Genomic DNA, 66,769 nt, shown 5'->3' on the forward strand with positions numbered 1-66,769 from the left:
AACCAAAGAGCAGAGGGGCCGAGGGATGAAACTGGGGGACACAGGCTTTCAAGGTGCGCCCCAGAGAGCGCAAGGTGCCGTGACTCAGCCTCTCTGCAACCCTGGGCTGCCCACCTGCGAGAGACAACAATCACTCCTTATTGTGAAAGAACAACAAAGCTCCTCGCTGTGGGCCTGGCTCTCACCAGCGTGAACAAAGGGCAGGCGGAAACACACCCGGGGAGGAGAGGCGTCCTCCCCCAGCCTCCAGCGGGCACACAAGCCAGGGGCAGTGACCTCTCCCCAACACTTGGACCACCTCTTCCTGGCATCTGACTCCCACTGAGTTTTCCGCCAGGTGCCGCCCGACCCAGCTGTTGACTCACCCAACACCTGGAACACCAGGGACTGTGTGGATCCCGGGAAGGGTCAGCCCACACTCGGCCTCACGTGACTGAGGGATTGAGACATGGAGGCACGGAGGCGCCTACCCGCAGCCTTAAGTGGGAGGGGGGGTGCGGGGGGGGGGGGGGGCTGTCCTCAGAGTGGGAAGGGGAGGCCGGTTCCCATCCACAGACCCAGGTGGTCCCCGGGGTGGAGCTGACTGCCAGCCCAGCCGCTACCCAGTCACAGAGCCCAGCGAGGAAGGCCACTGACTTTATTGAGTTAGAAAATCTTACAAGGACAGTGACGGTTCTGCCAAAAAAGCTGGAGGTTAGGGCAAGGTGACGGTGTGTGTCTGGGGGAAGGGGGCGATGCATGCGTGAGCGAGAATCCCCAAAAAGCTGCAACGGTGAGGGGAGAGAACTCCCAAAAGACCCCCGAGTACATTGGAGTGAGGACGCCAACAGCCATCGATTCCTTTGTGGGGGCAGGGGAGCAGTCCCCACCCGGCAGTGCTCTGGGCTGGGGCTGGGAGGCCCCAGGCGGCATCACAAGAAGGCATCACACCACTCGCGGAGGCAGCCGAAGCAATCCCGGGACTGCTTGGCGTTGGCACCGCACGTGTCCTTCAGCCACTCCCGGAAGAGGTCTTCGTCCTTCTTCAGCACCAGGAACTGGCCAAGCACCACGTAGGCCTGCAGAATGGGCGAGGACGGGGCGCACTGCTGAGTGCCGGGGGCCCGCAGGCCCATGAGGCATGGCGGGAAGGGTCAGCTCTTCAGAGGACGCCCTGCCCAGTCCTCGCCCCCCCCCCCCCCCACACACACTCCCAAGCTGCCAGGCTGCCCAGCCCGCCCCGGCCCCAATACCTTGTCAAAGCCCCGTTCCTCCAGCTTCTTGCCCAGGACTTCACCGATCCCGGCCAGGCTGCCCACTGGCTTCTCCCCCATGGGCTCTGCCACAAAATCTCGGTGCTTCTGGGACGTCGTCATTCTTCTGCTCAGGCTTCACCTGGGGCGCCAAAGGAGAAGCGGGTTGGGGGTGGGGAAGCCAGGCCCGAGGGCTCCCCCGACCGACCCCACGCAGGCTCCTCTGCGGGGGAGGCTGCAGACCGGCTTGGGGGCGGCTGGGGGGGGGGGGTCTCCTCCCGGCCATTGCAAAAGAGAGCGCCCTCGGCATCCAGGAGCCCTGCGGGCAGCGCCCATGAACCTCTGAGCCGGGCATCCACATGCCCCCGACCCTGCCTGCGGGGAAGCCAGTGGCGAGGAACCGAGGTGGGGGGGGTCCCCGCCAGAAGCGGGCTCGCTCCAGCAGCCCGACCACAGCACCCAGCCCAGGGGCGCGCGGGGTGGGCGGGGCGTCCCCGCAAGGCCCCGCCCACTCTGCCCTGACCCCGCCCACTCTACCCAGGCCCCGCCCACTCTGCCCCTGGCCCCGCCTCCCACGTCGCGGAACCGCGGCCGCGCTCGGTCTCCCGCTCCCGGGGCGCCTCCTCCGCTCCGCCCGCGCCCCCCACCCTCCCCCGCGCCCCGCGCCGCCCCCGGCCTCCAGCCAGGGCTCCTCCACGTCTCGTGCTCACCCGCAGACCCGCTCCGCCTAACGGCTCCTCCGCCAGCCGGCTGCTCCCGCCGATGGCGCGACCCACTAGAACGTTCCTCAGCTTCCGCTTCCGGGTCGCTCTCCGGCCCGCTTCCATAAAGACTCCGGCTCGGGCAGGTCTAGCCTCAAAGAAGCATAGAGAAGAGGCGCTGCGCCCCCGCCCCTTGCCCTGCGCCGTCGTGGGGCGCGCCTCTCCGGCGTCTTCCCGAGAGCTTCTTCCCGGGCGGCGCTGCTGGTCGCATCGCAGTGAGCCGAAGCCGCGGAGGAGAAGACGACGTCGGCTGACGGCTGGAACTCGCAGCCGGACCCGGCCGACCTGCCGGCGGGAAGAGTTAGAGGACGGACCAGCCGGCCGGAAGGCGCCCAAGAGAAGCGGAAGTCCAGTGCGCGGAAGGTCCCGACCTGACAGCGGCCGCGCCAGCCCCCTCGGGGATCGGGTGTGAGATCGAGGCCCCGGGGCTCTGAGACCGGCCCATCGCGACACCCTTCCCGGCGTCTCCGGCGGCTCGGCCTCGCGGTGAGTGCTGGGTCGCGCTTGTTGAGCCTCTGCCCCGACATGCGGGGCTGCCGGAGCTGCCCCCCCCCCCCCCGCCGCCTCCCGCCCTCGTCCCCGGCGGGACCCGCACGACAGGCCGCCGCGCCCTGAGCTCCCTTCCCGAGATCTGCTCCCGGGGGGAGGGTGTTGTGATGGGGGGGGGCGGCGGCGGCGCACCCGGTAGGGCGCATCTGTCACCGGGCACCGAAGACCCGGGTTCGAGCCCCACGCGCCCAGGACGTGCAGGGGGGAAGCGTCACGGGCGGTGGAGCAGGGCTGCAGGCGTCTCTCTGTCTCTCCCTCTCCTCTCGATCTTTCTCTGCCCTGCCTAATATAAGTAGAAAGAATAATGATAACAATAAAAAGAAAAGGCAGCTGGGAGCGGTGGATTCCGCAGCCGGCAGTGATCCCCAGTGCTAACACTGGTGACAATAAGAATTACCGGGAAAGGTTAAGGGCGTGGGCAGACAGCAAGCATCAAAGTGATGCAAACAGACGCTCCTACCTGAAGTCCCAGAGTCCCAGGTTTGATTCCCCCCGCGTCACCGTAAGCCGGAGCTGAGCAGGTCTCTGAAGAGAGTATATGTGTGTATTGTGTGTCCCGTGTATGTATGTACACACGCGCACGTCACCAGAGAAGAGACAGAACCAGAGCTCTGCTCGGCCCTGGCGCCAGGTGTCCGGGACTGAGCCGCGTCCAGGGTGGAGGCAGGCGGGTCCTGTGGATGAAATAACAAGAAAGCGGATGGGGCCTCCTCCTGGCAGCGGCGTGCTGGCCATCAGACGTGGGACCTGGGCGTGCAGATCCTGCACTCCTCCACCTGAGCCATCCCCCCTCCCCATGCTTCATTCATTCGTTCATTCCTGATTTGCTGTGTGCTGGCTTGCCCTCAGGGAAGGAATGGCTTTCCTCACACCTGTATTTATCTCTTTGGTACTGCGATGCGTGTTCGGTTTTTATGACCACGCCCGCGAGCACGTGAGCTGCGTTCTTGTGCCTCACAGGGCTGGACGCCTTGTTCACGTGACCTTGCTGTGGGCCAGCTGGTATGTTTCCTGCGAGGCCTGGGGAAGTGGACCTGCTAGAAGACAGCCAGGGAGCAGGGGGGCAGGAGGGTAGGGCGTGCAGGCAGGCAAGTCAGTCTCGGAGCCCGAGTTCTTAAGCACCCTGTCACTCCGTCCCACGCAAGCAGCCCTGGATTCTGCGCCTGGCATCCAGGAAACAGAGCCGAGGACAGACTCTGCAGCCCCCGCCTCCCGGAAACCCGTCCCAGCATGTCTCAGGCCACCAAGAGGAAGCACGTGGTGAAGGAGGTGCTGGGGGAGCATGTGGTGCCCTCCGACCAGCAGCAGATCGTCAGGGTGAATAGCAGTGGGGGCTCCCTCCGGGGCCCGGGGCGGGGGGGGGGGGGCGGTCAGGGAGGGTCATTCGCTTACCACCCTTGGTGCCCAGGTACTCAGGACCCCGGGGAACAACCTGCACGAGGTGGAGACGCCCCAGGGGCAGCGCTTCCTGGTGAGCATGCCCTCCAAGTACCGGAAGAGCATCTGGATCAAGAGAGGTGAGAGCAGAGCGGCAGTCCCGCAAGATGCTGCTGCCCCCGCCCGCCCGCTGCCACCCGCCCATTGAGCCCCGTCTCTGCCCACAGGGGACTTTCTCCTCGTTGACCCCATCGAAGAGGGAGCGAAGGTGAAGGCTGAGATCTCGTTTGTGTTGTGCAAGGACCACGTGCGCGCTCTGCAGAAGGAAGGATTCTGGTAAGCTGACCCCTCTGCTGGTGCCCCCGCCCGCCACGGAAGGGGGGAGAGGAAACCCAGGCATCTCGGGCGAGGGCCTTCTGAGGGACCCTGGCTCTTCTCTTGGCACAGGCCTGAAGCCTTCTCAGAAGCGGCTGAGGAACACAACAGGAGCAGGTGAGAAGACAGAGCACAGCAGTCAGGACTGCAGTCCCTTGAGGGGCGAGTCGAGTCTCCGTTGTCCTGGTAGGACCCTGCTGAGGACTCGTGGCTAGAAAGGCGGACGGCATGGCGTTGGTCAGCTTACTTTCTTAATCTCTATCCTTGGCTAAGGAGGCTTAAGGAGTTAATTCTTGTGAAACTGCTTGATGTGGCACCTGGTATGTGACGTGGGTCCCTGGGGTGTGTTAGGTGGTGGTAGGTAACCTTGCTTTGTAAGGCTGTGTGTTTTAGCTTCACATCTTACCTTAATGCTTATTGTGCCCGCCACCGGAAGTCCACCTAACAACTGTCTCTCCCACCCCGTTGGGTGACCTCAATGCTACAGCCATTGTCTAAGAATTTGTTTCCCTTGACTTTACTTTGCCTCCAGGCTTATTGCTGGGGCTCAGTGTGGCACTAGGAGTCCACACTAGGCTCTTGGAAGCCATTTTTTCTTCTTTTAATGGACTGAGAAAAATTGAGAGGAGGGAGGAAATAGGGAGAGAGAGAGACAAGGATAAACACTTGAAGACCTGCTTCACTGCTCATGAAGCATTCTCCCTGCAGGTGAGGAGTGGGGGCTTGAACCCTGATCCTTGCGCATGGTCATATATGCATTTACCTGAGTGCACCACTGCCCGGCCTCTTTTTGGGCCTTTAAAAAAAACCTTGTATTTGTGTTTTATACATGGGGACAGTGGGTAGACAGAAGCAGCCTGGCTTGGCACACACACTGCCAGATGGGAGACTGAACTCAGGACCTCACGCTTGAGAAGGGAGAGGGCCACCAGCACTGCTTCATCACTTGCAAAGCCTGCCTCCTGCAGGTGGGACCAGGGCTTGAACTTTTGAGTCCTTGAACCTGGCCCCACGAAGACCTTCCTTTCCTAGAAGGCATTGGGCTAACTCTTCTCTCTCCCCCCATGCAGAGAGACTCAACCAGAGCTCCCAGCCGAGCCACAGTCTTCAGAAGAATCCAACTCTGAAGATGATTCTGACCTCTTTGTTAACACCAACCGCAGACAGTACCACGAGAGCGAGGAGGAGAGTGAGGAGGAGGGGGAGGAGGCTGCTGACTGAGCCCCCCAGGCCCACTTCTCTTGCTCAGAGACTAGCTCCTCTGAGCTCAGACATTCCCAGGCTGCTCTACGGATCCCCCCTTTGCGCCCCCCCCCCCCCCCCCACTGGCTGGGGACAAGACAGAGCTCCTCTCTGAACTGGCCTCTGACCTGGAGAATTAAACCCCTGGCGGGTGGTGACGCAATGATGTCCGCGTGGCTTTCTGGAGGAAGGAGGGGCCCGTGGAGGCCCCACAGGTGGGCAGGCTGAGTGGGAAGGCAACAGTGGGCTGGGTGCCCACCAACCCCTCCTCCGTCTGCTCCGAGGCTTAGACGGCGCCGACCTCCTCGCCTGCTGGGAACAGGCCGCCCCAGACCCTTACATCTTGCCATGAACACTGACTCAGGCCCCGGGGCCTCCTGCCTCTCAGAGTCACTCAGGGCCTTGGGGGCGCTTTCCTTGCCCCTCTGCTCCGGGGACTCCAGGCCGCCGTGTCTGTCCCCTGGCTGGCGGCCCTTCGCCAGCCACATCATCCCACTGCTCCAATTTCTTGTTTTTTTATGGAACTCGATTCTCACAAGCGCAATTTCACCACTCCAGGTGCATTTTCATTCCAGTAGAGAGGGAGCAATGCCACAGCACTGGCTGGGGCTTCCTCCAGCACCATAGCATCCCCCCATGTGGTGCTGGGGCTCAGGCCCAGACCCCATGCCCAGTGAGGCAGGAACCTTACCTGGTGAGCTATCTCTCTAGCCCACCCCCATTTGTCCTCTGAAGCTTTTACCTCTGGCTGCCCACCTCCCCTTTGCTAGCGTCGCAGCACTGAGCGTGTGGGTTAGGTACTGAACCTGACACAGGCGTGACTTCACAGCTCCCAGGACAACGTTCCATTCGCTAGTTCAGATAGAGGAAAAGACCCAACAGCCCTGCTCCACCGTACCTGGAGCCTCCCCCAGGTGCTGTCCATGGTGCTTCCACGTGCTGGGGCTGGAGCCCTGGGTGCGCTGTGTCCTGGCTCCATACTGACCACCCAGTTCTGGAAGACTTGACCTCCTGGCGCACAGTCCTCCCGATGGCAGTGCCGTCCTTTCCCACATCCGGGCCTTTCGTGAACAGCGCTGGGACTCTTGACACTCAGCACCTTCTGGTGCTGTGCTTGGGGTCAACTGTTGGTACCTCCACAATCCCGCCCCAGCCACCCTCCTCTCCCTCTGCCTTCTCCCCAGCAGCAGGAGAAAACCGCCCCCCCCCCCAGCCACTAGTTCACATCACACAGCTGACTACAAACCCCAGAGAATCTGAGTCACCAAGGAGTCAGTCCGCTGTTCCCCTTAGTTACTGAGCCCCGCTCAGATTTCGCTGAGGACCCACGACCCTCCATCATGCCCAGGGCTCTCCCTGTCCTCCCACTTCCGGCTGTAACCCCCCCCACCACCACCTGTCTTGCTGGTGGACTCTGGGCTGGGTTTTGTTTCTGTTGTCTCCCGATAGCAGAACTTCTCACTAAACAGACAAGGACCACAGGTCGTGTTCCTGGAGGGTGAGCCGCTCTTGGTCGCGCAGCCTGGTTTCATCAGATGCGCTCCAGCCACACTGGAAGGAGCTTCTGTGTTGCGATGTCCCGTCCCCCTGTCTCTCTGTCTCTGTTTCTGTCTGGAAAAGATGGTCCGGGATCACAGAGCCAGCAGCAGTGGGGAAAAAGCCTTGCGGCAGAGCAGTCACTGAGCCCAGCTCTGGCCATGCCCCCTTCCTGTTCACTGTCTCTCATGTTTGCTGACTAGCTGCACTTGCTCGTGTCTGCTTTAAAAGTGTGCATGTGTGTGTCTGTCTGTCTCTGTCTGAGCAGTTTAAAGTTCCTTTGGAAATAACCCAAACTTGGGCATATATGTGGGTTTCTTGGGAATTTCTGCTCTGTCCATTCCTGTGTCTGTATGAGTTGTGTTTTACAACACAGCTGACAGCTCCTGGCTCCCGCCCACCTGCCACCATTCCATGAAATTACCCTATTTTTTCCAGGGTAAGAATTTTAGAATGAACTTGCAGTCCAGTTACAAGCCTGGGCTTGGGGAGACAGCCTAGTAATTCTGCACTAGCCTTAGTGCCCGAGGCTCAGAGGACTTAGGGCTCTGGTCTTTCCGTATCTCATTAACATAAAATACCTATTTTTTAAAAGTAGAGTCTGAGAAAAATTTTGTCTGGGGGCTGGGTGGTGGTTAACCCAGTAGAGTGCACATGTCAGCGTGTGCAAAGATCTGGGTTCCAGCCCCTGTCTGTGGTACAGAGGATGAGTTACTGGACTTAGGAGGTCTTGGGTCTTATCCTCAGAATCATCTGTGCCAGTTTAGTGCTGTTTCTTATGACCCACCCGTGAGGTGGAGCACCCCAGCAACATTCCCAGCAGCTACAAGCAGGGGACGCTGTGAGCATGTCTATCCCGCCATCAGCCCAGCCAGAGTCACAGTGTCACATCACAGGAGACATCAGGCCCCCATTGCCCCCCCTTTTTTCTTTCTGATAGAAGTCAGGGAGAGGGAGAAAGACACCAGCAGGAGACATGACAGACACCGGCAGCCTTGCTCTGTCGCTTGTGAAGCTTCCCTCCTGCAGGTGGGCACCAGGGGTTTGAACCCAGGTCCTCCTGCATGGCAGTCACTACACATTTTGTATATAGTAGACGCTATTTTTAATGTACAGGTTTATTTGTTTTGCCACCAGGGTTATCATTGAGTCAGTGCCTGCACTATGAATCCAACACTCCTGGCAGCCATTTTCCTTATTTTATTTCATTTTTTTTTATATAGGACATGGAAATCAAGAAGGGAGAAGATAGAGGAGAAAGAATGATAGACACCTACAGACCTGCTCTTAAAGCATCCCTCCTGCATGTGGGGAGTAAAAAAAAAAAAATAAAATAAAAAATAAAAAATTATTTATGATAGAGGAAACAGCAAGAGAAACAGCATCAGTCTGGCAACGGTTCCCACCTGCAGGGGGAAAGCTTTGTGAGTGGTGAAGCAGGGCTGCAGGTGTCTCTCGCCCTCCCCCCACCTTGATTTCTGGCTATCTCTATCTGATAAAGATCATAAAAAATGGCAACAGACATTCTTGAACCCTGGTGAATAAATTAAAGGTGCCAACCTCCCGACCCTCCAAGCCCTTGTTCCGTCGCTACCTTCCAGACAGGATAGCTCTTGCCAGCAGAGCCTGGCTGCCAGGGTTTGCACAGAATGGAAGCAGACAAGTATGTCTTGTTTCTAAGTCAACACATTTTTCTAATTTATTTTCCCTTTTGTTGCCCTTGGTTTTTGCATTATTGTTGTATGCTTTACATTGGGTTGTTCTAGCTCTCCCCCTGCCAAGAAAATTGGTTCAGTCCTGCTAGTTTTCACGGGCCCACTTGTCCCCGCCCCAAGGAACCCTGAGAGTTCCAGAGTTTGAGAGTTGTTTGCGCCGCCATGTGAGAAGGGGGCAGGAGAGTTTTGTTTGGTGATTAGTTTGGGTTATTTTATGAATCATTGTTCCTGAATAAAGAAATATAGCTTCCCTGCCCAGCCGTGTGTCCTCGAGTCTCTGTTACCCGCCCGTGAAGCTAGCCCGGCCAGCTGGAGCCTCCGAATTTTAACAACAGTAGTTATTGCTGTTGTTAGATAGGACAGAGAAATGGAGAGGGGGAAGATAGAGGGGGAGAGAAAGATAGATACTTGCAGACCTGCTTCACTGCCTGTGAAGCGACTCTCCTGCAGGTGGGGAGCCTGGGGTTCAAACCAGGATCCTTATGCTGGTCTTTGCGCTTTGAGCTACTGCCAAACTCTCCCCAACACATTTTTGTTACCTCTCTAAAGGACTTTTTAAAGATTTATTTTATTCCTGTGAGAGGATCTCACAAGGTAAAGAGGAGAGAGACACCAGCAGAATGCAGTCCTGAGTGCCTCCAGCAAGATGGTCAGACGCACTGCAGGCTGATTTACCTCCCCAGCCACAAGGGACATTTTCAAGTATGTTCAAAAATCAATGGAGGGAGTCGGGCTGTAGCGCAGCGGGTTAAGCGCAGGTGGCGCAAAGCACAAGGACCGGCATAAGGATCCCGGTTCGAACCCCGGCTCCCCACCTGCAGGGGAGTCGCTTCACAGGCGGTGAAGCAGGTCTGCAGGTGTCTATCTTTCTCTCCCCCTCTCTGTCTTCCCCTCCTCTCTCCGTTTCTCTCTGTCCTATCCAACAACAACGACGACAACAACAATAACTACAACAATAAAACAACAAGGGCAACAAAAGGGAATAAATAAATAAAATAAAATATTTAAAAAAAAAAAAAAATCAATGGAAAGGAATACAGGCCCCTGGGCCCCAGCCCCGAGCCCCTCCACCCTCGCCAGTTTTTTCTGAATGTTACTGGGTGACCTCTGGGATTTCGCTCCAGGATATTTTCAGATGGAGACAGAGAGAGGGAAAGACCCAAGTTTTTTTTTCCTTCTCCAGAGCGAGGCTGTCTCCCCAGCCAGCGGGAGTTTCCCTCAGTGCAGTGGAGGCCAGGCTCAAACCCCAGCAGCACACGGCCAAGTAGCAAACTATCCAAGTGAGCTACCTTCTCTGGATTCTGTATCGAGGGAGACTAAGTAACGCCCCATGTTGCACAGAGGACCACCCACCTGCCCACAGTGCTCCTGTGTGGGTCTCACACCTGGCGAGCGAGCACTGGCTGGCGGTACCCCCCGTCTTCACTGCTCCGGGCCAACTTTTTCAGTGACCAGAGCACTGCTCAGCTCTCGCTCACAGTGCTGGGCGCTAATCCCGGGCCACCAGTGCACACTACCAAGCATGAGGACTCGCTTCTGGCCCTGCGACGACACCTGCAAGGGAGAAGCTTCGTGTGCAGTGGGACAGTGCTGCAGTGATCTCTCTCACCCTCTCTCATAAAGAAAATGGGGGAAAAAAGTGAAATTTAGGGAGTCGGGCAGTGGTGCAGCGGGTTAAGCGGAGGTGGCACAAAGTGCAAGGACCGGCTTAAGGATCCCGGTTCGAGCCCCTGGCTCCCCACTTGCAGGGGAGTCACTTTACAGGCGGTGAAGCAGGTCTGCAGGTGTCTGTCTTTCTCTTCTCCTCCTCTCTTTCTCTGTCCTATCCAACAACAACGACATCAATAACTACAATAATAAAACAAGGGCAACAAAAGGGAATATTAAAAAAAAAAAACTGAAATTTAAAAACGTTGAGGGACTGGGCAGTGGGGGCCCCCCCCCACTATAAGATGCACAAAGACCCAGGTGCGAGCCCCCAGCCCCGTGTGAAGGGGGAGATCCCAGACGGATGGAGAAAGTACTGCAGGCATCTCTCTCTCCTACTCCACCTTCCTTTCCCTCTCAATTTTTCTCTCTACCCAATAAAGATAGGTGACATTTTGAGGATGGTCAGGAGACTGAAGCTGCACAGGTTACATCAACAGTGAGACTTCTTAACCAAAAAAAAAAAATATATATATATATATATATATATATTTTATTAACTAATCCCCAGTAAGTGCGAGGACAGAAGCCTGACTCCAGCACGACTCCCAGGTTGCTAGAGAGTCACTCCTGGCTGGATGAAGCCTTTGAGATTTGAAAAGGCACAAGGCAAAAACCAGGCATCGGGGCAAGTGAGGAAGCAGCGGCCACCCAGCACTCGGGAGATCAAGGGGAGGGCTGGGGGTGGGGGCGCTCCACCCAGGACGGGCCAGCAGGCGGGGAGACTGGGAGCCCAGCTGCAGCCGCTCAGAGCCGGATGATGAGACCGCGAGGTGCCACCAGCTCCGGAGGTTGTGCTCCGGGTATCTGAACGCGTGTCGTGTCCCAGCTGGCTGGTGCGAGTCCCCAGGTGGCTCCTGTCCATCAGGCCAGACGAATGGCAGCATAGACAGCAGCCCTGGCCTGTCCTGCTCCCAGGACAGCCGTGCCCGTCACGGGCGCCCTGGCAGGCAGGGAAGGCTGTGGGGTGCCCCTCTCCCACATTCTGGGGCTCAGAGGAGGCACGCCAGAACTTGTCCCTACTGCCTGCCCCCTCCCGAGCCCCTTCAGCCACGTCTGTCCCAGGTGGAGCCCTTCTCAGGACACCGAGCGACAGGCCTAAGTCTGGGAAGCCCTGGGCTCAGCAGTGAAGAGCCCCCAGACCTGCTCCTGAGAGCCCAAGCCCAGTACCGACTGGTGGGGAACGAGGGTGGGACAGGCCGGACCCCCAGGGGAGACCCCCAGGCCTGAGCCCTGGGGATGCCACACAGCAGCGTCTCTCAGCCACCCGGAGGACCCGGGGCGCTGACGCTGCATGAGAAGGACCCTCCTCTGGCCTTGCTCTTCGTGTTCCTGAGCCCTGAAGAGCGCACGGCTGTCTGCTGGGGGGCCCGTGTCCCCATCAACGGGGCTCCCGCACGACCAAGCAAGGCTGCTCTCCTCAGCCCCCAGGGTTCAGGAAGCCATCTCCTTTCTGTCACTGGCCCTGGAACAGAGGACGGGCGAGGGGCTGCAGAGGACAGGGTGACCCCTGGGGCAGCCGGTTGTGGAGGGCAGCCGGGTGACACCCCCAAGTGCCTGCTGAGCGGAGGTCACCCAGTCACGAGACGGGAAGCAGAGACGATACCAGGCCCCACGGCAGAGCAGGGACTAGGGACCGGGGACAGGTCGGGACACACGCCACCCTCCACCCGCCCGCCTCTTCCCCAGGCCACCTGGCACCCGCGCTCAACCAGGGAGGAAAAAATAAGGAGGGGCTTTATTTTGTATTCAAATTGAAATCCTGGAGGGAACTGGCGGGGTGGATGGCTTCACTTGGTGATGGTGTTCCTGTCGAGAGAAGAAGATGAAGCTGGAGGGTGAGGCGCCCCCCACGCGCGCCGCCCAGGCCCAGGGCCAGGCCCAGCCACTCACGCGTTCATGCTCTTGCCGCTACCGCTCAACACGATGTAGGGTGTCTTCTGGGCCTTCTGCTTCTCCTGCAGCAGAGCCACGGTGCCCAGGGGCGTGTCGCTGGAGCTCATCTTCTTCAGGAGCTGTGGGGTCGAGCCAGTGAGTGCCTGCGGGACCTCAGCCCTCGCCTGCCACCCCGAGGGCCCCAGGGCCACCCACCGCCTCCTCGTCCAACTTCTTCATGCGCCGCTCCGTCTTCATCTTGCCCGAGCCCTTGCCGTGGAAGCGATGGGACAGCTGCCGGAAGGCCTGGGTGGGGGCGGAGGGAGACAAGGGGCCAGATGGACGGACTCCCGGGGCGGTGAGGGTGCGGACACGGAGGCAGAAACCGCCCCACCCGGCCCTCACCTCCTTGGGCGTGAGCTTCCGGCCCGTCTCGTCCACGTACTCGATCTTCACGTCCGGCTTGTAGCCGTCCTTCTCCTTGAAGTCCTGCGTGAAGCCGCGGTACTCCTCCCGCCGGCTGTACTTGTCATCAATGGCCCTGGGGGGACGACGACACGGGTCAGCGTGGGGGCCGCCCCGGCCCACGCCCCCAGCCCCGGCCAGACACTCACATCTTGTCCTCGATGCAGTACACGGCCGATGGCAGGGACTTGTTGGGCGCCTTCACCCGGGCCACCTTCTGCACCGTCGTCTCCAGCAGCCCTGGGGGTGGACGGGGGCATGAGACTCCAGGCCTGGGGCCCCAACCGCACGGTGAACGTGGTGACGGGAGGCGCCAGGAGGGGAGACTAGCGGGGCCTCTGGTCGGGGGCAGGCAGGCACCCTCAGGCCAGGGACCTGGGCCTTCGAACCCCACCTTGCCCTCAGGTGACAACGCAGCCCCAAGGGAGGACACAGGCTGCGGGGGGAGGGGGGGGCACGCGGGGGCGTCAGAGGCAGACACCTGGCACCCCTGCCCCGGGCGGGCACCCCACCTTTGTTCTGGCAGAGGAGCAGGGCGGCCGCCAGCCCTCTGTTCACGATGGGCTCCTCGTCCAGGATGGTGGTGGAGGAGGCGGAAAACTGGGGGTGGGGTGGGGGCGGCGGTGAGCGGGCGCCCAGCACTGCACACCCTCCCCCAGGCGGCAGGCGGCCGCACCCAGCCCCAGCCCGGGGTCCCAGCCGGCCCTCCTCACGTCCTGGTGCTGCTTCTCCTCGTCCAGGTTCACGGTGCTCCAGCCGATGTTCTCGTCCCCGTCCGACTCGGAGCCACCGTTGGCCGAGCGCTCCTCGTCCCGCTCGAAGTCCTGGGGAAGGAGGCGCGGTCAGCGTGAGGGGCGGGGCCGTGACTGGGTGGTGCGTGTGGGCGTGGCCATGACCAGGGCGGGGGGGGGGCCCCCCCGCACACGGGGCGGGTGGGCGTGGCCGTGACGGGGGCGTGGCCTGATACGGGGGTGGGCGGGTGGGCGTGGCCATGACCAAGGCGGGGCCGTGACGGGGGCGGGGCGGGTGGGCGTGACCATGACCAGGGCGGGGCCTGACACGGGGGGGGGGGGCTGGTGGGCGGGGCCGTGACGGGTGGGCGGGGCCATGACCAGGGCGGGGGCCTGGTGGGCGGGGCCGTGACGGGGCGGGGCGGGCGCACCATGAGCTCCTCCTGCTCCTCGCGGTTGCCGGCCAGCCCGTAGGTGGGGATCTCGCCCAGCGTGCGGCAGAACTCGGAGGTGGCGTTGAACACGATGGCGCCCTTGCGCTCGGGGTCCTCGTCCTCTTCCCCGCCGCGCCTGCGCAACTGCAGCTTCTTCACGATCTCCACGACCTGCGGGGGGCGCCGGGGGTCTCCGCCAGGCTGCGCGCGCCCCGCCCTGCGCCCCAAGCCGCCCAGCCCACCCCGCGCCACTCCTTCCCGCTCAGCTGCTCGCTCGCTCCCTCCCTGCCTCCCTCCCGGCGGCTCAGCTCAGGGGACCCGCACGAGCTCCCCGACTCGCTGAGTGTGCGGTGCGGTCGTCTGTCAGGATGGCGGACCGCGAGCGTGGCTGACTATCACCACGGACTCGGTCTCCACTCAGTGTACAGAGCTCCTGGCCAGCCTGCTCCCCTCCTCACCCCTGCAGCCGTCCCAGGGGCCTCAGCCTCACCCTCCCGGCGTCCCCTCAGCCTCACCCCTCCCCGCCGTCCCCTCAGCCTCGCCCCTCCCCGCCGTCCCCTCAGCCTCGCCCCTCCCCGCCGTCCCCTCAGCCTCGCCCCTCCCCGCCGTCCCCTCAGCCTCGCCCCTCCCCGTCGTCCCCTCAGCCTCACCTCTCCCCGCCGTCCCCTCAGCCTCGCCTCTCCCCGCCGTCCCCTCAGCCTCGCCCCTCCCCGCCGTCCCCTCAGCCTCGCCCCTCCCCCGCCGTCCCCTCAGCCTCGCCCCTCCCCGCCGTCCCCTCAGCCTCGCCCCTCCCCGCCGTCCCCTCAGCCTCGCCCCTCCCCCGCCGTCCCCTCAGCCTCGCCCCTCCCCGCCGTCCCCTCAGCCTCGCCCCTCCCCCGCCGTCCCCTCAGCCTCGCCCCTCCCCCGCCGTCCCCTCAGCCTCGCCCCTCCCCGCTGTCCCCTCAGCCTCGCCCCTCCCCCGCCGTCCCCTCAGCCTCGCCCCTCCCCGCCGTCCCCTCAGCCTCGCCCCTCCCCGCCGTCCCCTCAGCCTCGCCCCTCCCCCGCCGTCCCCTCAGCCTCGCCCCTCCCCGCCGTCCCCTCAGCCTCGCCCCTCCCCGCCGTCCCCTCAGCCTCACCTTCTCCCCGCCGTCCCCTCAGCCTCACCCCTCCCCGCCGTCCCCTCAAGCCTCACCTTCTCCCCGCCGTCCCCTCAGCCTCACCTTCTCCCCGCCGTCCCCTCAGCCTCACCTTCTCCCCGCCGTCCCCTCAGCCTCACCTTCTCCCCGCCGTCCCCTCAGCCTCACCTCTCCCCGCCGTCCCCTCAGCCTCACCTTCTCCCCGCCGTCCCCTCAGCCTCGCCCCTCCCCGCCGTCCCCTCAGCCTCGCCCCTCCCCCGCCGTCCCCTCAGCCTCACCTCTCCCCGCCGTCCCCTCAGCCTCACCTTCTCCCCGCCGTCCCCTCAGCCTCACCCCTCCCCGCCGTCCCCTCAGCCTCGCCCCTCCCCGCCGTCCCCTCAGCCTCGCCCCTCCCCGCCGTCCCCTCAGCCTCGCCCCTCCCCGCCGTCCCCTCAGCCTCACCCCTCCCCGCCGTCCCCTCAGCCTCACCTCTCCACGCCGTCCCCTCAGCCTCACCTTCTCCCCGCCGTCCCCTCAGCCTCACCTTCTCCCCGCCGTCCCCTCAGCCTCACCTTCTCCCCGCCGTCCCCTCAGCCTCACCTTCTCCCCGCCGTCCCCTCAGCCTCACCTTCTCCCCGCCGTCCCCTCAGCCTCACCTTCTCCCCGCCGTCCCCTCAGCCTCGCCCCTCCCCGCCGTCCCCTCAGCCTCACCTTCTCCCCGCCGTCCCCTCAGCCTCACCTTCTCCCCGCTGTCCCCTCAGCCTCGCCCCTCCCCGCCGTCCCCTCAGCCTCGCCCCTCCCCGCCGTCCCCTCAGCCTCACCTTCTCCCCGCCGTCCCCTCAAGCCTCACCTTCTCCACGCCGTCCCCTCAAGCCTCACCTTCTCCCCGCCGTCCCCTCAGCCTCACCTCTCCCCGCCGTCCCCTCAGCCTCACCTTCTCCCCGCCGTCCCCTCAGCCTCGCCCCTCCCCCGCCGTCCCCTCAGCCTCACCTTCTCCCCGCCGTCCCCTCAGCCTCACCCCTCCCCGCCGTCCCCTCAGCCTCGCCCCTCCCCCGCCGTCCCCTCAGCCTCACCCCTCCCCGCCGTCCCCTCAGCCTCGCCCCTCCCCGCCGTCCCCTCAGCCTCACCTTCTCCCCGCTGTCCCGCAGCTGCTGGAGCTGCCGCAGTCGCCGCCCCTTCTCCAGCTGCTTCTGCAGCTCCAGCTCGGCCTCGTCCTCTTCCAGCGCCCCGGGGGACCCGGCCGGCAGGGCGTCCTCTGTGGGGACCGGGAGGCGGGAGGCGCCGTTCAGCCCCGTCCAGCCAGGTGCCCCCCCCCCCCCCCCCCCGCGCCGCCCAGCCTCACCGTCGTCGCCGTCGTCGCTGATGTCCATGTTCTCCACGCGGGTGTCGTCCGACTGCGGCTGCGGGGAGCGCGCGGGCTGCGGGGCCGGCTCCGGCTCCTCCTCCTCCGGGGGCTCGTCGCCCTCGGGCACTCGGCGGCCTCGGCCCCGCAGCCTGCAGGGGGCACGGTGAGGGGGTCTCGGCCTCGGCAGGGGCCCCGCGCCCCCGCGCCCCCGGCCCGGCGCAGCCGCCCACCTGGAGCCGAAGTCCCCGTCCTGGGTCTGGTCGCCGAGGGGCAGCAGGTCGTCCGCCCGCATCACCGCCTCCTTCTCCTTCTTGCGGATCTTCTTCACCCTGCGCCTGGTCTTCTTAAAGGTCACCTGGGGCGGCGGGAGGGCGGGCGGCGGGCGGGGGGCGTCAGGAGCCGGGGCTCGGCTCTCCCCGCCCCCCCAACCCCCCAACCCCCGGGCTCGGCTCTCCCCGCTCTCCCCACCCCCGGGACCCGCTCTCCCCGCTCCCGGGACCCGCTCTCCCCACCCCCGGGCTCGGCTCTCCCCGCCCCCCCACCCCCGGGCTCGGCTCTCCCCGCCCCCCCACCCCCAGGCTCGGCTCTCCCCGCCCCCCCACCCCCAGGCTCGGCTCTCCCCACTCTCCCCGCCCCCGGGACCCGCTCTCCCCGCCCCCGGGCTCGGCTCTCCCCGCCCCCCCCCACCCCCGGGCTCGGCTCTCCCGCTCTCCCCTCCCCCGGGCTCTCCCCTCCCCACTGGGCGGGCGGGCGCCGGGCTCACCATCTCCTCGGGCGTGAGGTACTCGGAGGCCAGCCGGGGCCCGCCGCTGCTCAGGGACTGAGCCTGCAGCCGCAGCCGCGCGCGCACCTCCTCCAGCTCGCGCTCCCGGAGCCCGTCGGCCGCGCCGCCCTGGTCCAGGCGGAAGGAGCGCGGCCGCTCGCCCTGCAGCTCGTCGTCGTACTTGGCCAGCACGGAGCGGGGCCTCGGCCGCGCCAGGTCGTCCACGCTCTCGTCCTCCGCGTAGGGCAGGTAGTCGGGCTTCTTCTTGCGCAGCTCTACGTTCTTCTCCGCCCGCTCCTTGTCCACCATGTTCACGTTCACCAGGACGTCCTCCTCCTCCTGCAGCACGCCTGGCGCGGGGCGCCGTCCACACCTGCCCTCCGCGCACACCTGCCCTCCCTCCGCCAGCCGCCCCCCGCCCCGCCCCGCCTCGCTCACCTACCTTTGTCCTTGAGGGTGAGGATCACGGTCTCCCCCTCCCGGAAGGACTCGACGGCGTGCTCCACGGTGAGGCCCTGCAGATCCCGGGCACTGTACAGGTTCTGGGTGAAGGGGCCACGGGGTCAGGAGCTCCGACCGCAGGCCGGGTGCACCCCCGGACCCGGGACGGCAGCGCCTCACCTGCCGCCTCTGCCCGAACTCCTCCTCCACCAGGGAGCTGATCCCGAACTCTTGGTCCATCTCTTCCAGCAGCTTGGCCTGGAGGCAGAAGCAGAAGGAGGGGGTGAGCCAGGCCCCCAGGCCTTCCGGCAGCGCGGGGGACGCGAGATGCCCCTGGCCACCCACGCCAGCCCACCTCCGCGAGCCCAGGCCTCACCCTCTTCTCTGCCAAGTCCTTCTCCTTCTGCAGCTGCCGGCTGCGCTCGATCCAGGCCGCCGTGTCATCCAGCCAGGGGTCATCTTCCCCCAGCGTCTTGACCTTCCTGCAGAGGGAGGCCGGTGACCCTCCGCGGCCCGCACCCCGCCGCCACCCGCCACCCCCAGCCAAGCCCCTCACCCAAGCTTCTGGTTCAGCAGACGCTTCTCCTTGGCGGCCGCCAGCTTCTCCCGCAGCTCCTCCCGCTGGCGCAGGGCCATGGGGTTGATGACCTCGGCGGCCACGGGCTCCTCCTTGGTGCCCGCCTCTGGAAGGGGGGCCCAGCCGTGAGCCGGTGCCTGCCCACGCTGGGGGAGAGGAGGCGGCCTTTCTCCTCCCGGGCCCGGGCCGGCCATCCCGCCCTGTCAGTCTGCCGAAGCCCCCTCGGTATGGGGGCCCCACCTCCCTGTGCCCTCCAGTCCCTCAAGTCAGGCTGAGAAAGAAAAGCAGCCAAACAGAAAAACGGGCCGAGAGGCGGCTGCGTGGCAGGACGCACGCACACTTTCCGTGTGAGTCGCTGGGTGCGAGCACCCGGCACAGGGAGCACCGTGGACAGCATGGGGTGACGGCGACTCTGCGTGCCCCCCATTTCTTCCCGGCGTTTAATCCACGCCGACGCCAAGCTAAAAACCTGGGGGCTCGGCTCAGAGCGGCTCCCACACCCCGCTGCCCGCCTGACGCGGCTCAGAGAGGGGCCCGGCCGGCTCCGCGGCCCCCCAGCGAGAGACCCTTCGCCCCAGACGCCCGCTCACGCCCCCACTCACCCTTCTTCACGGCATTGACCTCCAAGGGCTTCAGCCCCAACTTCGCCCGGAGCTTACTGAGGACGAGAAGTGGGGGTGAGCGCTGGGCGAGGCTGGGAGGAGTGGGGGGCCGCCCCCCCCCACCTCAGGGTCCCGCACCACCCCCCCCCGGGACCGGGACCAAGCTGGCAGGTACTTGGTCTCCTCGATGCTGAGCGACGAGGCGTCTGCTGCTGCTCCTCCTCCTCCTCCTCCTCCTCCGGAGCTGGCTTTAGAGCCCGCGGCTGCAACGCCCGCAAACGGCTCAGGGGCTGCCCGGCCCTCTGCTCCCCTCGCCGGGCCACCACAACTGCCCTGCCGGCCGCACTGGGGCGAGCACCTCCGGGCTGGGGTCGTGGGGCAGAAGCGGCCGCTCCCCCTTCCCCTTCCCCCATCCCGGTGCAGAGGCTGCGAGGGGCCTCGGCTCGGACCCGTCGCTCACCCGGCGCAGCTGCTCAGCCTCTGCCTCCTGCACGTCTCCCGGCGCCCCAGCTGACACCCAGCTCGCTGGGCCACCCGACCCCTCTCCTCCCCGCTCCCCGGCAGGCGCAGCTCCGGACCCACATCCTCCACCTCCACCTGCACGACCGTCCAGGCCTCTGCGCCCCACCCCCACCCCCGGGTGCCCGGGCACCAGCCACCGGCCCTCCGTGCAGTGGCCTCTGCAAAACGCGCCTCTGAGCCACCCCGGCCCGTGACGCCTGGGCCCAAGTCCGCTTTTGTCTTTCTTACATTTGGATAGAGACTGAGAGAAATGGAGGGGGGAGGGCCAGAGACACCTGCAGCACTGTCGCTACTGAAGCTTTTCCCCCTGCAGGTGGGGCGGGGGGTGGGGGGCTTGAACCAGGGTCCTCGCGCACCGCAAGGTGAGGGCTTATCCAGGTGCACCAGCGCCTGGCCCCCGCCGTTATTACCAGTTTATTATTATTATTATTACTACCAGCAATATTATTTTGCCAGGGCCCTGCTCGCACTAGCTGACGGGGCTGGGGGTTGAACCTGGGCGCTCAGAGCCTCAGGCAGGCGAGTCGGAGACCATGCTGCTGCCCGCCCGGCCCCAAAGGTCGCGGTTCCTAGCGGGGCGCACGGAGGCCCGTGCTGGGACCCCAAGTCGAGTCGAGCTCACAGCCTGGTGCCCCCGGCGGGGGCGTCACGCCACGAATCCATCCATCCGTCCGTCCACCCATCCATCCATCCATCCATCCATCCATCGTCACGCCACGAATCCATCCATCCGTCCGTCCGTCCGTCCGTCCGTCCACCCACCCATCCACCCACCCATTCATCCGCTCACTCATCCATCCATTCCAGCCTCTGCAGCCCGGCTCCAGCCCCCCGGGCCGGGGTCTTCCTAGGGCCTCCCCCCGGGGTCGGCAGCCCGGGCCCGCCCCTCACCGGCCTCGTAGCCGTCATCGCGCTTCTCCCGCTTCACCCGCCGCTCCGAGGCCTCGGCCTGGCTGCGCTCCCGCCCGTGCGCGCCCCCGCGGGCCTCCGCCTCGCTCCCGCGCCGCCCGCTCCCGCGCTCCCGGCTCCGCTTCCGTCGCTCGCCGCTGCCGCTACCGCTGCCGCTGCCGCCGCCGCTGCGGTGCTTGTGTTTCTTGTGTTCCCGGTGACGCGGCGGCGGCTCGGTGGCGCCCCCGGTGCCGGTCGCCGCCGTCGTCCCGGCCGCTTCCTTCTCCCCGCGGTGCTTCTTGGACGACCCCATGGAGTCACGTCTGCCCGAGCCCGGCCGCCGCCGAGCCCCGACGACGCAAAATGGGAACACTTCCGGGTCGCCAGGCAGCCGCTGTTCTGTTGCCGGAAACCGAGAGGTCCCGCTTCCGGCGCTGGTCTGGGAATCTGACCCAGAGGCTCATGGGAAGGCCCGGGGTGGGTGCCCTACTGCGCGCAGTCGCGGGCCCTCTACTGCGCATGCGCCCGCGCAGGTGCCGGGCCGCTCTAGGGGGAGAAAGGGAGGGGCCGCGGGGCGCCCCGGGGTGTGTCCTGAGACCCCTGCAGTCGCGCTGTCCGCCAGCCCTGCCTTCCCGCAGGCCCCGGCCCCGGGGCATTTTAAAATAAATCTTTCAAGCTGGGGAGATAGCATAATGGTTCTGCGAAGGGGCTTTCCCGGCACCAACATCAACTAGAGCTGAACAGGGCCCTGGTCTCTTCGCATCTCACTATAATAAAAAAAAATCCTTAAATTAGCAAACCTTTCCAAAAGGCATTCTGTCGGTGTACTGCACCAAAGTAAAGGACTTGGGGGCGGGGGGGGGGGTTTCAGGTGCTGGTGCATGCCGGTGGGGGGGCCCAGGCCTGGGGGTGATGGCGTTTTGCAGAAAACAGAAACTTTACATATGTACCTATAATTGTATCTACTGTAAACAACCCTCCCTCGTAAATCAAATAAAAGGCACTTTGTGTTTATTAGAGAGGCGACGGGGCACCAGAGCATCACTGGTACCGCGCTCGCAATGGCTTGTTCGCAAGTCCGATGCTCTGCCGCTTCGCCGCCTGAACCCGCTCGCTGCTCCAGATGCCCAGAGCTGGACGGCGAGGCTTGCCAGGCCTTTTGTTCTAGAGGAGCCAGCAGCCTGAAACCCGACTTAAAAGCCCCCAGCCACACGTCCGCTACCACCTGGCGGCCCCTGGGTTGCCAGCCGCTCCGCCTGCTCTGTGATGGGATGTCACCAGCCCCTTTAAAGGCCCGTGTCCCCCCCCCCACACACCATGTGTGTCGGGGCAGGTGGGGTTGAGCTGGGCTGGGTGCCCTCCCCACGCACCTGCCGTCTGCCACTCCCAACCCACAGCCTCTTCCCGCCATCCCAGCAACCCCAGGCTGTGTTTTTCCACAAAACTTCGTTTTAATCTTTTTCTCCAGTTGAGTCTGAGTCTAGACTTGAGGTGAGGTATCTGTTGGGCTCTGTCCTTGGGGGGCTCTGCGAAGAGTGTTGTATTTTCACCTTTGTTGACTTGTGGCTCCTTAAAGACAAGGCCCAATGAGAGGCCTCTGGCTCCGGGGTCTCCCCAGCCCCCGCACCACCCTAGGCCCAAGGAGACCTGGGCTGCAGGTGGGGAGAGGCCCTCGGTGGGTGCTGTGGGCTCAAGTGTGGCTCCTATGCTGTGGGGCCCTGGGCAGGCCCTGCATGGCTTCTCTAGCCTCGGCGCAGCACCCAAGCAGAGTGAGTCAGGGGTGGCATCAGCCCAGAAGGGGGCTTGGCACATGGCTGCTCACGTGGCAACATATTCCCAGGCTGACTCTGGTTTATTTGTGCCGAGAAGACCCTGGCACTCAGAGCCTTCACTTCCTGCTTGGGAAGTGGGGGGCAGTGTCCTTGGTTCTGCCTTTCTCAAGCACCCCGGAGCCCGGGGCCCAACGGAGGCCTGCTGGTCACCAGGGCCTAGCAGAGTCCCGGACTCTGGACTGGAGCAGGGGTTCAAGCTGGTCCTGGTGGCTGCACACGGACTCCCCAGCCCCAGCAAGAGGGGATGGGGCCATGTGACCACTGAGGGGAGGCTGGGCAGATGGGCAGCCTCACCTGGACTTCCTGGAGCCACCCTCCGTGTCCTCCTTGCCTGCCTCGGTCAGCAGCTGATCCTCGTCCAGCCCCAGCGAGGACAGCACCTGCGAGAAGCGCCGGGTCATGGTGAGCCGGGCGTTGGTCTGCGGGGAGAGAAGAGGGGTGCCTGCACTGCACTCAGGGTGCCTAAGGCTGTCCCAGGGCAGCCTTGGAGACCCCTCTGATGGAGGGAGGGGAGGGCCAGCCAGGGAGAGGCACTCCCGGTCACCTGCATGGCCTGCTGGAACAGGTAGGGCCGGGCCTGCACGCGGTGCTGGATGTCCTGCAGCTCTGCCTTGTACTCTGCAAAGCGCTGCCGTTCCTGACGCCTGTGGGGAAGCCAGGTGGGCAGAGCTCCTGGTCAGCACTCCTCCTGCCCGGACCACTCTTGAGGGGCCCAAGTCCTCACCCTTAAGCTTTGCAAAGCCACTGCGGGCCCTTTCCCACCCTGGATACCTGCCCAGGTATGTGGGGTGGTGGGCTGGTCACCTCACTGTCTCCATCCCCAGCCTGAGTTCAGTCCTGGGAAGGCCTGAGCCCAAGTCACGCGCTGTCCTCTCAGCCACCCTCGCAGGAGAGGGACCAGCGCTGGTGTGCAGTAACTGGGCATCATATCCACACTACTCAGCACTGCCAGGAGGAAGCGGTGGGGGGGGGGGGGGGGGCATTGGCTATGGCTTTGGGCAAGACCCTGTTCCAGGTGCTGGAGGGGTTGACCAAGTTCACCAGCACTTTCTGTGGTTCTTTTCACATAACTATTATGATTGACCAAGTTCACCAGCACTTCCTGTGGTTCTTTTCACATAACTATTATGATTGACCAAGTTCACCAGCACTTCCTGTGGTTCTTTTCACATAACTATTATGATTGACCAAGTTCACCAGCACTTCCTGTGGTTCTTTTCACATAACTATTATGATTGACCAAGTTCACCAGCACTTCCTGTGGTTCTTTTCACATAACTATTATGATTGACCAAGTTCACCAGCACTTCCTGTGGTTCTTTTCACATAACTATTATGATTGACCAAGTTCACCAGCACTTCCTGTGGTTCTTCTCACAGAACTATAATGATTGACCAAGTTCACCAGCACTTCCTGTGGTTCTTCTCACAGAACTATAATGATTGACCAAGTTCACCAGCACTTCCTGTGGTTCTTTTCACATAACTATTATGATTGACCAAGTTCACCAGCACTTTCTGTGGTTCTTTTCACATAACTATTATGATATCTCCTTGGCTTATTTTTTTTTTAGTATTTTATTTATTTTAATGAAACAGATATTTTTCACTAGAGCACTGCTCAACTCTGGTTCATAGCGGTGCTGGGGATTGAACCTGAAACCACAAAGCCTCAAGCATGAAAGTCTTTTGCAGTGCTGGGGAGATAGCATCCGACCCCTAGCACCAGCATAAGCTAGAGTGCTGGGCAGTGCTCTGGCTAAACTAGTTAATTAAAATAAATAAAATATATTTTTCAAAAGAAAGTCTTGGGCCAGGTGGTGGCACATCCGGTTAAGTGCAGAAATCACTATGAGCAAGGACCCAGGTTCAAGCCTCCACTCCCCACCTTCATGGGAGTTGCTTCACAGGCAGTGAAGCAGGTCTGCAGGTGTCTGTCTTCCTCTCCCCATCTCTGTCTCCCCTCCCCTCTCAATTTCTCTCTATCCTGTCAAATAAAAATAGAAAGAAAGAAAAAATGGCCACCAGGAGTGGTGGATTTGTGGTGCCAGCACTAGCTCTAGCAATAACCCTGGTAGCAAAATAAAATTAAAAAGTCTTTCGCATATCCAGTGTGCTGTCTCCCCAGCCCTCTTTTTATTATTTTAATGAGAGAGATACAGAGAAAAGGGAGGAAGAGAGAGAGATACCAGAGCACTGCTCAGCAGTGGGTGCCGGGATTGAACACAGGGCTTCTGGGACTTCGGACATGAAAGTGTGACATGCTGCCACTCTGGTGTCTCCCTGGCCACTTTGTTCACTTTCTGCAGGAAGCATTTCTTTCTTTCTTTCTTTCTTTCTTTCTTTCTTTCTTCCTTCCTTCCTTCCTTCCTTTCTTTTTTTATCAGAGCTCTGGCTTATGGTGGTGCGGGGTATTGAACCTGGGACTATGGAGCCTCAGGCATAAGAGTCTCTTTGCATCACCATTATGCTATGTAAACCCCCCCCCCCTTTTTGCCTCCAGGATTATTGCTGAGGCTCAGTGCCTGCACTACAAATCCACTGCTCCTGGCAGCCATTTTTTCCATGTTCGTTGTTGGATAGGGCAGAGAGAAATCGAGAGAGAAGGGGAAGGGGGGGGGGGCAAAAAAGAGAGACACCTGCAGACCTGCTTCGCCATTTGTGAAGCGACCCCCCCTGCAGGTGGGGAGCCAGGGGTTTGAACCTGGATCATTGCACCTGTCCTTGGGCTTTGTGCACTTAACGTGGTGTACTGCCCGGACCCCTGCAGGAAGCATTTCATTAACACCCAGACCCCCTTATTTGCAGGGATTACATTCCAAAGCCCCAGTGTATTCCCAGACCTGAGGCTGGTGTCTGGCCCTCTGGGTGTTTTCCTCTGTACCTGTACTTGTGGTGAAGTCTAGCTTATGCACTGAACGCTGAGATTAACACCAGCAACTCACAAGGAATGAATCATAGTAACGGACCATATGGTGGCTGCAGTCTGCAAGAAGCATAACATCTTCAGGGAGGAGATGCCGCAGCAACCAGAGCCGCAGATAAAGGGACGACCTGACCAGACCTCCTCACTTATCATTGTCCAAAGTGAGGTAACACCTAGGAAAGCAGATTTTTTTTGTGGGGAGGAAACTCTGGGAGCACATACAGACTTGATCTCACGTCTCGCAGATAGCTTTTTCAGACAGAGTGAAAGAGACCACAGCACTGGAGCCTCCCCCAGCGCCAACAGCACCTCCTGTGTGATGCTGGGGTTTGAGCCTGGCCTGCATATGGCAAGGCGGGCAACCCCCCCAGGTGAGCTGTCTCTTCAGCCCAGGAAAGCAAGGCCTTGAATAGCAGCATTTCAGTCAGTGGTGCTTGGGATTTTTCTTGTTTCTAGACACAAGATTGGGAGGGAGCTTCTTTTCTCTCTCACTCTTTCTCTCCCTCTCTCTCTCCATTTTTCTCTCTCTTTTTTTTTTTTTTGCAACCAGAGTTATTGCTGGAGCTAGATGTCTGCTACCTGCACAACAAACCCACTACTCCTAGTGGCCATTCCCCCCCCCCTTTTTTAGTCCTGTTCATTTTTATTAGAGGGGACAGAGAGAAATTGAGAGATGAGGAAGAGAGAAAGAGTGAACTTGCAGCCGTTCATCACCACTTATGAAGCCTCCCCCCTGCAGGTGGGGAGTGGAAGGTCGAACCCAAGTCCTTGCTCAGGGTACTGAGTGCCCCCCACTGGGTGCGCCGCCAACCTGCCCCCAGACAAAGTCATACTGAAATGATGGTGAGCTGAAAGTCCTTCAAGGACCCGCCAGACTGGCGTGTTCGCGGTAAACCTGCCTGGAACCGGGAAGCTGAGACTGGGAAACAAACCAGACTGCGCAGAAAACAGCACCATGCGCGCCAGACCACTGCAGGATGGGGGTACTGGGCAGGCACCTGTGCCCTCCCCGTGCCTCTTGAGCCCGGGCCTGCCCCCGGCTGCCGCCCTGCCCGCCCCCCAGCTTCTTACTTCAGTTCCTCCAGCCGGCGCTGAGTGGCCCCCGGGCCCCGGGCCCCTCTGGGTGCGTAGGCTGCCAGGCAGCGAGCCACCTGCTGCTGCACCCGCTGCTCCCGGGCCCTGCGCAGCTCGGCCTGCTGCCGCTCTTCCCGCCACTGCCGCTCCCAGGCCTGCAGCAGGCTCCTGGCGATGGGACGGGAAGAGGAGGCCTGGGCCAGGGCAACGGGCAGCAAGGGGTCCCCTGAGGTGGGTCAGGGTGGAGCGGGACTTGAAGGAGGGATCACAGGAGTTGCCCAGAGAGCTTAGTCCGTGATAGTCGGGCTTGGTTGAGGGAAGCTGGATTTGCGGGTTCAGGCCTTGGTCTGTGTGTCCCGGAAGTAGCCAAGCCAAGCACCTTCAGGCACCTTCTGTGCCCTTAGCTGCTACACCAACTCCCCCCGCAAAAAACAGCAGCTGTCCTCAGGATGGCCAGACCCCTTCTGCATCCTGGCCAGTAGACAGTAGGAGCTACGTCTCTGCCTGTTACTTGGAGTGAAAGTTGCTGGATGGATGGATGGATGGATGGATGGATGGTGGATGGGTGATGGATAGATGGATGGATGGATGGTGGATGGGTGATGGATAGATGGATGGATGGATGGATGGATGGATGGATGGATGGATGGATGATGGATAGATGATGGGTGAGTGGTGGATGGATGATGGGTAGATGGATGGGTGGATGATGGATGGATGATGGATGATGAATAGGTGGATAAGAGAAACAAAAGAGTGATGGGAGCAATGGGTAGGTGCCGGGCTAGCCTGAGGCTGTTTCTTCCCAGGCACGCGCTCTCTAGGTTGGAGAGAACTCGGCCGGAGCCAACCTAGGCTGCTGCTTACTCAGCAACGCGGGAGAGGAAACAGGAACTCTAGTGGCTGAGCGGGAATGCAATCCAATGCTTATTGATCAGAGAAAAATGGCTTTTATATGTTCCGAAGGGGAAGTGACAAGTGGTAAAAGGAAATGGCTGGGAGAGGGAGTGCAGAAAAAGAGTGCGAAGTTAGCAAGCTTCCGTAGCAGCTGTTGCAAAGGTTCTAACCAGTGGGGATTAAACCAATACCCTGCAGGCAGGGCGGGTCTCAGGCAAAACAGTGATTATGTCAATAGACCACAGCATCAGACAATGCAGGGGACCTGGTGTGATGACCCACACGGATAGAAACAGAAGCAGAATTCGCCAAAGGAGAAATGATGACCAACAGGTAGATGGCAGTGGGATAGTGGAAGAGAAGGGATCTAAGTCGATCTGGACATTTCCCCCTAGATCTCATGGGGGACTGGGTGGGTGAACAGGTAGATGGAAGGATGGGGGAATGGATGAGTGGATTTAGACATGGAGGATGGGTGGGTGGTTAGATGAAAAGATGGGTGGAGGGTGTATAAATTAGCAGATTAAAAAATGAACAGATGTGGTCAGGAGGTGGCGCAGTGGTAAAGCTTTGGACTCTCAATCATGAGGTCCTGAGTTCTATCCCTGGCAGCACATATGCCAGAGTGATGTCTGGTTCTTTCTCTCTCCTCCTATCTTCCTTGTTAATAAATAAATAAAATCTTTTTTTTTTAAATGAGCAGGTGAGTGGGTGAAGAGGTGAATTGCAGGGTGAGCAGATGGATGGGTGGATGCATAGCTGAGAGGAGAAGTGGAAGGATGAGCAGAGGGTGTTTCACCGAGTGCTTCTTGGAGAACTGACCCCTGGGCCCATCTTCCACTTCCTCCCACCACTCACCTGGTGGCCTCTTGACGTTTGTGGGAGGTGCGGTTGGAGGGACTGGTGAAGGGGGCTGCCTCTTCATCTCCCAGGGTGTGCCACTTGGTGCCCTTGTTGGGAGCCTGGGCGGTGGTCCTTGGTGCCTTCCCACGCTGCTTTTCAGGGCCTAGCCACAGGAACCAGTCAGGGGCTCCCCTCTGTCTCACAGCGACCAGACGGGATCCCCGTGTCCCAGCCCTTCTGGACTCCTGCCCCCGAGTCCACCCGCAGCCCCAGCCACACTCACTGGCATCCATGTGCTGCTCTAGCTGCTGCTGAAGCTCCTCGAGGTTCCATGGCCCCTGTAGCTCCCGGGCGTGGGCCCTGCTCTCCCGGGGGCCCTGGAGGAGCCTGGGGCCATAGCTGCTCTCCTCCTGACAGGCCTCGTCCCCTGAGGTGGCGCCCTTCATCTCAGAGCCGGTCGTCCTCCTGTGGGGCTCCTCGTGTTCCTCGTCCTCGGCCTCCTCTATGGCCTCCACTATTGACTCTTCTTCCATGATGGAGTCCGTCTTGGGGAACTGGGGCAGTTCCTGAGGGCTCAGAGCCCCCTCGGTCTCCTCGGCACCCAGATCTTCCAGCTCACTGACTTCCTCACACTCGGATCCTGGCTCTGGGCACTTCCCGGTTGGCTCCGGCCCCGAGGAGGTGGCTGGCACAGGGCTGTGCTCCCAGGCCCCCTGCCGCCGCCTCTGCCCCTGGCCGGGCCCCTTGCCCCTCCAGAAGGACGGCCCTGGGAGAGCAGCCTTGCGCTGGGCCTTGTGCAAGGGGCCGGGGAGCAGCATCTGGTGGCCTGGCATGGAGGGGCCATGGGGGTGCAGCAGCGTCCGGCTGTCTGTGGTGACGCTTTCCCAGGCCCACTGAAAGGGGAAGGAGGGCCTCCTTGGGACAGCACTGGGGAGCAGAGGGCAGGAGGCTCAGGTTGGGCAGCACCCCTGCCCCCCCACCCCGCACCCTTCCAGCCCACCTCCGCAGCTCACTTCTCCATGAAGCCATGGCCTTTCTTCCGGCCCCGGGCTCTCCGGTCCTTCTTCCCTGTCTGCCCAGAGGCCCGAGACCTCAGCTGCTGGCCTGCAGTTACCCCATCGCCGCTCCCCAGGCCCCCCTGGATGAAGACGAGAGGAGGAGGAGGAGGTCAGGGTCTGAGCAGCGCCCAACCCACATGCCTCTTCCAGGGCACTGTGGTTGGCTCCTCTGTGTCTTCATTTCTCCTCTCTCTTATTAAGTAGTGATCTGTGAGACTATGAGTTAATAGGAGTGTATATTAACACCACTCCCACCACCAAATGTCTGTGACCCTCTCCCCACGCCCCCACAGTGAAGCTGAACATCTACCCCCACACTCCCACCAGAGATTTTCACCTTGGTGCCCTACTCCAAACTCAGTCAGATTCTGCTTTGAGTTTCCCTTCCTGATCTTCTTTCTCAACTTCTGTTTATATATTTTTAAATAAATATATATATATATATTATAATTTTTATTATCTTTATTTATTTATTGGATAGAGACAGCCAGACATTGAGAGGGAAGGGGAAGATAGGGAGGGAAAGTGACAGAGAGATACCTGCAGCCCTGCTTCACCACTTGCAAAGCTTTTCCCCTGTAGGTGGGGACCAGGGGCTTGAACCCGGGTCTCTGTGCATTATAATATGTGAGCTCAACTAGGTGCACCACCACTTGGCTCCAATTTTTTTTTTAATGTGAGAGAAAGATGAGTGCCCTGCTTAGCTCTGGCGTATGGTGGTGCTGGGGTTTGAACATGGGAGCTTGGAGCCTCAGGCAGGAGAGTCTTTTTGCAGAACCATTATACTGTCTCCCCAGCCCCATTTACTTATTTATGAAAGAGATAAGAGAAGAGAGAGAAACAGAACATCACTCTGGTACATACACTGCTGGGAACAGAACTAAGGACCTCATGCTTGAGAGTCCAGCACCTTATCCACTGCACCCCCTCCAGGACCAACCCCCCGCTTCCTCAAATATATTCGATCTATTCATTTTTTTAAAAATCTTTATTTATTTGCTGGATAGAAACAGAAATTGAGAGGGAAGGGGGTGACAGAGAAGGAGAGAGACAGAGAGACACCTGCAGCCCTGCTTCACCACTTGTGAAGCTTTCCCCCTGCAGGAGGGGACCAGGGGCTCGAACCTGGGTCCTTGTGCACCGTAACATGTGCATTCAAGCAGGTGCACCACCTCCTGGCCCCCTTCAGTCTATTCATTTTGAATGAACATTTTGAACTTGCACTAATACATCATTTGTTTATTGTAGGGCAGACTCTCTGTTGACAATGAAACACACCCACGGCTGCTGAGGACCTTTTCTTCCTAACATTGCATGAGAGAGACAGAGACAGAGACACAGAGAGAGAGAGAGAGAGAGAGAGAGAGAGAGAGATGGCACCCAAGATTGACTTTGGGATCTCCTGCTTGCAATCACTCACCCCATTCACTGTGGTCCCTCCCAGGCCACACAACCTCGAGTATTAACATACAAGCAGCGACAGTGGCACCAGAAGATAGCTCCCCCAGTAGAGCGCATGGCTTGCTGTGTCTGAGGCTGTGGGTCTGAGCACCACATGGCAACACCATGGACATCCCAGAGACAGGAGGGCTCTCCATGGCTGGTAGAGAGGTACTGTGGTATCTCTCCCTCATGTCCACCCGTCTCTCCCTTCCTCTCAGAAAAATAAATGATAAGGGACAGGTGGTGGCCCCCACTGTTGGGCACACATGTTATAAAGCACAAGGACCAGGGTTCGAACCTCAGCTTTCCACCTATAGGGAGAAGATTTTACAAGCAATGAAGCAGTGCTGCAGGTGTCTCACTTTCTGCCTCTCTATTCCCCCTTCCATTTTAATTAGTCTCTATCCAATAAAATAAACAAATATTTAAGAAAGAGGGGGTCGGGTGGTAGCACAGCGGGTTAAGCGCACATGCTTCAAAGCACAAGGACCGGTGTAAGGATCCCAGTTTGAGCCCCCCGGCTCCCCACCTTCAGGGGAGTCGCTTCACAAGCAGAGAAGCATGTCTGCAGGTGTCTGTCTTTCTCAACCCTCTCTGTCTTCCCCTCCTCTCTCCATTTCTCTCTGTCCTATCCGACAACAACAACATTAGTACCAACAATAACGACAACAGTAACAAGTACAAAACAAAATGGGGGGGGATGGCCTCCAGGAGCAGTGAATTCATAATGTAGGCACTGAGCCCCAGCAGTAACCCTGGAGGCAAAAAGAAAGAAAGAGAGAGAGAGAGAGAGAGAGGAAGAAAAAGAATGGATGAGGAACTGGGCCAGGGAAGCTCAAACAAGGACTTGGGTTGATCCCCTCATGTCACATAAAAAGGGGGGCGAATCAGGCGGTAGCGCAGCTGGTTAGCAAAGCGCAAGGACCGACTTAAGGATCCCTTTTGAGCCCCCGGTTCCCCACCAGCAGCAGGTCTGCAGGTGTCTGTCTTTCTCTCCCTGTCTCTGTCTTTCCCTCCTCTCTCCATTTCTCTCTGTCCTATCCAACAACAATGACATCAACTACAACAATAAAACAACAAGGGCAACAAAAGGGAATAAATCAATATTTTTAAAAAATTTAAAAGGAGTGGGCGGAGACCAGGTGGTGGCGCACATGGTTAAGCTCACACATTACCCTAGAACCAAGGATGTAGGTTCAAGCCCTGGGTCCCTACCTGCAGGGGGACAGCTTCATGAGCCGTGAAGCAGGGTTGCAGGTGTTGCTCTCTGTCTTTTTCCCTCTCTATCTCCCCCTCCCCTATAAATTACTCTCTGTCTCTATCGAATAAATAAGTAAAATCTTTAAAAAAGATAGGGCTGGGAGATAGTATAATGGTTATATAAACAGACTCATGCCTGAGGCTCTAAGGTCCCAGGTTTAATCCCCTGCACCGCGATAAGCCAGAACTGAGTAGTGATCTGGTTAAAAAAAACAGACAAACATCCAGGTCCATGATGAAGCACGGGACATACATGTATGAGGCTCCAGAGACCCTAGGTTCAATCCCAGGTACCTGATATGCCAGAAGTCCATGGTTCTGGTCTCTCTTTCCCAGAAAATTCAGTCTTTTAAAAGCAAGAAATCGGGAGTCGGGCGGTAGCGCAGTGGGTTAAGCACACGTGGCGCAAAGCACAAGGACCGGTGTAAGGATCCCGGTTCGAGCGAGCCTCTGGCTCCTCACCTGCAAGGGAGTTGCTTCACAGGTGGTGAAGCAGGTCTGCAGGTGTTTATCTTTCTTTCCCCCTTACTCTTTTTTTTTTAAATAATTTATTTCTTTATTGGGGAATTAATGTTTTACATTCAACAGTAAATACAATAGTTTGTACATGCATAACATTCCCCAGATTCCCATTTAACAGTACAACCCCCACTATGTCATTCATCATCTTTCATGGACCTGTATTCTCCCCACCCCAGAGTCTTTTACTTTGGTGCAATACGCCAATTCCATTTCAGGTTCAACTTGTGTTTTCTTTTCTAATCTTGTTTTTCAACTTCGGCCTGAGAGTGAGATCATCCCATATTCATCCTTCTGTTTCTGACTTATTTCACTCAACATGATTTTTTCAAGGTCCATCCAAGATCGGCTGAAAACGGTGAAGTCACCATTTTTTACAGCTGAGTAGTAGTATTCCATTGTGTATATAGACCACAACTTGCTCAGCCACTCATCTGTTGTTGGACACCTGGGTTGCTTCCAGGTTTTGGCTACTACAAATTGTGCTGCCAAGAACATATGTGTACACAGATCTTTTTGGATGGATGTGTTGGGTTCCTTAGGATATATCCCCAGGAGGGGAATTGCAGGGTCATAGGGTAGGTCCATTTCTAGCCTTCTGAGAGTTCTCCAGACTGTTCTCCACAGAGGTTGGACCCATTGACATTCCCAGCAGTGCAGGAAGGTTCCTTTGACCCCACACCCTCTCCAGCATTTGCTGCTGTTACCTTTTCTGATGTGTGACATTCTCACAGGAGTGAAGTGGTATCTCATTGTTGTCTTGATTTGCATTTCTCTGACAATCAGAGACTTGGAGCATTTTTTCATGTGTTTCTCAGACTTTTGGATCTCTTCTGTGGTGAATATTCTGTCCAAGTCCTCCCCCCATTTTTGGATGGGGTTATTTGTTGTCTTGTTGTTGAGTCTGGCAAGCTCTTTATATATGTTGGTTATTAAACTCTTATCTGATGTATGGCATGTAAAGATCTTCTCCCATTCTGTGAGGGGTCTCTTGGTTTGGGTAGTGGTTTCTTTTGCTGTGAAGAAGCTTTTTAATTTGATGTAGTCCCATAGGTTTATACTTGCCTTAGTCTTCCTTGTAATTGGATTCATTTCATTGAAAATGTCTTTAAAATTTATGCGGAAAAAAGTTCTTTCAATATTTTCCTCTAAGTATCTGATAGTTTGTGGTCTAACATCCAAGTCCTTGATCCACTTGGAATTTACTTTTGTATTTGGTGAAATACAGTGATTCAGTTTCATTCTTCTGCATGTTTCAGCCCATTTTTTCCAACACCATTTGTTGAAGAGACTCTGCTTTCCCCATGTAATAGTCTGGGCCCCTTTGTCAAAGATTAGATGTGCATATGTGTGGGGCCTCATTTCTGGGCTCTCAATTCTATTCCACTGGTCAGTGTGTCTGTTCATGTTCCAGTACCAAGCAGTTTTGATGACAATGGCCCTATAATACAGTTTGAGATCTGGGAGTGTGATGCCTCCCGTTCTGTTCTTTTTTCTCAAGATTGTTTTGGCAATTCTAGGTCTTTTCTGGTTCCAGATAAACATTTGTAGCATTTTTTCTATTCTCCTAAAAAATGTGCTTGGGATCTTGATGGGGATAGCATTAAATTTGTAGATGGCTCTGGGTAATATATTCATTTTGATGATGTTAATTCTACCAACCCATGAACATGGAATATCTTTCCACTTCTTTGTGTCTTTTTCAATTTCTTTGAGTAGTGACTCATAATTTTTAGTATACAAGTCTTTCACTTCTTTGGTTAGGTTTACTCCTAGATATTTTATTGTTTTTGTTGCTATAGAAAAAGGAACTGATTTCTGGATTTCAATTTCTTCTAACTTAGTGTTTGCATAGAGGAATGCCACTGACTTTTGAATGTTAATTTTATAGCCTGACACATTACTGTATTGCCTGATGATTTCCAAAAGCTTCTTGCTGGATTCCTTAGGTTTTTCCATGTATACTATCATGTCATCTGCAAATGAGAGTTTGACTTCTTCTCCTTGCTCCTGCCTGATTGCTATGGCAAGAACTTCCAACACTATGTTGAATAGTAATGGTGATAGTGGGCAGCCCTGTCTAGTACCTGATCTGAGTGGAAATGCTTCCAGTGTTTCACCATTGAGTATGATGTTGGCTGTAGGTTTGCTATATATAGACTCCACTATCTTCAGGAATTTTCCATCTATTCCCATTTTTTGTAGTGTTTTGATCATAAAGGGATGTTGTATTTTGTCAAAGGCTTTCTCTGCATCTATTGATATGACCATGTGGTTTTTGGTCTTGCTTTTGTTGATGTGGTGGATCACATTGATTGATTTACGTATATTAAACCAACCTTGCATGCCTGGGTTAAACCCCACTTGGTCATGATGAACAATCTTTTTGATATACTGCTGTATCCGTTTGGCTAGAATTTTGTTCAATATTTTAGCATCTATGTTCATCAGAGATATTGGTCTGTAGTTTTCTTTTTTGGTTGTGTCCCTGTCTGCTTTTGGTATCAGGGTGATGTTGGCTTCATAGAAGCTGGCAGGGAGTATTCCAGTGTCTTCAATCTTCTGGAAGACTTTTAAAAGTAGAGGTATTAGTTCTTCTTTGAAAGTTTTGTAGAATTCATTTGTAAAACCATCTGGTCCAGGACTTTTATTTTTGGGAAGATTTTTGATAACTGTTTCAATTTCATTAGCTGTGATGGGCCTGTTCATGTTATCCACTTCCTCTTTACTTAGTTTTGGAAGTTGGTAGGTATCTAGGAAATCATTCATTTCTTCCAGGTTCTCTAGCTTGGTGGCATATAGTTGTTCATAGAACCCTCGCATGATATGTTGAATTTCTGCGGTGTCTGTTGTGATATCTCCTCTTTCATTTACTATCCGATTTATTTGGGTCTTCTCCCTTTTTTGTTTTGTGAGTCTGGCTAAAGGTTTGTCGATTTTGTTTACTCTTTCAAAGAACCAACATTTACTTTCGTTGATCTTTTGTATGGTTTTCCTATTCTCAATGTTATTTATTTCTGCCCTAACTTTAGTGATTTCTGTCCTTCTGGTTGCTTTAGGATTCCTTTGTTGTTCTTCTTCTAGGTCTTTAAGATGTGCAATCAGGCTGTTTATTTGTGCCTTTTCTTGTTTCCTAATGTGTGCTTGTATAGCTATGAACTTCCCTCTTAGGACTGCTTTAGCTGTGTCCCAAATATTTTGATAGCTTGTGTCTTCATTTTCATTGAACTCTCGAAACATTTTGATTTCTTCCTTGATTTCCTCTTTGACCCAGAAGTTGTTAAGAAGTGTACTGTTGAGCTTCCACATTTTGGGACTGTTACTAATCTTTTGTTGATTGCTAAGTGTTAGTTTAATTCCACTGTGGTCTAAGAAGACGCTTGGGATGATTTCAGTGCTCTTGAATTGGCTGATGCTGTCTTTGTGGCCTAACATATGGTCTATCCTTGAGAATGATTCATGTGGATTTGAGTAAAATGTGTATTCCAGTTTCTTGGGATGACTCTGAAAATGTCCAATAGTTCTAGTTTATCTGTCTCTTCATTTAGCTCCCTTATGTCTTTACTGATTTTCTTCCTGGATGATCTGTCAAGTTGAGATAGTGGGGTGTTGAAGTCCACTACTATGATTGTGTTACTGTTAATATATTGCTGTAGCTCTTTCAGTAGAAGTTTGATGTATTTAGATAGCTTCTCATTGTGTGCATAGATATTAATAATTGTTAAGTCCTCTTGATTGACTGATCCTCTGAGCATTAAGTAGTGTCCATTCCTATCTTTTTTAATCTTATCTATTTTAAAGTCTATCATGTCAGATATGAGAATAGCTGTTCCTGCCCTTTTTTGTGGGCCATTGGCTTGTATTATGGTTTTCCATCCTTTCACTTTAAGTCTGTTTTTGTCTTGTTGAGTTAGGTGAGTTTCCTGTAGACAACATATTGTTGGGTTGTGTTTTCTGATCTGTCTTCCTACTCTGTGTCTTTTAATAGGTGAATTCAGGCCATTGACATTTATGGATATCAAAGATTGAAGATATTTTAATGCCATTCTTGTAGAGTTTTAGAGTGTTTTGATATATGTCCTATTTGTGGTGGTCTGGTTGTTTATAGGAGACCTTTCAGAACTTCTTTCAGGGCAGGCTTGGTGATGGTTGCTTCCTTCAACTGTTGCTTGTCTGAGAAGGTTTTGATGCCTCCATCTAGTCTGAATGACAGTCTAGCAGGATATAGTATTCTTGGCTGAAAGCCTTTCTCATTGAGCACTAGATAGATATCTTGCCATTCTCTTCTGGCCTGTAGTGTTTGTATGGAGAAGTCTGCTGCTCATCTTATGGGTTTTCCTTTGTAGGTGACTCTTTGTTTTTCTCTTGCAGCCTTGAGAATCCTTTCTTTATCCTTATTCCTTTCCATTCTAAGTATCACATGTCTTGGTGTCTTTAGGTCTGGGTTAATTCTGTTTGGGACCCTCTGGGCTTCTTGAATCTTTATGTCTTTGGCGTTGTCTAGACTATAGAAATTTTCAGCTATTATGGCCTGGAGAATGCTTTCTTCCTCTCCTTCTCCTTCTTCCTCTGGTAAGCCAATAATGCGTATATTGTTTCTTTTGAAGTCATCCCATAGGACTCTGTTGTTGTTTTCAGCATCTCTTAATCTCTTTTTGAGATGTCTTACTTCTTTTTTAGTTGTCTCTAATTCATCCTCAATCTTGCTAATTCTGTCTTCAGCCTCATAGATTCTATTCTCTCTGTCCTCTACTGTTTTCTGGAGTTCATCTATTTTGTTGCCCTGCTCTGATACTGTTTTAGCTTGTTCAGCTAGTTGCCTTCTTAGCTCAGCGATTTCAGCTTTCAGCTCTCTAATAACCATGAGATAATTAGAATTTTCTTCCATATTCTCATTTGTTGTTCCTGCATTTCTGATTACAATTTTTTTCAAATTCTTTACTCACTCCTGTTATTATTTCCTTAGCTAGTGTTTGGATGTTGAACTCGTTGTTTTGTGCTTCACCCTCTGGAGGACTTTCAGCTGAACTCTTGTCCTGGTTCGAGTCTCCATTATTTTTTCTTGTTGTTTTAACCATTTTATATATTATGTTATGAGTTCCCCTTATCAGTACTTTTCAAATTATTGATCATTATTGCCTGGATTGACTTGTGTCTAAGTAATTTAATTAAAGGGTTTACCGTGGTGGAAGTTAACAGTCTTTTCAATCCCTGAGTTGGAGCTCAGTGGTGTAAAAGCCTCTTTTTTTTTCTTCCCTGTAGGCTATGGGAGCCTGAGGGCTTTTAAACTATCAATAGGCTTCTTAGCTTAATCACTGACTCCTGACCAAGAGATAAAGCAGGGTGTGGCAGAGATAATCCAGTGCTTATGCAAAGAGACTTTCACAGCCCCTCAGCTATGCCACCGAGGTATAGGTCTTCTCCTGAGTTTCCTGGTTAGATCTCTGTTCCCTGGTGTCCCTCCCTGTTGCTGCTCCAGATTCTGAGGGTAGTAGCAATGGAGACTCAGAGTTGCACTTGGTGAGTCTCTGGGGAGTCCTTTCCTCCCTTCAGCTGTCCCCTTGTTGTGGAGCAGACTGGAGGTGGTATCTCCACTGATAAACTGTTGAACTGTTAGCAGCCACTTAATCTCTCCTTAGGCCCCTCTCTCCTCTCTGTCACCAGCCACACGTGTTTGTACTCACGGGTGATTTACTGGATTCCTGTGGTCATTCTAGTCCTGTCTTGTTTTGGTCCGGGTGGTCTCCTTTGGTATTCCTAGTTGATCCAGGAGAGGAGAGGAGAGGAGAGGAGAGGAGAGGAGAGGAGAGGAGAGGAGAGGAGAGGAGAGGAGAGGAGAGGAGAGGAGAGGAGAGGAGAGGAGAGAAAGCGATCTGCTGCTCGTAGCTCCGCCTCTGGAAGTCGAATCCCCTCTCTCCCCCTCTCTGTCTTCCCCTCCTCTCTCCATTTCTCTCTGTCCTATCCAACAACAACAACATCAATCATAACTACAACAATAAAACAACAAGGGCAACAAAAGGGAATATATAAATAAATAATTTTTTTTAAAAAGCAAGAAATAGGGGCCAGGTGGTGGTGTACCTGATTGAGCGCACATGTTTCAGTGCACAAGGACCCTGGTTTGAGCCCCCAGTCCCCACTTGCAGAGGCAAAGCAGTGCTGCAGGTGTCTCTGTCTCTCGTTCTATCTCCCTCTCCCCTCTCAATTTCTGACTATCTCATAAATAGATAAAGATAATAATTATAAATTATAATTTTTTTAAATAAAGCAAGAAATTTGGGAACCCAGGCAGTGTCACACTGATTAAGCACACATGCCACCCTGTGCAAAGACCTGGGTTCAAGCCAAAATCCCCACCTGCAGAGGGGAAGACACTTCATGAGCAGTGAAGCAAGCACTGCACTCATCTCTCTCTGTCTCTCTCCTTTTCTTTCTTGCTTTTGTTTGCCTCCAGGGTTCTCGCTGGGGCTCAGTGCCTGCACTACGAATCCACTGCTCCCGGAGACCATTTTTCCCATTTTGTTGCGGTTGTTGTAGTTGTTATTGTTATTATTGTCATAGCTGTTGTTGCTGTTGTTGTTGGATAGGACAGAGAAATTGAGAGAGGAGGGGAAGACAGAGGAGGAGAGAAAGATAGACATCTGCAGGCCTGCTTCACCACTTGCAAAGAGATTCCCTGCAGGTGGGGAGCTGGGGGCTCAAATCAGGATCTTTAGATGGGCCTTTGCACTTTGCGCCATGTGTGCTTAACTCGCTGCACTACAGCCCAGCTCCCTCTTTTTTTTTTTTTCTTAAGGGTTATTACTAGGGCTCCGTGCTTGCCCTGAGAATCCACTGCTCCTGGTGGCCATTCCACACACACACACACACACACACACACACACACACACACACACAACACCCCATTTTGTTGGATATATATGCACTGATCAATTCTGGTTTACGGTATGCCTTAGCCCTCTCAAAACCAACCTGGAAGGGGCTCTGGGGTCTTTCCTGGACCCCCGCCCCTGTGGTGTCCCCTACATGGCTCCCCACAAAGCCTGGGACACATCCTCTCTGCACCCCACAACCTCAAGGCCTCCTCAAGGGCCCTGGCCCCCTGTTCTCCCTGAGGGTGGTGTGGGTCTCTCCTGCACGCCTCATCCCAGCCCCCAACAGCCCGCCTCTGGGCAGTTGGTACCCCCCCGTGACCCCCTCACCTGCTCAGCCCCCAGGAGTCCCGACAGGAGCGTGAGTAACCCCCCGGCCGGCTGGCGGGCCTTCGACCTGGCGTCCTGCGCTGGTCTCCCAGGAGTGGTCCTCGACACCTGTTGGTGGGTATTTAACATGCTGGTGCCTGTGCCAGCCTTGGAACCACCCCCAGTCGCTATGGCAACAGCCCTGGGCCCAGTTTAAGGGCCCTGGGCAGCCGCAGGCCAGGCAGAGCCAGCCAGGGTGCGAGGTCAACTCCCTCTCAGGACTGGGGTTCAGCTGGCCACTGAGGAACAGGCATGTCAGGGTCCCTGAGGTCTGAGGCCAGGTTCTGCTTCTGCTCCTGTCTCTTGGGTCCCCCCCCCAGACCGGAAGTAAGCCCTCTTCACTCAAGGGGCCCTCGTATCCGGGGAAGGGACCACAGGTCCCTGCTCGACTGGATGGTGGGGGCCAGGGGGTGCCGGGTGTCTGCCAGTCCCAGCACAGGCCCTGTGGAGCCAGAAGAAGCTCACACCAAGAGGGTGGGGCGGGCAGGAGCGGCCAGAGGCAGAGCGAGGCGCAGAGGAGGCTCAGAGTCTGACAGCGTGGGTCTGTGACCCCAGCCTCTGAACATCGACGAAGAGATTTGACGTGGGTGCCCTGAGCTAGCTCCCCCAGTAGAGCTCATGATGTCCCAAGTTCAAGACCCCCGTCATCATTGGGGGCACCTTGCACGGTAAGTGCTGCAGTGTTTCTGTCGTCCCTCCCCAAGCCTCATCTCATCTCCTCTTTTCCTCATCTCTGTCTCTGTCTTCAATTAAGAAACAAGCAAGAGGGGCAGGGTGGTAAGCCATTGAGCACAGAGCCCCCAGAAGCAGTGAAGCCGGTCTGCAGGTCTCTCTCTGTCTCCCCTGTCAATTTCTCTCTGTCCTATCAAGTAAAAAAAAGAAAGAAAGAAAGGAAGAAAGGAAAAAGAAAGGAAACAATGGCCGCCAGGAACAATGGGGCAACACAGCAGTCACAGTGTCTGCATAGTTCAGGCGCAGAGCCTCATGTGTCCAAAAATAAATAAATCAGGGATCTGGGCGGTGGCGCAGCGGGTCAAGCGCACGTGGCACAAAGCGCAAGGACCTGCGTAAGGATCCTGGTTCGAGGCCCCGGCTCCCCACCTGCAGAGGGTCTCTTGGCAAGCGGTGAAGCAGGTCTGCGGGTGTCTGTCTTTCTCTCCCCCTCTCTGTCTTCCCCTCCTCTCTCCATGTCTCTCTGTCCTATCTAACAACAGCTATGACAATAATAACAATAACAACTACTAAACTCGAATTCTTGAGAGTTTGTGTGCTGTATATAAAGGAGAATATGCTTTTGCTGGAGGGAAGCTTTCTTTTGTTGGAATGTACTCATTCTGTTTCAGTTCTGAACAGTTTGGTTTTGTTTTTAAATATGAGGCAAACTTAAAATTCCCTTTGCATCAAGGTATTTGCAAAACATTGATGCAGTGCCTCAAAGAACGAAAGTTTGTATTTAAAAGGAACCTCATTACACTGTAATAGTTGGTGTTTTTGGAAAAGGTACATTTAGATCTATTCTGAAACTGTCCATTTTTAAAAATAAAATGTTACAGGTCTCAAAAAAAAAAAAAAAAAGAAAAGTGCAACAGGACAATAAAATGGGAAAAATGGTCTCCAGGAGCAGTGGATTCGCAGTGCAGGCACCAAGCCCGGCGATAACCCTGGAGGCAAACAGAAAAAAAAAAAAGAAAAGAAAAGAAAAAAGAGACAAAAAATAAATCAGCCAGAGCCAGTAAAAAAGCTCACTGAAACAGTGTGCTGCTTTGCCATGTTCAACGTGACCCAGATTTGAGTCTGGCCCCCACCACGCTGAAGGAAGTTTTGGTGCTGTGGCCTCTCTCTCTGCTTCTCTGCCTCTATTAAAACAGCAACAAACAAACCTCATTTCCGATTCTGATTATGGGGTGGGACTGGGCCAGTTTAGCTGCCTGAGGAAGTGACCAAGCTCAGCTGGCGAGGTGGCCCACCTGGTAGAGGGCACAGAGCACTGAGCTTTCCTGCCTGGATCCCCAGTTCTTTTTTCTTTTTTATTATTTTTAAGGGTTTTTTTTTTTTTTTATTTACCTATTATTGGATAGAGACAGAGAGAAATTGAGAAGGAAAGAGGAGATAGAGAGGGAGAGAGGCAGAGAGACACCTGCAGCCCTGCTTCACCACTCGTGAAGCTTTCCCCCTGCAGGTGGGGACCAGGGGCTTCCTCTTTTTTTTTTTTTTTTTTTTTTTACCAGAGCACTGCTCAGGTCTGGCTTAATAGTAAGGTGGTGTGGGGATTGAACCTGGGACTTCGGTGCCTCAGGCATGAGAGTCTTTTCGCATAACCATTATGCTATCTACCCCGCCCCTGGGACCAGGGGCTTGAACCTGGATCCTTGTGCACCGTAATGTGTGTGCTTAACCGGTTGCACCACCATCTGGCCCCTCTTTTATTTTTTATTTTTGTACATAACACCATTCCCACCACCAAAGGTCGGTGTTCCTCTACCCCCCCCCCCACTCGGTGAAGCTGAACTCTACCCTCCCCCTCCCCACAGAGATTTTTACTTTGGGGCCCTACTCCAAACTCAGTCAGATTCTGCTTTGAGTTTCCCTGTCTGCTCCTCTTTCTCAACTTCTGTTTATGAGTGGGATCATCCCATACTCATCTTTGTCTTTCTGACTCAGCTCACTTAACATAATTCCTTCTAGCTCCATCCAAGATGGGTCAGAGAAGGTGGGTTCATTGTTCTTAATAGCTGCGTAGTATTCCATTGTGTATATATACCACAGCTTTCTCAGCCACTCATCTGTTGTTGGGCACCTGGGTTGCATCCAGGTTTTAGCTATTACAAATCGTGCTACTATGAACATAGATGGACACAGATCTTTTTGGTTGGCTTTAATGGAGTCCTTAAGATATATACCCAGGAGAGTATGGGTCATATGGAAGGTGTATTTCTATCCATGTGAGGGTTCTCCAGACTGCTCTCCACAGGTTGGACCAGTTCCAGGTTCAATCCCCAGCACCACCAGAAGCCAGAGCTGAGTAGGGCTCTGCAGTGCTCTCAGGCACTGCGTGGACCACATGATAGCTTCTTCCACTATCTCCTTTCCGACTCAAATTTTCTCTGTTGTATGTAATTCGACTTTTAAAATGTAAAAAAAAAAAGTGTGGCCCAGGATGTGGTACAGTGGCCAGAACACTGGGCCGAAAAGCATGAGGTCTTGGGTTTGATTCCTGGCATTGCATTGCCAGGATGATGTTCTCTTCTCCCCCTCTCTAGCAAGTTCAGAAATCGGTGATGGCTCTCCTGGTCGAGTGCTCAGGACCAGACCTAAGGATTGGGGCTCCAGCTTTATTCCCCCCGCAGGGGGAAAGCTTCACAAGTGGTAGAGAAGTGCAGCAGTTCTCTCCCTTTCTCTCCCTCTCTCTCTCTCTCTCTCTCTAATAAACAAAGGTTTCATTAACTTATTAATGAGAGGGTTAGGAAGAGAGCCAGACATCACTCTGGTACATGTACCACCAGGAATCAAACTCAGGACCTCATGCTTGAGAGTCCAATGCTTTGCTTTATATACTGTGCCACCTCCTGGGTTTTTCAATCACTCTCTCTCCCCCCACCCCAACCCCCATTTTACCTCCATCACAAAATTACAGGAGAGGCCAGTATGGCGCCCCTGGTTAAACACACACACTACAGTGCGCAAGGACCGTGGTTCAGAGCCCCTGGTCCCCACCTGCAGGGGGAAAACTTCACGAGTAGTGAAGTAGAGCTGCAGGTGTCTCTCTGTCTCTCTCCCTCTCTATCTCCCCTTCCCTTCTCACTTTCTTCTCTCTATATCCAATAATAAATAAATAAATAATTTTTAAAAAGGAAAAATCTATTTAAAAAATTACAGGAAAAAAAAAACCTCTGGGAATGCTGGAGACATGCAATGATAACCCTGGAGGCAAAAAAAAAAAAGAAATCAAATCTTTTTAAAAAAGTGACCAAGCATCCCGTCTGCAGGCCTGCACCTTCACTAAATGTTGGTGTTATTTACCTTGCCAATATTTAACCAGGCTATGAAATGCTATCACTGTAATTTTTACTGAAATATAAGCTACATAGAACATTGTGCTAGTTCAAGGTATACATGATTCAATATTTGTACATATTTATTGCAAAATGACCAGAACAATAAGTCTAGTTAGTATCCATCTGTCCCCATGCATTATTACCAAATTTCCTCTTTCTTTGGTCTAGAGCACTGCTCAGCTCTGTTTGATTAATCTTGGGGCCTCGGAGCCTCGGGTGTGAAAGTGTTACATAAACCAATTTGTTATCTCCCTGGTCCAAATGGATTCTCCTGTGATGAGGACTTTCACAGTTTTCTCTGTTACTAATTTCCCATATATGCAGTGCAGAATTTATTAAATACAGTCTCCATATGTACATGTCATGTGTTAAAGATTTATTTTAAGAGAGAGAGAGAGAGATCTCAGAATAGCACTCTAGCATAGGTGGTGCTGGTAACTGAACATGAGGCCTGACTCAGGCATGCATACCTGTCATCAGCCTTGCCACTACACTAGGTTTTTGTTTTTTTTGCCCCCGTGGTTATCGCTGGGGCTAAGTGCCTGCACTGTGAGTCCACTGCTCCTGGCAGCCATCTTTCTCCCCATTGTTCTTGTTATACTAAGGGTTTTAATTTCAAGCGCACTGACCCAACTGAGGTATTTGTTTTTATTCATTGCTTTTCTTCTCTAGTGTATTTTTGTCTTTTCCTTACTGACTTTAAGAACTCCTTCATTCAGGGCTGAGGAGATAGAATAATGGTTCTGCAAAAACACTTTCATATCTGAGGTTCTGAAGTTCCAGGTTCAGTCCTGAGCACCACCATATGCCTGAGCTGAACAGGCTCTGGAGCAATCTCTCTCTCTCTCCCTGTGTGTGTGTGTGTAACTTTCTCTCTGGATATATGTTAAAGAGAATATATATATATTCATACAACTATAAAAAGAAGTCTTGAGGCCAGGCAGTGGTGCACCTATTTGAGTTCACATGTTACAATGCACAAGGATCTGGGTTTGAGTCCCTGGCCCCCACTTATAGTGAGAAAGTTTTGCAAGTGGTGCAGATATATCTCTGTCTTTCTTCCTCTCTGTCTCCTCCTTCCATCTCAATTTCTGGCTATCTCAATCCAATAAATAAATGCAATTTTAAAAATGTTTAAAGTATTTTTCAAAAAGAAAGTAAAGTTTAAAGACATAAAAGAGTTCTTAGGGGTTGGGCAGTGGTGCTCATGGTTAAGTAAATGTGTTACCATGCACAAGAACTGGGGTTCAAGCTCCCAGTCCCCACCTGCAGGAGAAAAGCTTCACAAATGGTTAAATAGTGCTGCAGGTATCTCTCTGTCTCTCCCTCTCTTTCCTCCTCCCTCACAATTTCTCTCTGTCCTATCAAATTAATTTTTAAATGTGAAAAACAAAGATTCCTTCATTCCTTAGCTCACAATCCTGTCAGCATAATCTCTCAGGACTTCATGGAACAGAAGTGTTTGTTTGCCACTAGAGTTATTGCTGGGGTTCAGTGCCTGCAGGTGATTTTTTTCTTTTATTTTATTTGATAGGACAAAGGTAAATTGAAAGGAGGGGAAGATGATAGATAGATAAAAAAGTAGATAGATAGATAGATAAAAAGGTAGATAGATAGATAGATAGATAAAAGGTAGGTAGATAGATAGATAGATAGATAAAGATAGATAGGGAATGAGAGACATCTGCAGACTGTGAAGTTTCTCCCCTACAGGTGGGAACTGTGGACTTGAACCCAGGTAGTGTGGTAATGTGTGCTCAGCCAGGAGTACCGGAAGTTTTTCTGTTTTAAGGCAGTATTTATTTATTTATTTATTTATTTATTTATTTTGTCTGTTTTTTGTTTTATTTTTTTAATATTTATTTTTCCTTTTGTTGCCCTTGTTGTTGTTTTGTTGTTGTTGTTGTTATTGATGTCGTCATTGTAGAATAGGACAGAGAGAAATGGAGAGAGGAGGGGAAGACGGGGGGGGGGGGGGGGGGGGGGAAGGGAGAGATAGACCTGCTTCACCGCCTGTGAAGCACCTAAGGCAGTATTTATTGATGAGAGAGAGAGCCAGAATATCACTCTGTCACTTGTGATTCTGGGGTTCAAACTCAGGACGCCCCAGCGTACAAGTCCAGCTCTCTGCCTTCGTCACCACCTCCTAGGCTGCAGAAGTCCTTACATGTGATAGAGACAAGTGTTTTGAATGTGGGCTGTAGTTTGAAAGTCTTTTTTAAAAAGATATTTTATTTTAATTCAGACCAGAGCCCTGCTCAGCTCTGGCATATGGTGGTGCTGGGGACTGAACCTGGGAGCCTGGGGCCTCAGACATACTGTCTCCTCCACCAGGTAGTTTGGAAGTCTTCAGAAGTCCCTCCCCCTAGTGGGAGAGTCACTGTATTTCACCCCGGGATCTTTATGCTGGTCCTTGCGCTTCACACCACCTGCGCTTAACCCATTGTGCTACCGCCCGACCCCCTATGTCTGGTTTCTGTAATTGCTTCCCGGCTGAACATGGGTGTTGACAGGTCGATCCATACTCCCAGCCTGTCTCTCTCTTTCCCTAGTGGGGAAGGGCTCTGGGGAAGTGGAGCTCCAGAATACATTGGTGGGATTGTCTGTCACCTGGACACTTTTTTTTTGCCTCCAGGGTTACTGTTGGGGCTCAGTGCCTGCACCATGAATCCACTGCTCCTGGAGGCCATTTTCCCCCCTTTTGTTGCCCTTGTTGTAGCCTTTTTCTTATTGTTGTTGGTGGTGTTGTTCGTTGTTGGAGAGGACAGAGAGAAATGGAGAGAGGAGGGGAAGACAGAGAGGGGGAGAGAAAGATAGACACCTGCAGACCTGCTTCACCGCCTGTGAAGCGACTCCCCTGCAGGTGGGGAGCCGGGGGCTCGAACCAGGATCCTTACACCGGTCCTTGCGCTTTTGCACCACGTGCGCTTAACCCGCTGCGCCACCGCCCTACCCCCCACCAGGACACTTTTAAGATGTATTTTATTTAACATCAGAACCAGTGCATCTTTAGCATACAGTGATGCTGACCTCATGCTTTAAATCCAAAAATCGCCGCCACAGCGCCACCTCCTGGGAGCCCGGAGCACTTGCTCAGCTCAAATTTAGGGTGGGGCCAGGGATTAAACCTCCTGAGTTTCTGGCATGATAGTGTAAATCTTTTTTTTTTTTTTTTTTTTTTGCTTCCAGGGTTATCGCTGGAGCTCAGTGCCTGCACTATGAATCCACCGCTCCTGAGGCCTTTTTCTTTTTTCTTTTTCATTTTATTGAATAACACTGAGAAACACTGAGAGATATGAAGACAGAGTGGGAGAGAGAAGACACCTGCAGACCTGCTTTACTGCTTGTGAAGCATCATCCCCTGCAGGTGGGGAGCCGGGGACTTGAACCGGGATCCTTGCACTTGTACTTCGTACTATGAGCGCTTAACCTGGTGCACCACAGCACCACCACCGGACAGGCCCCCACCCCACCCCGCACCCATGGTAAGTCTTTTGAAGAACCATTATATTGCCTCTCTGGCCCCCACAGGCTAACTTTCAGAGAAAGGGGGGGGCACCAACCTCCAGAGGTAAAGATGGGAAGACAGCAGAGCATACAAGGCTGGAACCTGGAACTTTCCTAGGTGAGTTTATCTTGCCAGCCACAAGAACATTTTGTTCACAGTCACCACCTAGAATAGAGTCTGCTGTAGAGCAGATTCTCAGACATTGGGTGGACTCAGTAGATAGATTGGATAAATGACAGATTAGCCGAGTGAAGATGTTTATATGTGGATCGGCAGAACACATGAAAGGAGGGAGAGACAAACTAGATCAGATAGGATTAGACTGAAGGCATAAGTTTGCAGGGTGGACCAATGTCTATCATAAAAATTCATGCATCTTAAAGTCTCTTTTTCTTTTTATACAGGAATTAATGTTTTTTTAAAATGTTTATTTTCCCTTTTGTTGCCCTTGTTGTTTTTATTGGTGTAGTTATTATTGTTATTGATGTCGTTGTTGTTGGATAGGACAGAGAGCAATGGAGAGAGGAGGGGAAGACAGAGAGGGGGAGAGAAAGACAGACACCTGCAGACCTGCTTCACCCCTGCAGGTGGGGAGTGGGGGCTCCAACTGGGATCCTTCCGCCCGTCCTCGCGCTTTGCGTCACGTGCACTTAACCCGCTGCGCTACCGCCCGACTCCCAGGAATTAATAGTTTATAGTAAATAGTTGATATGTGTAAAATCTCTCCATTATTTTTTTGCACAACACTTACCGCCAGCCTAGGTCCTCCTCCATCCTGCACAAGGACTTGCGACGCGCCTGGGCCCAGTCCTTGGCTTTGGTGCAATAAACCAGCTTTAAAATATCCTGTTGTATGATCGATTGGCAGCCAGTGCGCGTAGCAGAACACCTCTGGAAGCCTCGTCCTCCCGCTCCCTATCAACCCCACCCAGAGGTGACCAGTACACTGAGCCCCACTATTGTTTACTTCTGCTGCTTCTATCCCTGATTTAAGTGAATTGTTTTTTTTTTTAACTTTAAAAAATTATCTTTAGTTATTGGATAGAGGCAGCTAGAAATTGAGAGGAGAGGGGTGGCAGAGGAAGAGACAGAGACACCTGCAGCTCTGATTCACTGCTTGTGAAGCTCCCCCACTGCAGGTGGGGACCAGAGTCTTGAACCCGGGTCCTTGCGCACTGTACTGAGTGCACTTAACCAGTTACACCACCACCCAGTCCTAAAGTGAGTTATTTGTACTCCTGAGTGCTTGGCTTTGTTCTAACACAGCCTTCACAAGATGCCCACACACACACAGTTGTGTCCCCTCTCCATTTTTGAAAAATAATTATTTGTATGCATTTTGAATAGACAAGAGAAATTGAATGGGGAGAGGGAGACAGAGAGGGAGAGAGACACCTGCAGCACTGCTTCACCACTCATGAAGCTTTTCCCCTGCAGGTGGGGACCAGGCGCTTGAAAGTGAGTATGCACTGTAATACGTGTGCTCAACCAGGTGTGCCACCACCCAGCCCAGCCCTTCCCCCATCCTTAAAAATACTGGGGCCAAACTGTGAGGCATCCAGCTGAGGGTGTGTTACCACGCACCGGGACCCAGGTTTAAGCCCCTGCTCCTCACCTGCAGGGGGGAAGCTTCACAAGCAGTGAACAGTGCTGAGGCGTCTGCGTCTGTTTCCCCTTTCCCTCTCAATTTGTCTCAATCTTTTTTTTTTTTTTTTGGCCTCCAGGGTTATTGCTGGGGCTCGGTGGCTGCACTATGAATCCACTGCTCCTGGAGGCTTTTTTTTTTTTTTAATTATTTATTAATGAGAAGCATAGGAGAAAGAACCAGGCATCACCCTGGTACATGTGCTGCTGGGGATTGAACTCAGGACCTCATGCTTGAGAGTCTGATGCTTTATCCACTGCTCCATCTCCCGAACCACCCTGGAGGCCATTTTTTCCCTTTTGTTGCCCTTGTTGTTGTTACTATTGTTGTCATTGTTGTTGGATAGACAGAGAGAAATGGAGAGAGGAGGGGAAGACAGAGAGGGGGAGAGAAAGACAGACACCTGCAGACCTGCTTCACCGCCTGTGAAGCGACTCCCCTGCAGGTGGGGAGCCGGGGGGCTCGAACCAGGATCCTTCTGCCGGTCCTTGTGCTTTGCACCACATGCGCTTAACCCGCTGCGCTACCACCCGGCCCCCTCAAAAAAAAAATTTTTTTAATTAACTTTTAATTTTACTGGCCAGGAGAGATAGCATGATGATCATGCAGATATTCATGCCTGGGGCTCTGAGGTGCCAGATTCAATCTCCTGCACCACCATAAACAGAGATGAGTTGTGCTCTGGGCAAAAAAAAAAAAAAAAATTTTTTTAAATATATTTGTTAATGAGAGGAAACCGAGCATCTCTGTGTGGTTGAACTTGGGATCTTGTAAGCCCAGGCCTCTAACCACTGCACCACATTCATCATGATTTCATTGAGGGGCACTTGGCTTACTTCCAGGTGTGGGGGGGGTCTCAAGTTTCCGCCTGTCTCTGGGTAGACTCCACTTCCCTTGGTTAGACCCCGAGCAGTGGAAGTGCTATGCCCCCTGAAAGTGACTGTGAGCACATTCCATGACGAAAAGCCAAATGCTTTACAAGGTGGTTTTACCATGTGACACTCCAGCAGCAGTGTGTGCTGGGGCCCCCATCTCCTTGCCAGCACTCGGCAACATCAAACATATTTTTAAAAAATCTTTATTTGAATAGAAATGGAGAGGGAAGAGGAAGATAAAGAGGACTAGAGACAGACAGACATCTACTTCACCACTCAGGAAGTGGGGACCGAGGGCTTGAACCTAAGTTTTTGTGCATTGTAGCATGTGTTTTTTGTTTGTTTGTTTTTTTAATTCTACACACTTAGGGAGAGGAAAATGAGGAAAAAACAGTGACACCATAGCACCGCTCAGCCATCCATGGTGCTTGGGACCCCACCCAGGGCTAGGGATGGTTAGAGCAGGAATTCTGCCTAAGCCACCTCCCTCCCCCATGTCCTCAGCTCTGAGGGCCCCATGTGTCCCCCTCCTGTGGGCCTACCCCCAGAGGCTGCTGGAGAAACTGCTCAGAATCCTGATCCCTGTGTCAAAGATGTCTTTCCCTTGCAAGGGACAGAAAGCTGGCAGTTTCCAGGACAAACAAGCTAAAGGCTCCTGTGATGTCAGAGGGGCTGAGGCTTCAGCCCAGGTGGAGTGTGGGCACTCGGATGTCGCAGAAGTGGAAGCACAGGCCTGGCAGTGCCCAGCTGGCCCTTCCGCCAGGCCCAGCCCTAGGGTACCATACAGAATGTGGTGGACTTGTGTGCATGTGAGGCTCTGGGTTCCATCCCCGGCAATATACGACCTAGAGCAGGGCTCTCTCGTAAAATGAATCTTAGAAAGGACCCACATGGCCCAGGCTCCAGCTGCCCAGGGTCCACACACACTTGCCAGGCAACTTCAGTCCCTCCCAGAAGCCACACACTGCCATACACACCCTCAGTGTCCCACTCACCAGCCCCTCCCTGGTAAGGATGCCTCCTGCTTCAGCCTCTCAACTCCCCCCCTCCCCTCTCTCACTACATTTGCATCTAACACACACACACACACACACACACACACACCCCCCTTGGGCTCTGTCCCTGGGAGCCAAGTCCTGTGGCACAGACTAAAGTAGAAAGGGCCGTGGCTGCTGTCAGAGCAGGGAGACGCAGCCTCCCAGTCACACGGCCATCCTGTCGCCAGCTGCTGAGGGGCCTGAGGCAGACACAAAGCTGCCGTGCCCCGTGCCCTGAGAGCCACTTCCTCTCCCCTAGCTGTGTGCCCACGTGACGGCTCCCCCTGCCCGGTCCTCCCACCTGTGTGGCATGTGTGTAACCACTCAGAGGTGTTGCTGGAAGACGGAGGAAGGCCGCTTCAGCAAGCACTGGGCAAGGCAAAAAGACGCGTGAAGAGTAATCAGGGGACAACAGTGTGAAACGACGACAGACACCATGTCCCCTTTCCCACTACGGCTACCGCATTCTCCTCTCTCTGTCACGGCCTGCGTGATGACAACCTTTCAGTTTCTCCACCTCCCCCATCCCCAGGCCACAGAAGCAGCGCTGGCAAGCAAGGGCTTCCTCAGGCGGCAGGGTGGCACCAAACATGACAACTGTTCCCACACACCCTAAGGCGGACGCTGGCCCTGGCTCAAGGGTCCGGGGTGTGGACTCGTCCCCTATTCCGCTCCCACCTGCTCGCTAGGCCCACTCGCCCATGCCACACCTCCTCGGCACCCTCACAGGAACCCCAAGTTCCTGTTTTCTCCTCGTCTGGCCCTGCCCCCCCCACACACACACACACTGGGAAAGAGACCTGGGAATCCTTGAGGCTCCCCCACTCAGCCATGGGTCCGTTGTGTCGGCCGTTTTGTGTCCACTGCCTGCCCAGCCTCCCCAGGCCGTTGCTCTCCAAGGACACACAGCCCTCATGGTCACTGAAGCTCAGGGAACAGAGGTGACAGCCGGTGTCACCACCCTGTCGGCCTGACCCGAGACCCAGTATCCCAGCCCACAGCGGGCAGGTGGGGGCCTGCCAGGGTGCCCACATGTGGCCGGCACCCCCTGACCACCTTCCTCTCACAGGGCCCCGGCTGCTCAGGAGCGAGGGCGAGGGGGCCGCACGCCCCTGGACAGAAGCCGGGAGAGACACAGGTGTTCCCTTTCCTCTGTTTTCTTTCCTTTTTAATAAATTTAAGAACAGCTCTATCTCTTCCCCCCAGAACAACTAAAACCAGCTAAAAGGAGATGCGGCCTGGGGGGCAGAGGGTGCTAGGAGTCATAGTCTTCTTCGTCCTCTGCATCCGGTGCTGAGGGGCCCGGGGGCGCTGGGAGCAGTGGCAGAGTCGAGTTGAAGGGCATGAGAGGTGTCGGGGGGCTGCAGGGCAGAAAGCAGGGGAGGAAGGTCAGGCCACTGCCCAGGCCACTCCCCAGCTCTGCCACCAGCAACAGACCGAGTGGTGAGGAGGCCAGGAGGGCCAGTCAGCCTAGGGCAGGGGTTCTGCTGAGCTGCTTACCTCTGAAAGGGGGCTGGGGGGTGGCTGGGCTGGGCTGGGGCGGGGGGCATCTCCTCCTCCCCTTCGCTGTCGGTGTCTTCAGACTCATCCTGGGAGCAAAGCAGGGTGGGTCAAGGGTGGAAAGACGGGTACGTCCCCACCCCATGGAGTGAGCAGCCAGGGGCTGAGCTGGGACCCCATCCCGGTGACCAGGACAAGGTCGGGGGCTCTAAGGCCTCGCTCACCTCCTGCTCCGAGTCTGTCCCTGACTGTTTCTTGTCTTTGCCTTTGCTCCCCACACCGCCATTCTTCCGGCCACTGCTGCCCGGCTTCCGGCCCCTTTGGGAAGACGCGGCCCATCTGCCCAGAGGGCCCCCCATTTCCCTGACCACCTCCCCTCAGGCCACCCCCCAAGCCCCGGGGACCTCCGACTTCCCCAGCAGAGCCGTGAGCCCCGATGCTCACCTGCGGGCACCCCTGTCGCCGTCCATGTGGTTGTCCTCTCCGTCCCCCTGCATGTCAGGGACCGAGGCCACCAGATCCTTCAGGAAGTCAAACTGTTGCTCCAGCTCGATGCACTGCTTCCTGGGGGGCGGGGGGCGGGGCGGGAAGGTGGCGGGGGGGCCCCGGTTGCCGCCCCCTCTGCGGGAAGACACAGCCCCCCTCCCCAGGAGGCGGACGCCACCCGGTGCGGGGGTCCCCCCCCGGGACACGCCCCCCACTCACAGGTGCGACGTGGTCATGGTCTTGGCGTTCCGGGACTGGGTCACCTGGCAGGCCTTCTTCAGCAGGGACTCCAGGAAGAGCTCGAGCGCCCGCGCTGAGGGTGTCAAGGAGCATGCGGGTGGGGGGTCCCCAGCCCCCTGCCCCGACTGCCCCCGCCGGCCCGCCCCCGCCAGGATACAGATGATGACAGGCACCGCCGCCGCCACCTTCCCGATCTCCTCGTCCGTCTGCATGATCTTCTTGATCCGCGCCTGCGGACGAGCAGAGCTCTGCTCGGACCCCGCCGCCTGGCCCGGGGAGGGGGCGGGCAGGGGCGGCCGGGGCTGGGGGGGGGTCCCCGGGGTGGGTGGGCGAGAGCGCGGGGGCCGCGGAAGGGGCGGGCCTCCGCTCACCGGCCCCCGCGATGCCCCCGCCCCCGGCCCCGCCGGCCCGGGCCCGGGGCTCCGCGGCGACCACGTGCTCACCGGCGGGAACCGCGCGTTGTACTTCTTCTTCTTGCTCGGCATCTCGGGCCTCCCTCGCCGCGCCGGGCCCAGCGCCGCCGCCGCCCGTAGCCTCCCGGCCCGGGGCCTGCTCGCCGCCCGCCCGCCCGCGGTTCCCCCGGGTCCTGGCGCCGCCCGCTCCGCCCCCCGCCGCTCCCCGGGGTCCTAGCGCCGCCCTGCCCTTCTGCAACTCCGGGCGGTGCACGTCCGCTTAGGCCGCACCACCGCTCCACCCGCCCCAGGCCTCAAGCGCGGACGTTGGCCCCGCCCCCTGCGTCTGGCCCCGCCCCCATGACCACGCCCCCGCGCGGTAGACCACGCCCCTCCCCGGGACCGCCGGGCGCTAGGCCCCGCCCCTGTGCCGGAGGCCACGCCCTTCTCTGGACGGCGGCCCGGCCCCGCCCATTCCTTCGCGAGCCCCGCCCCTTCTGCGGCAGACCCCGCCCCACGGCGCCGGCCACTCGCGGCCCCGCCCCGCGCCGCGTTTGTCTATAAAGTTGTTGTTGAAGCTTCGGGGCGCTAAGATGGCGGCGGCGGCGGCGGCGGCGGCCGTGGCGGAGGCGGCCGTGGCGGAGGCGGGGCGCGGCGGTGGCGGCACGGAGCCCCGGCAGGAGCGCAACCGGGCCCGGGGCTGGACCGGTGCAGAGCGCAGCGAAGGCCGCAGGTGACGGGCGGGGCGGGCGGGAGCGCGGGGCCCACGGGCGAGCAGCCGTGGCGGCGGACGCTCATGGCGGCGGGGGCGGCGGGGGCGGCTGGGCTGGAGCTTGGCACTCCTGCAAGCTCGGAGGAGCGGGGTTCGAGTTCGGACACCGCCTCACTGGCCCGGAGCCTGACGCGGCAGTGTCCAGGCTGCAGTGGCCTCGGACGGGGGTCGGGTCACGGCCACCGGGGAGGCCTGAGCCCTGGGCCCGCCGAGGGGCCGCACCGGCGCCGGCGCCTTCTGCACCCTCCCCTCCGTCGGGTCGCTGCGGCGCCGGGCCCGCGCGGGCGGCTGGGCCCGTGGTTCCCAGTCCGCAGCCCTGTCACCCGCTCTACATGTGACCTTGGGGGAGTTCCCGCAGAAGTCCGGGGCCGTGCGGTGCGAGAGCGTGAGCTGCCGCTCTCCCGCCAGCCAACACTTGCCCCACCCACCCAGGCAGCCTTGTAAAGAGGCAACTGAGGCCCGGGGACCTGAAGTCTTGCTCAGGGACCTTGCGATTCGGGGCATGCCCGGCCCCTGCTTTGCGCCCTGCACGTCGTGCGTCTGCCCCAGAGCTGCCCTGACTGGCTTCCCTCACCACAGGATGGAGCCGGGCGAGGAGCTGGACGAAGAGGACTCTCCGGGCGGGCGGGAAGACGGCTTCACTGCCGAGCACTTGGCTGCCGAGGCCATGGCGGCTGACATGGACCCCTGGCTGGTGTTTGATGCCCGCACCACCCCCGCCTCTGAGCTGGACGCCTGGCTGGCCAAGTACCCACCCTCCCAAGTCACCCGCTACGGGGACCCCAACTCACCCAACCCGGAGCCTGTGGGCTGGATTGCCGCCTACGGCCAGGGCTACGTCCCCAACTCGGGTGACGTGCAGGGCCTGCAGGCCGCCTGGGAGGCCCTGCAGACCAGCGGGCGGCCCGTCACGCCAGGTACCCTGCGCCAGCTGGCCATCACCCACCAGGTGCTCTCAGGCAAGTGGCTGGTGCACCTGGCCCCTGGCTTCAAGCTGGACCACGCCTGGGCCGGCATCGCCCGGGCTGTGGTGGAAGGCCGGCTCCAGGTGGCCAAGGTGAGCCCTCGGGCCAAGGAGGGCGGGCGCCAGGTCATCTGTGTTTACACTGACGACTTCACGGACCGCTTGGGTGTGCTGGAGGCAGACGCGGCCATCCGGGCCGCGGGCGTCAAGTGCCTGCTCACGTACAAGCCCGATGTCTACACCTACCTGGGCATCTATCGAGCCAACCGCTGGCATCTCTGTCCCACTCTCTATGAGAGCCGTTTTCAGCTGGGGGGCAGTGCCCGAGGCTCCCGTGTGCTGGACCGTGCCAACAACGTAGAGCTGACTTAGTGGGGGCGACCAGCCCTGACCCCTTCTGTTGAGGATGGATCCTCCTTCCGTCTTCCGCTTCCTTGCCCTGCTGAGGCCAGGCCCTCCAGCCCTGAGGACGAGGCCATTTGGAGCCGCCTGCATCTTTGATCCCCTTGAACTTGTGCCCTCCCTTCAGGGCCAGCTCAAGCCACTGCCCGCTGGAGACTTGGGCTTCCGGAAGACCAGCCCCATGGCCTCTCTTTTCGCTGCTGCTTCTCCCCTCTGCCAACCAGGACTACAGGCTGGGTGCAGACACCCAGAAGGAGAACCTTCCAGGCCACCCCACCCTCCTCCTCCTCCTCCTCCTCCATCCCCCTACCCCTTTCTCTTCCTCCTCAAGAGAGAAGACTTCGTGCTTCCAGTCCCTCTCCTTGGAGCTGCCACGGTCCAGGGGACAGAGGCCCTGCAGACCTGAGCATGTCATTTTGTCGTGGGGGGTGGGGGAGCTTGCCCACTCACCCCATGGCAGAGATTGAGAGGGCCAGGGCCATGGACGTAGGACCTGCCTCTGGCTGCTACCTTGAAGCCTGCACCCCCTGCCCCGCCATGGCCTACCTTGTCATGTGCCTGCTCCTGATGTTCTAATAAAACCCGGCTTGGGTCTGTGTCTGGGGTAGTTTCTAAAGAGAGTACGGGGAGGAGGGTGGTGGTGGGTCCGGTTAAGTGCGCACATAACCATGCACATGGACCCATGTTCAAGCCATTGCTCCCCACCTGCGGGGGGGGGGGGGGATAGTGAAACAAATCTGCAGGTGCCCCCTCCATCTCCACTTCCCCTCTCAGTTTCTCTCTGTTCTATCAGATAAAATAGGAGGATTTAGGGGGAACAAAAGGAGCCGGGTGATAGCGTAGCGGGTTAAGTGCACGTGGCGCGAAGCACAAGGACTGGCATAAGGAACCTGGTTCAAGCCCCCGGCTCCCCACCTGCAGGGGAGTCGCTTCCCAGGCTTCTCTGTCCTAACAACGATGGCATCAATAGCAAGGATAACTACAACAATAAAAAACAAGGGCAACAAAAAAAAAGAGGGAAAATAAAAATAATAAAAAAGGAAAAAATAGCTGCCGAGAGCAATAGATTCATAGTGTTGGCACCAAGCCCAGTGATAACCCTGAAGGCAATAAAAAGAAAGAGATTGTGGTAGGGCCCGCTTGGCTGGTACACTCTTTTACTCTGTGTGACCTGGTTCCAGCCTGGCCCCCAGTGTTTTGAAGGAAACCTCAGTACTGTGGTTCTCTCTCTCTCCCTCCCTCCCTCCCTCCAAAGTTTAACACCGGGGCTCTGTGCCTGCACTACTAATCCACTACTCCAGCCATTTTTTCCCATTTTTATTACCTTTGTTATTGTTGGATAGGACAGAGAGAAATGGAAAGAGGAGGGGAGAGAAAGGGGGAGAGAAAGACAGACGCCTGCAGACCTGCTTCACTGCCTGTGAGGTGAACCTCTGCAGATGGGGAGCCGGGGGCCCGAGCTGGGGTTCTTGCACTGGTCCCTGCGCTTTGCACCATGTTCGCTTAACCTGCTGTGCTACCGCCCAGCCCCTCTCTCACTTTTTCTATCTGAAAAAGTCAGCCTGGAGTGGTCAAATCCCGGCGCTGAACACCCCCCCCCACGCGCAATTATACATATTAGTGTGTAGGGCGTCCTTGTGTTGTGGACAGCCTGCTGCACCATAGGGGGCTTGGCAGGAGCCCCTCTCTGCACCCCTGTCAAGGAGGCCACTAGAACACTATACGGCACTCCCTCTTTAATATTTTATTTATATATTTGGATAGAGACAGAAACCGTGTGTGTGTCTGTGTGTGTGTGTCTCTCTCTGTGTGTGTGTCTCTGTATGTGTGTGTGTCTCTGTGTGTGTGTCTGTGTGTGTATGGTAGTGTTTACTTGCACTGGTTGCTGGGTGGACTCAGGCCCAGGAGATCCTGCCCCTCACCTAAAGTGCTCCATAATAAGGCACCTCGGTGCCAGGTGTGCAGGAGCCGCCCTGAGAACCCTACGGAGCGGCGGGCCCTGTAACCCTGCTAATGGAGCGTCGGAATCTGCTCCTCACCATCCCCTGACCTGGCCGGCACAGGGGCCCCCACCAGCCCTAAGAGGGTGGCACTTCAAGCTACAGGGAGAGAGTGCAGCTGCAGTGCAGCAGACTGTCCTGCCTGAGGGCCCAGAGATCACAGGGTCAGCCCCTTACACCATAAGCCAGAGCTGAGAGTGATGGTAGTAAAGCTACATTTGCCCCATCCAGCCCAGGATCCCCCTGCAGGGGCGTCGCTTCACAGGCGGTGAAGCAGGTCTGCAGGTGTCTGTCTTTCTCTCCCCCTCTGTCTTCCCCTCCTCTCTCCATTTCTCTCTGTCCTATCCAACAACGAACGACATCAATAACAATAGTAACTACAATAACAATAAAAAGGGAATAAATAAAGCTACATTTAAGATTTGTTTATTGGGGCAGGTGGTGGTGCACCTGGTTGAGCGCATGTATTACAATGAGCAAGGACCCGGGTTCGAGCCCCCCAGCCCCACCTGCAGGGGGAAAGCTTTGCAAGTGGTGAAGCAGGGCTGCCAGTCTCTCTCTCCCTATCACCCCCTTCCCTCTTGGTTTCTGGCTGTCTCTATCCAATAAATAAATATTGAAAAATAATAATAAACATTAAAAAGATTGTGGTCCGGGAGGTGCACAGTGGATAAGGCCTCGGACTCTCACGCATGAGGTCCTGAGTTCAATCCCTGGCAGCACAGGTACCAGAGTGATGTCTGCCTCTTTCTTTCCTTCTATCTTTCTCATTAATAAATAAAATCTTAAAAAAAATAAAAAAGATTTGCTTATTATTTTGTTACATATGAGAGTTCCACATGAGACAGAACTGGAAACCTGGGGCATGTCCGTCTGCTGCACTGCAGTGAGCTGCTTCCCTGGCCTATATTAAAGCTAATGATGGGGCGGGGAGACAGCATAACGGTTTTGCAAACTGACTCTCATGCCTGAGGCTCCAAAGTCCCAGGTTCAATCCCCTGCACCACCATAATCCAGAGCTGAGCAGTGCTCTGGTAATTAAAAAAATAAAGGGAGTCGGGCTGTAGCGCAGCGGGTTAAGCGCAGGTGATGCAAAGCACAAAGACTGGCATAAGGATCCCGGTTCGAACCCCGGTTCCCCACCTGCAGGGGAGTCGCTTCACAGGCGGTGAAGCAGGTCTGCAGGTGTCTATGTTTCTCTCCCCCTCTCTGTCTAACCCTCCTCTCTCCATTTCTCTCTGTCCTATCCAATAATAATGACATCAATAACAACAATAACTACAACAAGAAAACAACAAGGGCAACAAAAGGGAATAAATAAATAAAATATTTTTAAAATTTTTTAATCTTAAATAAATAAAGCTAAGGATAATGATAGTAAGTGGGCAGGGAGGTAGCTTGATAATTCAAAAAGATCCCCATGCCTGAAGCACTAAAGTCCCAGATCCAATCCCCAGTACTGCCACAAGCAGTGCTCGGGCTAAAAAAAAAAAAAACAGGTCAGAGGGATGACACACCAGCTAGGGCATGTACCTTGCCACACACACAGCCCAGGTTCAAGCCCCAGTGCCAGGTGGAAGTATGCCTATACCAGGGCAGCTCTCTCTGCCTGTCTGAATGAAACGGTGTCCCCATCTCTGACAAGTAAATACAGAGGCGGGCGGGCCGGAAGGAAAGGCAGAGCAAGCAGGCACGTTTATCTCCTCGTTTCTCAGAGTGAGAGAGACCACAGCCCCACCCCTCCATCCATGGCAGCACAGTCATGATGTTCCCAGATGGTGCTGGGCTCAAACTTAGGACCTCGCTACCTGCTAGGAGAGGATTCCACCGTGTGAGCCACCTCCCGCGTTCACAGACTGAGCAGAAGGCGACACCTCTGTGCTCCTGGCCGCCCAGGGCTAGTGGTGTGGTCAGAAGCAGGGGGGCCCTGATGGGCGTCAGCACCTTGGACTGGGTGTCCTTGTGAAGTGCACAGCCTGCTGGACCCTGGGTGGCTTGGCAGGACCCCCACTTACACTCCCTTCTTTGCTTCCCTGTCGAGACCACCAGAACACTATACAGCATTACAGCATTGTGTGTGTGTGTGTGTGTGTGTGTGTGTGTGCGCGCGCGCGTTTGGATAGAGACAGGAACTGGGAGAGGAGGAGATAAAAAGGGAAAGAGACACCTATAGACCTGCTTCACTACTTGTGATGCTCCCCCCTGGAGGTGGAGACCTAAGTCTTGAACTTGGGTCCTTGCACATTGTAGGGTGCTTGCCACCACCTGGCCCTGCAGAGTGTTTCCGGGCACATGACTGAGCTTACAGGCAGCGCAGGAGATGGTCCTGTTATGTACTCAAGGGGTCTGGGGCCAAGAGGGGAAGGGGATTCCCTTATGAGTTGGGTGGAGCTAGGACTTGCCCTCCAGCCCCAGCCCCTCTACTGAGCACCCCCTCAAACCCCCCCACACGCCCCGCCGGTCACCAACTCCAGTTCTCTCTTCACCACCCACAAGGCATACTCCGTGCTCACATGATCTGGCTGACTGAGCCGCCCACTTGGCTGAGGTTGTAGCTTCTGGGTGCCTGACTTGCCCCCGACACACACACAGCTAGGCCTGGCCCTGACCTTGACCTTGGGGCAAGAGTCTGTCAGGGCGCCCCCCCCCCACCCCGGATTCTGCTCCCTCTCGTGCCAGCGCTGACTCAGCCCCTCACAGACTCACCAAATTGGAATCTGGAGCAGGAGAGAGGAGATGCCACTGGGTTGACTGGGTGGAAGTGGGTGAGTCACAGGCCCTCGCTGGCCCCCTCCCCACCCCAAACTTCCCCAAAGCTGAGTCCCCTCCACCCAGCCCCGGGAAGTCCCCAAGTCCAGTGGTCTCTGCGACGGTGCCCTGCTTCCTGGGACCGTCAGTGAGCACTCGGGCTTTGATCCAAGTGGGTCAGAGTTGGGGAGCATCCCGGCCAAGCCCTCAGGGTGTCAGCAGCACCCCGTCTCCTCCACCACTGGGCATTTCACAGATTTGTCTCTTCTCCACTCTCATGGCCCATCTCTCTCTCAAACCATCGCCGCTGGCCTCTATCCTGCAACCGCCCCCCCCCCAGCTCCCCACTCAGCCAGACATGACACCCTCTCCCCTGGGGCTCCCAAAGCCTGCAAAGTCCATTCTCCTGAGCTGGCCATGACCTAGCCCCCAACTCTCCCAGCTTCCACCAGCCACCCCCACTTCTACGCATGCCTGCCTGCTGGAGCCAAACTTCACTTCCCTCACCCCCCCCAACTCCCTCCCTGGGCCCCGCCAAGCAGCCAGGCGGGCACTGGACATTGGGAAGGCAATCCCCCGCCCCTGCTAGCCAGTTCACTGAAGGCAGGGACAGTGTCCCTCTGTCAACCCTGTCCCCAGCCTGACTCTAGACCAGAGCCGCCGCTACAGGAATGACTGGCCCACTTCCCACATCTCCCTCCAGAGTCCTGGCTGCCCCATGTTGTGGCTCTTCTGGGCAGCTCCCCTCCCCACCCATCTGCACCCAGACTCCCTCCAGGCCCACCCACCTGGGGCTCTCAGCTCTAGCTGCGCCCTGTGCACCGCCCCTACCCCCCACCCCCGTGTTCTCAGTGTCCAGCTGCCACTTGGCCCAGCGCAAGTGAGTGAGTGAGAGCGAGGGAGTGGGTGAGCTCTCCATGCCTCCTGTCCTCATTCCGTTCACAGAGAGCCAGGCCCAGGGCTGAGTGCCCACTGGCACTTTCTGACCTAAGCTTCAACGAGCTCTGTCATGACTGGCAGTTTGTAGAAGACGAACACAAAGTTTGGGGAAGGTTCAGGTTACAGAACTGTGCTTGAGCAAGTCGGGATTTGAACTCAGGTCCTTCTGCTCCAGGGCACCTGATGCATCGCTGAGCCCCTGCTATGCCTTGGTGCTGTGGGGGCGGGGCAGGGAGGAGGAATTGGACCAGCAATGGGGGTCAGGAAGACGGGTAGGCAGGACGCATACCTTAGTGTGTGGGAGGCCTGGAGTCACCCCCAGCACCACATGGGAGCACCATGAATGATGGCGCCTCCTCCATCTCTCCATCTCTCTCTCTCTCTCTCTCACCCCTCTCTCCTTCATTTCTTTCTTACAGATAAATGACTGAATAAATAAATATTTAAATAGTGCCAGGGCTGGCAAAATAGTGAGTTGTTGGAGAAGGCGCGACCCATTTTTACGTGGAATTATCATACCTTGACTTCTCCAACAGCTCAGTAGCTCACCTGGGTAGTGCGCTGCGTTGCCATGTATGTGGCCCAGGCTTGAGCCAGCCCCCATTGACGGAAGCTTTGGTGTTGTGGTGTCCTCCCTTCCTCCCTTCCTCTCTCTCTCTCTCTTTTTTTATTGGATAGAGACAGAGGGAAATTGAGAGGGGATGTGGAGATAGGAAGGGAGGGAAGGGGGCCAGGCGGGAGCGCAGCGGGTTAAGCGCACATGGCACAAAGCGCAAGGACCGGCATAAGGTTCCTGGTTTGAGCCCCCGGCTCCCCACCTGCAGGGGAGTCGCTTCACAGGCGGTGAAGCAGGTCTGCAGGTGTCTGTCTTTCTCTCCCCCTCTCTGTCTTCCCCTCCTCTCTCCATTTCTCTCTGTCCTAGCCAACAACAACAACAGCAATGACAATAATAACAGTAACAACAAGAGCAACAAAATGGAGAAAATAGCCTCCAGGAGCGGTGAATTCGTAGAGCAGGCACCGAGCAGCCCCAGTGATAACCCTGGAGGCAAAAAAAAAAAAAAAAAAGGAAAGAAAAAGAAAAAGAAAGGGAGGAAGGCTGAGGGACACCAGCAGCCCTGCTTCTCCACTCATGGAGCTTTCCCCTGCAGGTGGGGACCAGGGGCTTGAACCCGGGTCCTTACACACTATAGTGTGTGTGCTTTAATGTGTGCCACCTCCTGGTCTCTTCTCTGTCTCTGTCTCTGTCCATCTCCATCTCTCTGTGTCTAGCGCAAGGACCCGCATAAAGATCCCAGTTCGAGCCCCCGGCTCCCCACCTGCAGGGGAGTCGCTTCCCAGGCGGTGAAGCAGGTCTGCTGGTGTCTGTCTTTCTCTCCCCCTCTCTGTCTTCCCCTCCTCTCTCCATTTCTCTCTGTCCTATCCAACAACAACAATAATAATAACTACAATAATAAAAACAACAAGGGCAACAAAATGAAATAAATATATTTTTTTTAAATCAGCCTGGAGTGCCAGGTGGTCGTGCAGTGGATAAAGCACTGACTCTCCGTCATGGAGTCTGGAGTTTGATCCCTGGCATCACATGTGCCAGAATGATGCTCTGGTTCTCTCCCCTTCTCTCATCCTCACTAGTAAATAGACTTTAAAAGAATAGGCTGCCCAAGAGGTGGCACAGTGGATAAAGCACTGGACCTTCAAGTATGAGGTCCTGAGTCCCATCCCCAGCACCCCACATGCTAGTGATGCCCTGGTTCTCTCTATGTAATTAATTAATTAATTTTTAAAATACCAATAGGGAGGCCAGGCAGTAGCACCCTTGGTTGAGTGAGCACATTACAGCGCACAAGGACCCCGGTTCAAGCCCTTGGTCCCCACCTGCAGGGGACAAGCTTCACTACTGGTGAAGCTGCAGGTGTCTTTCAGTTTCTCACTGTCCTATCAAATAAAGACGGAGGAGGGGGCAACGGAACCCGGATCTGGCTGGGGGTTGGGGGCTCAGAGCCGCCCAGAAGGACAGCTGGACCAAGACTAAGAGCCCCATTCCATGAAGAAACTGGCGCCCAAGAGCACAGCGGCTAAGCCCGCCTGGGCAGGAGCCCCGTCTCTGGTCTCCGGTCCGTGGTGAACACTTCCCTGCCAGGCCAAGGGCTCCCCGGGACCCCTTGCAGGTTTAGGGGTGTCCTGATCACTCCCCTTTACAAAACCACAGGCATGATGGCTGGGGACAGGAAGGGGGCTCCCCACCCCACCACCTCCCACTCCACATCCTGTAACCTCCAAACTCCAGGATGCGGGGAGCATCTTTGCTACCCCCCCCCCATTCCAGCTGGGGCTGAATCAGGGAGGACAGGAAACAGCTGAGTCAGGAGAAAGCTCCAGCCAGCAGTTTTGGCGAGGTTTGGGGGGCAGGGGCTTTCCCAGCAGGCAACTGCACCCCACTCGCGCCTCTGGGCGGGTCCCTGGCAGGGACCAGGCTTGGCTCACACAGCTGACTCACCCATGGAGGGAAACTCCTCCACTTCTCTGACTCCTGATTCCCTTGGTCTCTGGGGGTAACCTGGGGTCACTGGCCTAGAATCCCCCTTCCCAAGCCTTCTCCCTCGGTCATGGGCACGAACCCCTAGCCCCAGGCTGGATGGGGGAACAGGCTCCTGGATGACAACTTGAGACGACCCCAACCAGAAAACAGAGACAGAGGGAAGGCTAGACCCCACCACGCCCCATACCCCCACCCCAGCCCAGTTTTACCAAAACAGAGAAGGTGGGGAGGTGGGTCAGTGGCTAGAGCACAGGCTTTGCCCACGAGAGGCTGTGAGTGCCCTCTCTGGCGCCCCCATGTGGTAGAGCGGTGCCCTGCTCGCTTGCTCTCAGAATAAGTCAGCCAAGACCACTCTTAAATAGAGGCAGGGAGTGCAGTGGGTTAAGCGCAAGGACCGGTGTGAGGCTCCCGGTTCAAGCCCGCGGCTCTCCACCTGCCCGGGAGTCGCTTCACAGGCAGTGAGGCAGGTCTGCAGGTGTCTGTCTTTCTCTCCCCCCTCACTGTCTTCCCCTCTTCTCTCCATTTCTCTCTGTCCTATCCAACAACAATGACATCAATAACAACAATAACAACAATTTAAAAAGGGCAACAAAAGGGAATAAATAAATAAATTTTTAAATAGAGGCAGGAAGCCCCAAATGGTATTTGTGTGTGGGGGGGGTCTTCAAACCAGTCTCCCCCTCAGTGCCCACACTCCCTCTGGAAGGAAGGAGAATGCTGTCCTTCAGGTCTAGGTGTCCCTCCTCCACAGGGCAGTAGCTCTCCCCTCCAGGGACTTAGTGCTCAGTGTCCCCACCTCCCACCCGCCCCATCCTCTCTCCCCACTCAAGTCAAGTGGCAGCAGGCCAGCTGGGGGCTCCTCACCCGCCCACCTGTGTGTCAGGGGTCTGCAAGTCCCAGTGGTAATTCCTTTCAAGGACCGAAATTAAGTCCCACTGTCCTGTTCCTGGTTGAACCCACTGTGGAGGGGCCAGGTGGTGGCGCCCCTGGTTGAGTGCACACATTACTAGGCTCATGGACCAGAGTTCAAGTCCTCGTCCCTGCCTGGAGGGAGGAAGCTTCATGAGCTGTGAGGCAGTGCTGCAGATCTCTCTCTCTCTCCCTCCCTTCTCTCTCAATTTCTCTCTGCCTCTATCATAAATAAATGTTTTAGAAAAATAATAAACCCATCATGGATTGTTATCCAGGATATGATGCTGAGGAGAAAGTGTTGGTCTCTCAAGCTAGAAGTCCTGAGTTCTATCCCCAGCATCACATGTGCCAGAGAGATGGCCTGGTTCTCTCTCGTCCTCTCTCATAATTTCCTTCAAATTTTATTTATTTATTCTACAGAGATAAAGAAGTGAAGAGGGAAGGGGAGAGAAGGGAGAGAGAGAGAAAGCTCCTCAACACTGCTTCACCACTCACGAAGCTTCCACCCTCAGGTGGAGACTGGAGGCTTGAACCTGGGTCCTTGAACACTGTAATGTGTGCGCTCAAGCAGATGTGCCCCCACCCAGCCTTGGAGTAGTGTTGGGGCTTTGCTGTAGCTTATCCTGAGCAATCCCACAGCTCCTGGCAGTCTTTTTATTTTTATTTTTATTTTTATTTATTCCCTTTTGTTGCCCTTGTTTTATGTTGTAGTTATTATTGTTGTTATTGATGTCGTCATTGTTAGGTAGGACAGAGAGAAATGGAGAGAGGAGGGGAAGACAGAGACGGGGAGAGAAAGACAGACACCTGCAGACCTGTTTCACCTCCTGTAAAGTGACTCCCCTGCAGGTGGTGTGCTGGGGGCTCGAACTGCCGGTCCTTACGCTTTGCATCACTTGCGCTTAACCCAGTGCGCCACTGCCCCACGCCTCTGGAAGAGTCTTTTTTCCAGATAGAGAAGAAGAGGCAAAGAGGGAGGAGGAGAGACACCACAGCACCAGTCCACTGCTCATCATGCTTTGGATTTTGCATGGTGCTTACATGGGGCAGCTGGAGGCTTGAATCTACTTTTCATATGTGTGTCAACTGATCAAAATCAATCAATAAATAAGTAAGTAAATACAGAGGTGGCAAAACGGATAGGGCACTGGACTCTTAGGTATGAGGTGTCCCAAGTTCGGTCCCTGGAATTGCATGTGCCAGAGGGATGCTCTGATTCTCTCTCCCTCTTTTTCTTTCTCTATAGATAACTAATTCTTTAATAATAAAAGAGGATAGTCGGGCAATAGCACAGTGATTTAAGCGCACATGGCACAAAGCACGAGAACCGGCAGTTCGAGCCCCCAGCTCCCCACCTGCAGGGGAGTCGCTTCACAGGCGGTGAAGCAGGTCTGCAGGTGTCTGTCTTTCTCTCCTCCTCTCTGTCTTCCTCTCCTCTCTCCATTTCTCTCTGTCCTATCCAACAACATCAGTAACAACAACAAAAATAACTATAACAATAAAACAAGGGCAACAAAAGGGAATGAATAAATAAATATTTTTTTAAAAAGGGAGAAGTAGGTGCAGGCAGTAAGGGCAAACAGAACCTGCATTGCTCCAGGCACCCAACAAGGCCCCTGACCTGGAGGTCTGCCCCAAAGCCCCCAGAGATGGCCAAATCCTTGGATGGCATAGAACCATTTAGGTGCTGGCTACCTCTTTGTGGTGATGTTATGAATTTTCTAAAAAAAAAAATGGGGGGCTCAGTAGCACAGCGGGTTAAGCGCACATAGTGCAAAGCACAAGGACCGGCATAAAGATCCCAGTTTGAGCCTCCAGCTCCCCACCTGCGGGGGGGAGGGGTCGCTTTACAGGCGGTGAAGCAGGTCTGCAGGTGTCTGTCTTTCTCCCCCCCCCCCGTCTCCCCTTCCTCTCTCCGTTTCTCTCTGTCCTATCCAACAATGACAACATCAATAACAACAACAACAACAATAATGGGGAACAAAAGCAAAATTAAAAAAAAAAAAGAATCATCATGAGGTCATGAAGGGGGTGGATGTATGATGTAGTCTCTCCCTCCCTTGGAATATCTCTGGGTGCGAGATACTGCCAGGCCACAGCTGATGGCAGGTAACTGAGCTCTCAGAAAGCAAACCCCTGCAAGGCCAGCCCAGCCCACGCTGTAAGCAGTGTGCTCGAAAAGCTGACGTGTCTCAGACAAGATCAAGGGCAGGCCTGTGTGTTGTCCCCAAGAAGTACGTGAGGATGCAAAGGCACTTGTGTGTGTTGGGGGGGGCGGCACCCCCCAGTGGCTCTGGTCCATGAGGCAACAGCCTCTTGGGTGGGAAGTGTGGGTCCATTACATTGACAGTTGGGGTGGGGGTGGGGGGCCTGGAGACCAGACCAGCCACGTGCCTTAGCTCCTCCCTTTCCCAGACTGAGGGGTAAG

General features: G+C 55.8%; 6 protein-coding genes across 8 annotated transcripts; 2 read left to right on the forward strand and 4 right to left on the reverse strand.

Annotated features, from left to right (window-relative positions):
* Window positions 1-688: 688 nt before the first annotated feature.
* Window positions 689-2,080, reverse strand: BANF1 (BAF nuclear assembly factor 1). The gene is made up of 3 exons (XM_007518619.3): window positions 1,943-2,080; window positions 1,233-1,374; window positions 689-1,058 (listed from the first exon to the last, which is right to left on the reverse strand). Exons 2-3 carry the CDS (start codon window positions 1,353-1,355, stop codon window positions 912-914), a joined length of 270 nt encoding a protein of 89 aa, XP_007518681.1. The 5' UTR covers window positions 1,356-1,374; window positions 1,943-2,080; the 3' UTR covers window positions 689-911.
* A 157-nt stretch (window positions 2,081-2,237) lies between these two features.
* EIF1AD (eukaryotic translation initiation factor 1A domain containing) lies at window positions 2,238-5,697 on the forward strand. 2 transcript variants are annotated; one of them, XM_016186251.2, is made up of 6 exons: window positions 2,238-2,479; window positions 3,688-3,859; window positions 3,951-4,059; window positions 4,147-4,255; window positions 4,367-4,411; window positions 5,365-5,697. In XM_016186251.2, exons 2-6 carry the CDS (start codon window positions 3,773-3,775, stop codon window positions 5,513-5,515), a joined length of 501 nt encoding a protein of 166 aa, XP_016041737.2. In that variant the 5' UTR covers window positions 2,238-2,479; window positions 3,688-3,772; the 3' UTR covers window positions 5,516-5,697. The 2 variants fall into 2 exon arrangements, with proteins under 2 accessions (XP_016041737.2, XP_007518823.2); XM_007518761.3 differs by having other exon boundaries at window positions 3,691-3,859.
* Window positions 5,698-12,215: 6,518 nt separating this feature from the next.
* SART1 (spliceosome associated factor 1, recruiter of U4/U6.U5 tri-snRNP) lies at window positions 12,216-20,628 on the reverse strand. Its single transcript, XM_060175994.1, has 19 exons — window positions 20,235-20,628; window positions 18,997-19,084; window positions 18,822-18,877; window positions 18,199-18,325; window positions 18,019-18,124; window positions 17,823-17,900; window positions 17,644-17,743; window positions 17,202-17,551; window positions 16,669-16,793; window positions 16,436-16,587; window positions 16,221-16,348; window positions 13,997-14,170; window positions 13,548-13,658; window positions 13,347-13,434; window positions 12,984-13,074; window positions 12,775-12,910; window positions 12,586-12,675; window positions 12,388-12,509; window positions 12,216-12,303 (listed from the first exon to the last, which is right to left on the reverse strand). Exons 1-19 carry the CDS (start codon window positions 20,542-20,544, stop codon window positions 12,285-12,287), a joined length of 2,451 nt encoding a protein of 816 aa, XP_060031977.1. The 5' UTR covers window positions 20,545-20,628; the 3' UTR covers window positions 12,216-12,284.
* Window positions 20,629-21,662: 1,034 nt separating this feature from the next.
* TSGA10IP (testis specific 10 interacting protein) lies at window positions 21,663-28,956 on the reverse strand (the record flags this gene model as incomplete). The annotated part of the gene is made up of 7 exons (XM_016186177.2): window positions 21,663-21,800; window positions 22,358-22,482; window positions 22,608-22,707; window positions 26,061-26,231; window positions 27,819-27,966; window positions 28,087-28,730; window positions 28,817-28,956. Coding segments are annotated over 7 exons (1,446 nt in total), but the record flags the coding sequence as incomplete, so codon positions are not given.
* A 22,634-nt stretch (window positions 28,957-51,590) lies between these two features.
* Window positions 51,591-53,375, reverse strand: DRAP1 (DR1 associated protein 1). 2 transcript variants are annotated; one of them, XM_060175995.1, is made up of 7 exons: window positions 53,114-53,375; window positions 52,828-52,900; window positions 52,650-52,743; window positions 52,389-52,508; window positions 52,169-52,283; window positions 51,945-52,033; window positions 51,591-51,805 (listed from the first exon to the last, which is right to left on the reverse strand). In XM_060175995.1, the coding sequence occupies exons 1-7, from the start codon at window positions 53,153-53,155 to the stop codon at window positions 51,700-51,702; spliced, it is 639 nt and encodes a 212-aa protein (XP_060031978.1). In that variant the 5' UTR covers window positions 53,156-53,375; the 3' UTR covers window positions 51,591-51,699. The 2 variants fall into 2 exon arrangements, with proteins under 2 accessions (XP_060031978.1, XP_060031980.1); XM_060175997.1 differs by having other exon boundaries at window positions 52,169-52,262; window positions 53,114-53,372.
* Window positions 53,376-53,638: 263 nt separating this feature from the next.
* C17H11orf68 (chromosome 17 C11orf68 homolog) lies at window positions 53,639-55,796 on the forward strand. The gene is made up of 2 exons (XM_060175998.1): window positions 53,639-53,795; window positions 54,414-55,796. Exons 1-2 carry the CDS (start codon window positions 53,656-53,658, stop codon window positions 55,168-55,170), a joined length of 897 nt encoding a protein of 298 aa, XP_060031981.1. The 5' UTR covers window positions 53,639-53,655; the 3' UTR covers window positions 55,171-55,796.
* The last annotated feature ends 10,973 nt before the right edge of the window (window positions 55,797-66,769 follow it).

Source organism: Erinaceus europaeus, chromosome 17 (assembly GCF_950295315.1).
Source record: "Erinaceus europaeus chromosome 17, mEriEur2.1, whole genome shotgun sequence".
Classification (NCBI taxonomy): domain Eukaryota; kingdom Metazoa; phylum Chordata; class Mammalia; order Eulipotyphla; family Erinaceidae; genus Erinaceus; species Erinaceus europaeus.

Excerpts from the sequence above, each read along its gene's own strand:
- EIF1AD (XM_016186251.2), top strand. The coding sequence starts at position 3,773 with ATGTCTCAGGCCACCAAGAGGAAGCACGTGGTGAAGGAGGTGCTGGGG. Across the intron at positions 4,060-4,146 it reads GAGCATCTGGATCAAGAGAG|GGGACTTTCTCCTCGTTGAC; the intron begins GTGAGAGCAGAG and ends CTCTGCCCACAG. Across the intron at positions 4,412-5,364 it reads GAGGAACACAACAGGAGCAG|AGAGACTCAACCAGAGCTCC; the intron begins GTGAGAAGACAG and ends CCCCCCATGCAG.
- C17H11orf68 (XM_060175998.1), top strand. The coding sequence starts at position 53,656 with ATGGCGGCGGCGGCGGCGGCGGCGGCCGTGGCGGAGGCGGCCGTGGCG. Across the intron at positions 53,796-54,413 it reads GAGCGCAGCGAAGGCCGCAG|GATGGAGCCGGGCGAGGAGC; the intron begins GTGACGGGCGGG and ends CCCTCACCACAG.
- BANF1 (XM_007518619.3), bottom strand. The coding sequence starts at position 1,355 with ATGACGACGTCCCAGAAGCACCGAGATTTTGTGGCAGAGCCCATGGGG. Across the intron at positions 1,059-1,232 it reads AGGAACGGGGCTTTGACAAG|GCCTACGTGGTGCTTGGCCA; the intron begins GTATTGGGGCCG and ends CCCATTCTGCAG.
- DRAP1 (XM_060175995.1), bottom strand. The coding sequence starts at position 53,155 with ATGCCGAGCAAGAAGAAGAAGTACAACGCGCGGTTCCCGCCG. Across the intron at positions 52,744-52,827 it reads GGCGGTGCCTGTCATCATCT|CGCGGGCGCTCGAGCTCTTC; the intron begins GTATCCTGGCGG and ends TGACACCCTCAG. Across the intron at positions 52,284-52,388 it reads GGCGACAGGGGTGCCCGCAG|ATGGGCCGCGTCTTCCCAAA; the intron begins GTGAGCATCGGG and ends CCCTCTGGGCAG.
- SART1 (XM_060175994.1), bottom strand. The coding sequence starts at position 20,544 with ATGGGGTCGTCCAAGAAGCACCGCGGGGAGAAGGAAGCGGCCGGGACG. Across the intron at positions 19,085-20,234 it reads CGATGACGGCTACGAGGCCG|CCGCGGGCTCTAAAGCCAGC; the intron begins GTGAGGGGCGGG and ends CGGGCGTTGCAG. Across the intron at positions 12,911-12,983 it reads TACTGCATCGAGGACAAGAT|GGCCATTGATGACAAGTACA; the intron begins GTGAGTGTCTGG and ends TCGTCCCCCCAG.